Here is a 72,089-nt window from a genome sequence, read left to right on the forward strand (position 1 = left end):
CCATGGCTACTCCGGCCGTAACTGCTGCAGCAGCAGATGCCGCCACGGCTGTCACTATAGCTGCTGTGATTCCAAAATCTTTGCAGACTCTAAGTAGCTCTACAATAGGAAATTTATCTGGATCCACAGTGACTGGGATTGGGACAAAAGTTGGAAATTTCATAATCACTGCTACAGTCCAAGAACCATTTCAACACTCAGATAAGAAACAGGTAATATTAGAACAATCCAGCATCCCCGATGAGTTGTCATTAGCTAAAAGGAACAGGAACGGGGATTGGATACAGACCATTGTTGGAGGCAATGTGGCATAATGTAACAGAGAGTTGAACAAAACAGATGTAAGCCTATTACCTCGTTCACTCTCCTTAGTAGTGCCAGAAACATTAGCCAGCCAACTTTTAGCTCCTAGTAATTGAGCCAATGTAGAAATATCGGCTGAAGCCCCCTTCTCATTGGAAATGAGCCATTGAAACCAGGACCAACCTGTTCCTGTAGAGGAGTTGGCATTGTTGTTAAAGTTGTAAACATATCTCTTCAGAGGGGGGGAAAAGGAGAAACCTTTAGCAACTTGATGTTTCTCCCAAGAATGATCCTGACAAGGCGTAAATTTTGAGGGAAAACCAAAATTAGGGGTACAGTAAGGAGAGGCCTTGAAATGAGTGGCATTGTAAGTACTATTAGAAGAAGGAGGCATTGGGATTAGTACCTCGGAGATAATAGCTAAAGTAGTTATGTTTAAAACAGAGCTAGTTGCGGGGGTCCCTGAGCCTGATTGCTTCCCTGAAACTACTTGGCTCAATACAGCACTGAGAATGCTCCCTGAGACTCGACTGGACCGCAATGGGTCCTCCCAGTTAGTCAAATTTTTGGTCTTAAAGCTAATACAATTAGTGTTCCCAAGGCTGAAACAAAGAACTCCTGTGAGATTAACTTGAGACTGATTAAAAATATTTTCCATGTCCCCTCTAGGAGAGGTACAAGGAGCAGACATCTCACATGAGGTAGAAAAAAGAGTGGGGAGGACACTAGAATTACTATGAACTGGCATTGGCATTGGCCATGCCCGTGCCACTGCCCACCACTGCATTGGTGTCATCTGTACCGTTGGCACCAGCATCAGAGCCAGAGCACTCATCAGAATGAAGCTCCTCATCATGGGACTGTTGTGGCACCTCCTGCTGCTGGTTAGTAGATCTCGAGACTCTTTTTGTCAGGCGTTCAGGGATCCACAGCGGCTACGTGCAATCCTGGGGAAAAACACATACAGATCCTTGTGCCCATGTGAGCATGGGGTCAGGGCCGTTCCATTGGCCCGTAAGAACATCCTGTCACTTAACATAGCCAGTCACAGAGGCCTGAGGGGACACATGTCTATCAGCCGCAGAGCGGCCATGAATATCCAAATTCAAAAAATTAATGGTAAAAAGAGCTAAGGACAGGCGTTCTTTAGGAGTGTGGTCAACTCCTATTCCCCCTTTTTGTTTTTCTAAGGTTTCTTTTAAGGTGCGGTGGGCACGTTCGACAATGCCTTTCCCTTGAGGATTGTAAGGCAACCCATGAGCAAGTTTTACTCCCATATTAGAACAAAAAGATGTAAACTGTCTGCCAGTATAAGCAGGTCCATTATCAGTCTTAAGGGATGCAGGTGCACCCCATGCTGCCCATGCCTCTAAGCAATGAGTAATGACATTACATGCCCTTTCTCCCGATAAAGCAGAAGCATGAATAATTCCAGAGTATGTGTCAATAGAAACATGTACATATTTGAGGTTACCAAAGTTAGGCACGTGAGTTACGTCCATTTGCCAGACAACCAATGGCTTCAATCCCCATGGGTTTACACCATAAGTAGGAGGATGAAGAAATGTGACACAATGGGGACATTGTAATACTATCTGACGAGCATCCGATCTTGAGATGGAAAAACGTCTGTGCAGTGTCATAGCATTGACATGAAAGTTGTGATGAAACAATTTAGCTTCTTCTAAAAAGGAGGCCAAGCATATCAACTGGCTTCTAGTTGCCGAGTCAGCACAGGCATTACCCTGTGATAACGGGCCAGGAAGAGAGGTGTGAGCCCGAATGTGCATTGGATAGAAAGGGGCAGTATGGCTACAGATAAGCTGTTGAAGCTGATTAAAGTAAGTAGATACATTATGGGTGTCACTAATAGCTCCTACAGCCTCCAGAATTTTGAGCGCCTGCACCACATAGATGGAGTCCGAAATGAGATTGAAAGGAAAAGAACACTGTTTAAAAACTGCAATGACAATTTGTAGTTCTACCCATTGTGGATTTCCAGGAGCAAATTGATGCTGGACAGGGGGAGAGTCATTAATCACATAAGCTCCCATTCCAGACTTAGAGCCATCAGTAAAAATGTTAACAGCCCCCGGAATTGTAGTGGGCAAAGTTACTCTAGGGAAAATGATAGGATGTTCTTTAACAAAATGGAGTAATGGATGAGAAGGGTAATGATTATCAATATCCCCTTGAAACGAGCAACATAGAATGGCCCAGTTGTCCAGAGTAGCACACAAAACATTAATTTGAGCTTTCGAATAGGGTATGATAAGAGAAGAAGGTGTTTGTCTGAAAAATTGAATTCTCTGTTGAATCCCTCTAAGTGCTAATGCTGCAACAGCATCAGGATAGTATTCTAAAGATTTTCCTGGGGATACATGTGGGTGGATCCATAGTAAAGGCCCATCTTGCCACAGTACTCCAGTAGGCTGCCGCATAGTGTCAAGCACACATAACTGGAAAGGTTTATCACTCTGGAGCCTGCATAGAGTAGCATGTTGTATAGCTTCTTCTACTTTTATAAGGGCCGCTCTGGCCTCTTTAGTGAGGGTACGAGGGGAAGTAAGATCTGGATCACCCTTAAGAATAGCATACAAAGGCTGGAGCACGATATTAGGAATATGTAAATAACCTCTTATCCAATTAATATCACCCAACAGTTTTTTAAAATCATTTAGAGTTTGGAGATCTTGAGTTTTTATAGTAACCTTTTGTGGTTTTAACATGTCATATCCAATCATCGCTCCCAAATACTTAATAGAATCCCCTGTTTGAACCTTTTCAGGTGCAATATGTAATCCATATTGAGCTAACAACTTCACCAAGTCTTTATAGGCCTCATTAACTGACTGTTCTAATTTGGCTGCCAATAATACATCATCCATATAATGAATAATCTTGATGGAAGGATATTTTTGTCTGAGAGGTGCGAGTGCCTTCCCTACATACATCTGACAAATCGTAGGACTGTTAGACATTCCCTGTGGTAAAACAACCCACTCAAACCTTTGATCTGGTTCCTCATGATTACATGAGGGAAGGGTGAAGGCAAAACTCTGTGAGTCTTTAGGATGCAAAGGAATAGAAAAGAAACAGTCTTTAATGTCAATAGCAATGATATGCCAGCCCTGAGGAACAGAGGAAAGCAGTGGCATCCACCATCCTTGCTACAAAATCTGAAAAGGGTTCTGTAAGGCCTTGTGTTATTTTAGTCAGGTTACCAGACACCTCTCCTCTATTTGGAAGTGATTTCCATGCCCGAATGCGAATATTATTAATCTGGTCATATACTTTAAGAGGAAATCCTGTCTGTTGATTAGCAAATCTCCCTTGCCCCAAAAGCATGTCTTTGTCCCAATGGGGGTGTCCTGCTGCATGATTTTGGGCGGCCTGCTCTGCTGCGCCCTCTAGCACAAATGCTCTCCAGTCCAAATATTTGTCTGGGGAGACGCAAGCCCGAACGAGGCTAGCCCAATCAGAGGGAGTCATGCAGTATCTAGACAGATTCTCTACCTGAGTTAGTGTAAAAGCGGCATCGACCCCATAAGTGCGCACAGACTCCGCCAGGGTCTTTACAATTTTGAAATCCAAAAGCTCATGAAATCTTCCCCTATTATCATCCTGAAAAACTGGATAAGCAAGACCCATCTTAGCGTTAACAACCCTCCATGTTTGGGCGTGGAAACTTCGTCCCGAAACACCCCCGCCATACGGAGGCGGATCGGGAGGCTGTCCTTTTTTGAGCCCTTGCTTATCTCTGTTCCCTGTACCTAAACTCCCTAGCTGCCGAGACAGCGTCTCCAGCTCCTCCTCTTCATTATCTTCTACCTCTGACCCACTTTCGCATGGGGGCGTGCGCAGCACACTGAGATCTGGATAAAGTCTCCTCCCGTTCTCCATGCCCCGCACACTCCCCCCTTCCTGAGACACTTCACTCTCTGTTGTTTTTGATTTTTTCCTCATGCAATTGTTCTAAAACTTCTTGCCCTTTAACAAGCGCTTCTTGGCATCTGCCATCTGTAAGGCAACTACGGACCATCTTCCAGAGGGGTATCACCCTGCCCTCTAACATGCCCTGCTCACAAGCAAAATCAAGGTCTTTGCCTAATTTATCCCAGTTGGGTGTAGTGAGGCTGCCCGAAAATGCAAACCACGGTGCAGCTGTATCTACCCTCTGTAAAAATCTCTCTAAGGTACTGCATTTCACCTCCAGTCCCTTGGAACGTAAAAGGCCATCTAGGGCCAGAAGAAGTGGACTTGAAGTCACGGCACCCATGACGCAACACAAGAAAACAAAGAAATCGAAAGTGAAAGTACACAAAAACAAAACGAAAATACACAGAAAACAAAACGAAAATACAGAGTGCAATTGCTATGCGATGTAACGCCCTCTCTTTATTTACAGAGGAGTAGGTACCTTTTAACGCTCCCTCTTTATTTATAGAGGAGCCTCCGCTTTTTAACAGCAGGTCCCACCTTACTTGGGACTTACCGGTGCGCCTCCCTGACTGCTGAAAGTTCTGGTTCCTGGGTTTTTCTTTTTTTTTTTTTCTTTTTTCTTTTCTCCCGGGTTTCAGCACCACTTGTCACGACCCCCTTGCCCGCAAGGAAGACGCGACTCAGGAATCTTATTTCAGCAGTTTATTCAGGCCCTTGACATTCTTCTAATAATTCTTCTAATTCCCGGAATAATAATTGGATGCCCCTCCCAGCCTTAATAAAGCACCTCGAACCCCAATGCGAAGCTGCCACGTGGACCCTTCTCACAGGGTGCTAGAGAACGACACGCCAACTTTCTCTGATAAGGAGTTGACAATACGCCAACTCTCTCTGATATGGAGTTGTCCTTCACAGACCACAGCGGAGCCAGCGCCATCATGTAATGGCGACCACAGTCCGCAGGAACGGCTCACCACAGTGCTGGGGGCAGGAGGAGTCAGGAATCCCCACATGCATGAGAGATATTCCTTTTACATTTGTTTTGCAGAAGACAAAAAACCCAGAGGATAAAGGCAAAACCCAAGCAAACTGGTTGTCCCCGAAATTCTCAAAGCTCGAAAGGGTGAAGTTTACACTGTACATAGTAATAACTTATTCATTAGCTGTATATGTTTATTTCTGGTTCATTACACTAGGTGCAAACTCAGAGCTAATCAGATCATCCCCAGGAACAAACCTCACCACCAAGCCATCTACCCAAAAGAATATGGATTTAGAGGTGGGGAGGAGCTCAAGAAGTCTGTCCAAGATGAAGAGGAACTTCTTAAGTGTTCATAGCAATTTCAATTGCATCATTTCTTTGATCTTCCAAATATAAGGGAAACAGAAACCTGATTAGGCCTCCAACTCCAAGGTTCCAGAGGAGAAAAGGCTAGACAGCAATTAAGAGTGAAATGCAGACAGAAGTCCGATATAACCTGTGTGGACTTCTGTCTCAATTTCAGTCTTAAGTGCTGCTAGCCTCCTCTTCTCTGGAGTTGGGGGCCTAATCAGGTTGGCGCTCCTAATGGTGCTCCTTATAGATAGAGGAGCACCAGGCTGATAGATAGGAGGACTCAGGTCTCTATGGAAGAATTTGGGATCAGATCCATCACCACTTTTTTTCAACACTTCTGTCTTCTGAATTTTCCTTTTGACTCTGGGGGATGCTGTTTGGAGAAATGTGCCGGCAGAGCATCCCTTCTGTGCCAAGTGGTGCAAGGCCAGTTTATGTGCTGGAAAATGAGGTGAGACAAGAGCTACAGCCAGAAGAAAGGTCACTGTCTCCATTTCCTGAAATTGGAGGGTGAGGTGTCCTTTTTGGAGTTGGTAAAGAATCATGCACTGTCTTACATTGTCTTTTTATAATTAGAACTTCAAGAAGCTACCTTTGGTAAATGCAGTGACTCTGAGGTCCACTGTTCAGTGGGTAACTAAAAGCAGGATAAAGCTTGGTGTTCTGCCTGTATTTGGTATCATTTACTAACTTAATATTTTTGACTGCTCAGCTATGCACATAGACATGTTAATCATTTAAGTAGTGCTCATCTAAAAACTAAAAATACCACATTTATTAACCCAAATTTACCTAATATATTTGATACCCCCTTGAAAACTGAGGCAAAATTGAGGAAACATTAAATCATCAGCTTTTACAGTACCTTGTTTCAGAGACCTGGTGTGGTGCCTAGAAGTTTTCAGTCATTGCTCAATCCCTTCTAAAAATGACACAGCATTATAGACACATCACCATGAGGAGATTCTTTCCTCAACAGGAGCAATCATTTAATGGGACCTACACTGCCCCTTCTAGCATCCCAGGTCTGGTAAATGAACATACTATTCAATACGTTAAATTTACCCACTTCAAGTGATAAGGACTTCTCAGAGTGCTAGAACTGAGATAATGATCCATCAGACTACAGTTTGGCCAAGACTACTTAAAAATGCATACTTCTTCTTCTCCACTTCTCCAATTATTCTTCTATTTAAACCTTCAGGTCATGTCAGCATGCTGAATATATGCCTAAAGCATGTATCGCATTGTGGCTGGTATTAAAGTTCTTTTCTTGCTTTTCACAATTAGCATTTGGGTTTGTTTATTCAGGTGAGTGGCCAGATCTGGCTTTTGTACCTGGCCTGGAACTCCTGTAATACTTTTAGTTTATATATTGTGGGAAATCAATAAATCATTGTGTAATTGGTAATGTCATAGGTTATTTGATATCGTGAGAAACCAAAGCAAAGCCACTAGCTTAAATCTCCTTATGTGTCTCTGCAACACAGCTGCTGTTGTTAAAAACAGACTTTCATCAAAACATTCTGAAATCTTTGCCCACACAGTTTTGTCTGCCTAGTATGATTTTGTGCCTCATAAAACATTCCTGCTCAGCCTCCAAAACACATCTCCTACAACGCTTATTTGGTACAGTCTTTCCTTATTTATCTCAAACAGTAGGACAATTTATATTTTGCCTATAATACCCAAGACTCTGGAGGCTGAGGCAGGAGGATTGCAAGTTAAAAACCAGCCTCAGAAACTCAGGGAGGTCCTAAGAAACTTAGATCGACCTTTCCTCAAAATAAAACAAAAAGAGAAGAATAATAGAATGAATCACACATTATTACTCTATGCAAATGATTACTCAACCCTCGTATCTCTACATAGTGTACAACCAATAGATTCATTCTAATATCTTTCTTATCTCCTATCCCCTCTCCTCCCTTCACTTCCTTCTGTGTAATCCAAAGTAATTCTATTCTTCCCCAACCCCCAACCTTTATTGTGAATTAGCATCTGCATATCAGAGAAAACATTCGGCCTTTGGTTTTTCTGGGATTGGCTTAGCACAATATTTTCCAGCTCCCTTCATATACTAAAACATTTCATAATTTCATTCCTTTAGGCTGAGTAATATTCTGTTGTGTATATAGAACACATTTTCTTTATCCATTCACCTGTTGAAGGGCACCAACTTTGGTTCACTGTTCATCTATAAATTTCTGCTCTAAGTACTTGGTTACACAGAAACTCAGCCCCAGATATTTTGATGATTTGAGAGAGGCACACATAAACAGGCAATTTCAGGATGCCAAATAAAGTAATCATAGTGGAATGAGAAACAGCATCCTATCAATCCTGAATGGTGGAGTTTCTTTCTTGCCATGGGATGGTCCGTCCCCTTGTTCTTCGTCAGCACATGTGACATCTCTTTGAGAAGCCTGTTCTGACATTCAGGGGCAAGTAAATTGCTCAAGGTGGAATAGTCCCCACATTTCTCCAGTTCATGCAGGAACCAAGAGATCCTATGATCAGGATGCATAAAAGGTGGAATAAACTGGTTTATGCTTTACATTCAAAACACAAAAGTCATAATATTAAATATGCAAAAAGTAAAAAGAAAGAAATGAATAAAAGAACATAGAAATATTATCTGTGTACCTCAGTTATCAAATGCCCTTTTTTAAAAGTAGGGACTACCTTCATCTTGCAAGTTTTGAGGGGCAGGTATCTAAGCTTTGTAGCTGAGAGAGGGAATGGCCAAATTGTCTGGCCTTTTTGTTTGTGTTGGTGAGGAGAGGTTCAGATCTAGGGACATTCCCTCTTGGCACTGGAAGAAGTATATACCTCACCCCAGTATCACTGAAGGGTGACTGGTCTGGCATGCCTGCTGTATTTAGGATCTGAGCCATGCATTACACATAAGCCAGGCAGAACCTTGGCCTTCACGAAGTTTAAATTTTCCTGGGGGAAAGAAACACTAAACAGCAAAAACAAAAATTCCACTCATACAGATTTTGAATTACAGATTGGGATAAATTCTGTGAAGTAAAAGAATTCTTTACTGAAATCTTTGCAGCAGGATTTGACACATTCATCCTTTTTTTTCCTTCAAATCACTCGTTCTTTAAAAAATATAAAAACAACAGGATCAATGGGACTGGAGGCGTGGAAAGTGTGAGGCATTAAGTCTGCCTGGACCTCTTTCGTTATGTGGGAGAAGTTGACCAAAAAGGTCCAAAAGCCTTGTTATCTCAATCAGAAGACCCACTCAGCACTGCCTGCCTATCTCAGGTTTGGCATGAAACACACCCCTTCCACATTATTCTAATTATCTTGTATATTATAGTCCCCAAATTTCTCCAATTCATGCAGAATCCAAGAGATCCTATGATCAGGATGCATAAAAGATGGAATTAACTGGAACTAAAAGATGATACACCTGCCACAGATTTCCTGAGCTGTAAAATCTACAGAGGTCTGTCAATTGGGAGTGCAAAAAAAAAAAAAAAAAAAAAAAAAAGGAACCGCACACAGAAATCAATAACTCAGGAAAGAATAGCTAGAATTAATTTACTTATCCATATTTTTTATTTAGTCATTTTAGATTTACATGACAGTAGAGTGTGTTTTGACATTACACATACATGGAGTATAACTTATTTTAATAAGAATAACATTTTTGTGGTTGTACATGATGTGGAGTTTCATTGGTCTTGTATTCATATATGAACATAGGAAGGTGACATTCAATTAATTCCACTGTCTTTCCTAGTGTATGTTTTTTTTTTCTGTTTGTTTGTTTTAAGAACTTCTTCTTCATTATCTGGCACAATCTATCCAACAACTTTATGAGATTTGTGTGGTTATAGTCATTATTTTATGAATGAGTAAACTAAGTCCCACAAGTTTTACTCATCCACCCATGGTTACCTAGATATTACTACTAGAGCCACTGTTCTAATTTAAATCATCTAACTCTAGAGCCCAGGGTCTTAATCTTGCAACATGGGATTATCCTCACCTACTGCAACATATGTTGAGATAAGGGACTGAAATGTGGCCCAGATCTTCTGAAAGTGTTGTACCCAGAGCTCTGTCTTCTACAAAGGCACAAGTTGAAGATGCCATTTTAGCTCTGTGTGGAACATCCTATCTCCCCTCCTAACTCTGGAAGAGGAAACCTTCTGAAAATTTTGAGGTTAAGAGTAAGAAGATTTCATCATGGCTGCTCACATCCTGCTCCATCCCTGAGCCTTTCTTCTTTTGAAAATAACCAATAAGGGAACAGAGTACCTCATAGTTTAGAAAGCTCATTTACATCTCTCTTAATGATAGATCCTATTTCTACTCTGTGAGACAACTAGAGATGGTTGTTTTAATTCCCTTGTTATAGCCATGAAACCAACACTGATTAAGAAAATTGCTGAGGCAATTTAATCCTGAAGTGGGGCCCTGGAGCCAGAACTTCTCATTCCAAATTTTGCTGAAGGGACAAGAGATTCTCTCAAAAACCTGGCTGATGTTTCAGCCTCACATGGGTTAAAATTTCTTTTCACACCTCCCAGAATTCTTTCATAATTGTTATGAAATGGTGCAGAACTGCTTGTAAAGACAAATCCACAGACAACCTTTAGTTTATTACTAAATGTGAATTCACTGAATTTCTGGAGTCAGCAGACAGTCAGAGGTAGAAAGAGTTCAGTCATTTTATAATCTGAATCATTTTGATAGTCAGGAAAGCAGGAAGTAAATGAGGACAAAGCCAATAAATCAAAGAAAAATCAGAATTCATGAAAGAGAAAATGAGTAAGGAGAAGATGAGCATCATGGGGTCATGTTGAAAAGCACTGCAAAACCTGCACACTCTCCCCTCCACATGGGACAGTGAATTTATAACTTGCTTGATGGGACTGCAGGCTGGTATTATCCAGGAAATGCCCTGCTCAGCACTAGGCAGAGCCTTGTAAAATGGGCCTTTTAATATTTATTTATTGATTTTGGTACTCAGACTTTTTACTTTTTTCTTTGAATCTTGGGTCTTGCTAAGTAGGCTATGACCTCACTAAGTTGCTAAGCCTGCCGTTAGACTTGTGATCCTCCTGCCTCAGCCTCCCATGTCACTTGGTTTACAGGAGTGTACCACGATGCCCAGCTGACATTTCTTTTGTACTAAAATCCCTCCAAATGCTACTAACACCCAAAGGATAAAACCAAATTGCCTTCAGCAACACCTGATTCTTCTTTACTAAGACATGCTGGCCTCTTCAGTCTTGTCTCACTCTATACCTCCATAAGATGTTTTAAGGGATTGTTATCATTTATCACATCTCAAGCTCCCTAAATGTGACATGTTCTTGTTTTCTTTTCTCTATACAGGATAGTCTTCTCCTGGAGCGTCCCAACCTGTTTTTCATTAAGTGAATTTCTAACCAACTTTCAGAAGTCACACAGGGCATCATGTATCCCCACTAACCCCTTCCCCTGACTCACCAGAGAGGTGGTGAAGAGCTCCACTTCTGCTCTCTCATAATTCCTACAAAGAATCACCCAGTGGCTGTAAACACAGGATTCCCATTAAAATGGATGTGCATAATCATACAACATGGAATATAATTTGCTCCACTCCAGACCATAGTAATTTCTCTGTCCCTCCTATTCTCATTCCTTTTGTTACCCTTTCTCTATTCTACTAGTCTTATTTCTACTTTTGAAAATTAGTGCTTTATTTTTATAATGAGATTACAATAAATCACTGAGTCAAACTCAATATAGGAATTGGAACTTTTATTCACCACTGTCTGCACTACTTGGCCCACTCCAAGGGTTTGAACACATCATTTATAGTTAAAAACCACAAGTAAAGCATGTCCTACATTAAACATAAATGGCTGTTACTATGACACAAAACAATACACATAAATCATAAGCTCTAAAATCATAAGCAGAGGGGGAAATGAATCAAAACAAACCTAAATGAGTATAACTGAAAGAATAGTTACTAATATCTAGACAATCATTCTATGTAGTTAGGGTACATTGCCAAAAAAAATGGGAACCAAAAAGAGAATAACTTTACATTGTACAAGAAGAAGAGAAACATTTGCATTTATAAGCAGGGTGTGCTAAGCAGGATCAGGATGGCAGTGGCAGGGTTTTTTTCTGGCAAAAGAATTTCTTATATGAAATGGAGTCTCAGAGTAAAATGGTTTGTCTGGTTAAGGGACTTATATCCTGGCCCATAACTTTTCCCCCTTTTGAATGAGGTAGGGGGTTGTAATGGCATATATATATATATATATATATATATATATATATATATATATATATATATATATATATGAATATATATCAATGAATATATATTGTGAATCATATATATATAACAATGAATATATAGTATTTTATATGCAAATGAATATATATTGTGAGTCATATATATAATTGATTCACAAAATATGTTTTTTTATTAATTCTGGACTTAGAACACAGTCTGAGTAAGAGAAAAAATATAATTAACTTTTCTTTTTTTTTTAGTTTTATCTTTAGAGGGTGGTTGAGGTCTCTTAGTCTGTCCAATCTTTTGAAGGAGATATTTTTTTGTCTTGACTCAGGTGAGATAAATCCACCCTGTGAGTTCATTTACCTTCATGGCCATTGGGGTAGTCAGGATGAGTGAATAAGTTCCCATCCAACTAGATGTTAATACTTTGTAAAACAATTTGACATAGACAAAGTCATAGTCTTTGTTTTACTTAATAATGAAATTAACAAGACTAAAAATATGCTTAGTTTGTGTAATAGCTATCTTGAAGTTTGGCTATCTTATACATTATATTCCTCTTTGAGATCAAAGTAATCTATTCTTTCAGTTATACTCATTTAGGTTTGTTTTGATTCATTTCCCCCTCTGCTTATGATTTTAGAGCTTATGATTTATGTGTATTGTTTTGTGTCATAGTAACAGCCATTTATGTTTAATGTAGGACATGCTTTACTTGTGGTTTTTAACTATAAATGATTACTAACTTTATTTGAACTGAAATCCAGCTCATTTTGGAGCCATTTTAACACGTAGTAGGTGGAAGGCAGAGTTTTGTCTCAGGTAAGGTGGGACTTGACAAATTTTAGGTAATGAGTTTTACGTTTGAGATTGATTTTGCCTTTTTAAATGTCATTTTATAAAGTTGGCATATATTATTTCCTGAGTCTATATGAATATAAGTTAACACAATATAACATTACATTTAAAACCTGGATCAGAGAAAGGCTAAGGGGGCTGTTAACTTTCCTTTTGTGTGGGTAAGTGGCAAAATGTTTTCATGTTTTACAAGTTTACCTTAAACAGATAAGGCTCTCATTATTTTTAAAAGTGCATTGATATTTCAATTGTAATGTGAAGAGTAACACAAAATTTTATATATAACTTATTGACAACAGATTACTTTATCTGGTTGTAAAACATTTAATGACATTAATAAATATCAACCCAATTTGTTATTCCTATACATATCTGAGACTTTTGTTACAGATAATTTTAGTTTGTAGAACATCAACATGGCAAAGTGCTCTATTAAGCTTTACATTTTACTGTTTTTAACTTTTACAGTACAGTTTAGTATCCAGAGTACAGTACAAAAATCATACATCTGCATGGGTTTACAAAAATCAAAAGATATCCTTAAATTTATTATACATTTTGTAAACAGTTTAACAATCAGAAACTGCCTTGGTGAAATTAAAGAGATATAGGAGAGATCTCCTGGGACAACATGTGGAAGAAGTAGAACAGACCAACATGGCCCCACACATGAAGGAGGTGGATCAGAGAGATCTAAGCCCCAGAGCAGAGGAAGAGCAGACTGACCACAGACAGACACACAGAGGAGGAGGAACCTGACCTCATCCCAATGTGGGTAGGAGGAGGAGACTGACCTCAGCCAGACACATGGAGGAGGAAAAGGAGATTGACCACAGCTGCGTGTATGGAAGAGGAGATCAACTATGCACATGTGGAGGAAAAGTCCAAACCACATCTACCAATGCATGGCTCTTCTGGCTTAATTCCATCTAGAGACAACATCCAGGACATGCAAGACCATCACCAAGGTTCTATCCTGGTTACACCAGGGGTATCCTTGCTAGCCTACTTTGCTTCATACCCCTTTCACTCTCCCTAGGACCTAATATCTCTATATTCTCACCTTCTACCTCACAAATCCCATATCCTAAAGCCTCCGTTTTGTTCATCATTCAAAACTGTATACCCTTATGCAACCCTACTATTTTTAATGTGGACACTAATTGAATAAATTATTTCTGTTTATTGTGACAAGACTATAATTGTCTAAGTAGGAATTACGTAGTTTAAGGCTGCATATTGTTTGCTTTTGATGCTGTAAATATTAATATACCCCTTAACGTTGAGGTATTGGTAACCTGCAGGGACATTACAAGATTATAGAGTAGAAACTGTAATACCTCAGATCTATACTGCTATAGAGGAAGACCCATAAACAACATTAAAAAAAAAACAAGGGAAGAAAGTGACCCCAAACAAACCAAGATGGTACAATAATAGAATACATTGACAGCTAAGTAGAAGAAATGTCAGAGAAGGACATCAAAACATACACAATTAAAATGATTTTCAAGGCACAGAATAATGTAACACAGAAAATACAGGAGACAATATATCACTCCAATAATGAGATAAGAGATAAAATAAAGGTAGCAAAAGATTACTTCAAGAAACACATAGAGATTCTGGGGAAAAAAACCCACAATCCTCAAAAATGAAGGAATAAATAAACCAAATTATAAGTTCATTACAAAGCATCACCAACAGAGTATACCACTTAGAAAACAGAACCTCAGGTGATGAAGACAAAATATATAATCTTGAAGATAGAGTTGACTCTGCAGAGAAGATAGTCAGAAACCATAATAGAACATCCAAGATTTATGAGATAACATGAAAAGAAAAAATTTAAGAATTATAAGAATAGATGAAGAAGCAGAGATACAAACCAAAGGAATGCAGCAATAATTTAATGATATAATATCAGAAAATTTACCAAACCTAAAGAATGGAATGGAAGATTAAATATGAGAGGCTTACATTACCCCTGATGTACAAAATTACACCAAGATACATTAGAATGAGAATGAATTACAGAGAATAAAGGTAAAATTCTAAAGGCTGTGAGAAAAAAATCAAATCACATATGGGGGAAACCAATTTTCATCTCAACTGTTTTCTCAACCTAGACCCTCAAAGGTAGGAGTTCCTGGAATAAAATATTTCAAGATGTAAAAGAAAATAGATGCCAAGCAAGAATTTTACATCTAGCAGAATTAAGTTTTAGATTTAAAGATGAAATTAAAACCTTCTATGATCACAAACAATGAAAGGATTCACAACTAGAAAGCCTGAGCTACAGAGCTTTCTCAACAAAATATTTCATGAGAATGAAGTTAAAAAAGTGGAAACCAGCAAAGGGAGAAACTACACTAAAGTAATATTCAACCAAAGGAGAAACTAAATCAAATTAAAAACCAGAAGCAAAATGACAAGGAATACAAATCATATCTCAATAATAACCTTGAATGTTAATGGCCTAAACTTTTCAATCAAAAGACCTAGACTGGCAGATTGAATTAAAAAGCAAGACCCAACAATATGCTCACCTCCTCCAGGGGCATACTTTCCTCTTACCTCATGAGCTCTCTCCTCGAGTTCTCATAGAGTTAGGAATCTTAAGACACCAGTGGTCTGCTTCGACCAACAGACTTATGTATATCCCAGGCATAGTGTGGAGTAGAAAGTAAGTGAGCAAATATCAGAAAACTTGCCTCCTGAGTTCCCACTCAGCATGGAGAGATGGAGAACTGCCACCTCTACACAAGGAGAAGGCAAGGTCAACACTTGCTCTGAGTTTCCACTTCTGAAAGTTAAGAATAACTTTTTCCATTGTTAAAATGCAAAAGTAGGTCACAGGAATGTGGATTTTGGGACACATCTACTGAAAAGTTGATTTGGGATAAATGGAGAGGAAATTATTGCTTTTTCAGAGAGAAAATGCATGGAGTCTTTCACTGGAACAAACAAAATCCTCTGAATGTGCCAGAGATTTTGGCTGTGAACCTGAGGCAAACACTAGGCTCCAAAGAAATGAGGTTAGAGCCCCACGGAAATCCTGGCTATACTCTGTGGAGCCCACACACAGTTTCTGAAACCTCAGCACTTCTTCCCAAGGAGCAGAATCTAAATGGAACTAAGTGGATCTTTGCAACCAGGAGAAGCAAAATGGAAACTTAAGCAACCCTTACCTTGCAGCAAGCCAGAATAGTTCCCCCAAACAACAGATGTTTTGGTCCCAGAATCTCCAGCTCCTTTAAAAGTCCACATGAGGAGGTCCCATAGCTATACTGTAAAAGAGAAAGCCAGAACACAGGAATTGTGAAAGTATATGGGGCTTGCCTGTCACAGACTCAGAAACCAGAGCAGTCAAGCCAGGGAGGTGACATGTAGGTGATATAATGACAGCAAAATCCCCAAAGCAATAATTGCATTAACCCACCTTCTCCCCCTCCACCTCCAGTGAGGGACCTCCTAAAACTCATGATTAACTAAAAGAACATGAATTCTTTATGATCCCATCCTGAAATGAAGAGTTGATAAACATCCTCAAACTACAGTGTTCCTGAGAGCTTCAGACTGAAATTCTGCCAGGGCATTTGATTTGCCTATGTGGATTGGTGAAATTGATTATTCCATGAAATTATGATTCTCATTAATGGAATAATAAATGTGCTAGAAATAGAAAGACTTTTTTTCTTTTCCTTGAATGATAAGATTTTGCTTAAGTGCATCTTCTCAACATCACAAAGTCATGAAGCACCTGTGGTAATATCGTTCTTACAATTTGTTCTGAGGGTTTTATAATTTTTCTTTTCTCTGAAGCATGCACCTATTTTAGGATCTGGAAGTTCGATCTGTCTTCTCAGAAAGATCTGGGAGTGCTCACAGTGCTCTTATATATATATAGAATGACAACAGGGTCCAAGGCTTCCCATGATATCAGAGAAATCTGAACCCCTTCAGAGATACCAAAATTGCTGTTGTCAGACACTCCGTATGATTTGACATTTAGGGAAGGCTGATTTTCCACATTTCACCTGAGTGGCACTGGGAACAAAAATGGGTTACTAAGGAACCAATGTTGAGGCCATTCCTCTCCTCATGAAATCTACAACCAGTGATACTTGCATGGTTAGCACAGTGCCAGCCATGCTCACACTTATAAATAGGGTCAGTTACAAAGCCATTCATTTGCTGCCTCTGTCTCATCAACTACCTCTTTATGAAACCCATTAGGGCTGATGCTTCCTAGGGCAGACCTGCCTGCAACTCATCTTTGATATGTCATGTCCTTAAACCCACAGCTGTGGGTTCTGGATCCTGCAAACCTCTTTACTCCAATGTGGCTGAGATGGGGCAAACTTAAGAAAGAAGAGAGAAAAAGGAAAGAGGCTGCCAGCAACCACTGAATCCTGTATCTGTCATTCCCAGAAGTTTGGTCCCATAGTGACAAATGGGAAGGTATAAAAAGTTCTATGTGTATGAAAGGAATATTCCCCAAGAGACCTTTCAGTTACAATAGAGGTGCCCTTTGAAGTTCAAGTTTCTTCCTGTTCATAGCAAGAGATGTACTGTGCAATATCAAAAGAGAAACTTTGATGTGTTCCAGATGGTTGAATTAACATCTTCTTCTCCAGAGATGAGCCTTTAAAGCAGACAATGTGTCAAATATTCTGTAAAAATCTAGTAACTCTTGTAAAATATCATAAAATTTATTTCAGGAAAAGACTTGTGTTTAAAGGATCCACAGGCATTCCTCAGCAAGGCCAGCTGGGCTCTGGGATTCCTCCTCTGTATTTCCAACAGCTGTCTCTGCTCTAAAAGTTCAACACTTAGAGGTAAATGGTTCTGCACATTGCATGATGTAGAAATTGAGTTCTAGGAGGGGATGGAGGTTCCAGGGGAAGATCACAGAAAAGAGGGAAGGTGGAGTGTGACCCTCCAACTAGGTAGGGGGTGCACTGTGGAGCTTTTTGTAAATGATGCTGGAGAGTAGGAGGGAGGAGAACAGGAATTCCTGATATCCACAAGACAGTCACACATATCCTCCAGCAGACATAATGGAGAAGATAAAGATAATAAAACAAATCTCCAAATAACCCAGATGCCTCCAGAATTCCCAAAGTTAATAGAGAAAGGGGCGAGGTTCCTACTGCACATGGCGGTCAGTTTTTTAAATTTTTTTTTATTTTGTATTATTTTCCTCCATTGTATTCTGGATCATTGGTCTGGGTCTAAAATTCAGTTAATCAGATCATCACAGGAAATAATTTTCTCAATAACCCCTGTAGACACAGGAATAGGAAGTTGGGGGAAGGGGTAGTAACTCAAGAAGATATTAAGCATCTAGTTAAGATTAATAGAAACTTATGCATTTCTAGCATTATCTGTTTTGACCTTCCAAACACTTTAAAACAATAAGGCCCTAAAAAACACCTCAATTCCAGGGTTTCAGAGGAGAAGGGCCTGGACAGCTACTCACAGACAGAGAAACACCAGGCTGATTGTGAAGAAAATCCCAATCTCCATGGAGAAGTTGGGGATCAGGTCTATCACAGCTTTCCATGGACAATTCTCTACACTGAGTTTCCTGACAGCTGAATATGAAAACCTTTAGGGCTGAAAAATGACACTCGGCAGAGATGTGATTAAGGATATATGTGACAGAGATACTTACAGACAAGGAAAAGGACAGGAAGAAAAGCTGGGAGGCAATCTCCAGGCATGGTGAGATTGATTTTTAGCCCAGGAAATTCTTACATATTCCTGACTTCTCTCCTTGACTTTAATGGACTCTGTTTCATAGAGTGAACCCTGGTTCACAGAGGTTGAAACTGAGGCTCAGTGAATGTGAATGGCTTCACAACAGCTGTGGATCACAACAAAATAGGATAGATAGAGCTAACGTGAAGGGAGTTTGAAAAGTCTTCTGCTTCTCATTTCTCAGTACTTGCCATTTCCTGACAGGGTCAACATCAGACATAGCCAGATCTATGACTCTAACAGCTAATCAGTTGAGATTCCATTCCTATCCCATAGTTATTTTCTCAGCAGCTCCCCTGTGGCATTTTCAGAAGTAAGAACACCTCTCCCCCTTTCTCTCTCTCTCTCTCTCTCTCTCTCTCTCTCTCTCTCTCTCTCTCTCTCTCTCTCTCTCTTTCCCTCCATCCTTACCTTCCTCCCTCAGCAGGGATAAAGAGGAGGAACGAAAATCAGGGAGATACTGAAGGTATTAATGAGTAGGACCATCCTCTGTGACTCCATCAGAGGGGTCCACAGAATGCATTGAAACAAGGTCAGAGTGTCATCTATAACCACTGGCAACTTAATCCCAATGCCTTCCTTATTTTTTTTGGAAATAAATTTCCTGTGGAAATTCATATGTTTTCATTTTCCATTAAAGCATATAATTACAAATACTGTGCCATTACCAAGTCCAACGTGACAGTTCCTCTGCCCTTGTCATCTTAGGCCCTAACCAGAGTGCTTAGACTTCACATACAATGGAATATTACTCAGCACTAAAAAATAACAAAATCATGGCATTTGAAAGGAAATGGATGGCATTAGAGCAGATTATGCTAAGTGAAGTTAGCCAATCCCTAAAACAAATGCCAAATGTCTTCTCTGATATAAGAGGTGTGACTCAAAACAGAGCATGGAGGAAGAGCATGAGAAGAAGATCACCATCAAACAGGGATGAGAGGTGGGAGGGAATGGGAGAAAAGAGGGTAATTACATGGAAGATGGAAGGAGACCCACATTGTTATACAAAAATACATATAAGAGGATGTGAAGGAAAGGGGAAGAAGAGAAAAAATGAGTTATGGTAGAGGGGGTAGAGAGAGGTGAGGTGAGAAAAGGGGAGGAGAGGGGGGATAGAAAGTGGATAGGAAGGGCAGTAGAATACAACAGACACTATGGCAGTATGTATAAATGTGGCTGTATAACCAATGTGATCCTGCAATCTGTAAATGTGGGAATAATAAGAATTCATACCCCATTTGAATCAAATGTATGATATATGATATGTCAAGATCAATGTAATGTTTTGAGCAACAGATAAATTTCTGATGTTTTTTTAAAAAAGCAATAGCTATCATTACTTGGGAATGAAATATAGTCAGAACTATTTCCCAACTGATGCAAATGGTCTTACTCTACAGGGGATAATAATAAGAGACATGTTCTTTGTGCCATTTGATTCCCCAGAAGCAATGTTTTCTAACATAAAAAGTTTGCAAACTGACAATTTATTTGAACATATACAGGAAGCACCCAAACCACCCCTTGTCTCCCATCTACTCTTTGTTGTATTGAAGCATCTGCATGTACTTTTAGAGGTCTGCTCTAAGTGCTGAGATTAAAAAGATGACTAAGATTAGGGTGTTCTGGCCAAAAATAATGAAAAACAGATAACTACAGCAAATATTCAAGTATAATAAATGTCTTTGTCAACATTGAATATTTGAGTTTCTGTCTCAGTATTCTTCATATACTATCAATGTGGAGTCTCAAATAATATTCACAGGGCATTAGGCTCAGATCCTATCACTGGATACAGAGTATTGTAAGGATCTCCATGAATCTGATATTATACCTTACATTGTTAGCCCAAGTTTCTCCTCTTATGGGAAACCTGTACTGATTTCTCTTGTTTAAGTATTTGCTCTCATTGCAGAGAGGCAGTGTTGTGCTGAAATGATTTGAGTGTTAGATTCAATTTTCACAATTTCTAATCTTGACTGTGAAAAATAGAGAGTAATTTTTTAAATGCAAACAAGATTTTTTTTTAACTCTGTTCTCAAGAGCTTACACTTCTCAGTAGGGGCACACTTGATTAGGTCTATTTGGGAAACCAGGTGGTATCTAGCTTTGATTGCTGAAGAAGGGGAACAACCAACCCTTGTAGGCCTCATGGTTGGATGTTGTAGGGAAACTGGCAGGTCCCATGGTGTTCTCTCTTGGCATTGGAGAAGGTGTTTTCCTTACCTCAGTGACACTATGAATTGGCTCGGCTGCATGCCTGCTGTGTTTGGGACATGCAACAGCACTGCATATAAACGTCAGAATTATTACTCTCATGGAGTTTAACATGTAACAGGAAAAAGATCCTAATCCTACAAGCATACAACAAATATTGAATTAGAAATAGAACTACTATATGATTCAGCATCCCACTTATGGATATTTATTTAGATAAAATATGTGTCATAAAGGCATGTGTACTCCCATGTTTATTGCAATATTATTCATGATAACCAAGAATAAAAATCAACTTTAGTTTCCATAAATTAATGAATGGATAAAAGGAAAGGTGGAATGTATACAAGAGATAACACTATTCAGCCTTACAAATGATGAATTTCTATCATTTGGGACAGCATGGATGTGACTGAATGGCATCATTTCTTTACAAAATATCCTGCCTCAATTTCCTCATTTTAGTAATAAAATACAGATTTATAGAGAAATTGGTAGTGAGGCATATGGTCATTACTGTAACTAAACTGAAAAAGTGGAAGCATTTTTAGAATTGCAGAATGCCCATAGGTTGGGAGAGTTGGGAAACAGCCAGATAAAAACATACATAGAATTTTAGAAAAAAGAGGAGGAAATAGTAACAGTATTGAAGTGAAATCATTTTAGGAATCTAGAAACATAGACACAAATCTATCACTCACACACCCGACCATGGGAATAAATCTATATTCTTCTAAGTCTAAATCTTTCAATTACATATTCTTAGAGAAAGTAAGTGAGGTGACTGAGACTAGCAGCCAGCTGGAAAATGTCACAATTCCAACAATGTCAGCAAGGATGACATGTATCCAATAGCTTTTTACAACACTATCTCACTAGCAAAATTCTGGTTGAATATTAAACAACAACCTCAGGGGACCACAAAAACCTCAGAAAATGTAGACAATAACCAGTTCAGGTAAGGTAAGAATGGGAATTTGTGACACCCAGGAACATGCTGTTAGTCATTGCTTTAGAGCCTGTCACTAAAAGTCAAGATTTTATTAACAATTTGACACAGATGATATATATCAAAGTGAGTCCTGAAAGGCAGACCTCGACTGCCACCAATAATGACATGTATCTAATGTTTTTCTACCTTGTAGATATAATCCTGGTTGACTATTATCTAACAACTTAAAGTTACACATAAAACTTAGGAAGTTCATATTTTAATCACCCTAATCAGGCCCATTGAGATTGTGAAATCAGCAGACTGATTAACTGGTCACCTTACAACACACCAGTTTGGGCCCAGATTTCACTTGTCATAAAGAACAGTTGGAACTCAAATCTAATTTTCCACGGAGAATGCCCTGTAACCCTGCAGAATTATAAATGGTTCACACCCATTAAATTTTCTAGGGTGTTTAATCAATAAAACCCAATGGTGATTAATTATTTTAGCAACAACAAAGTCAGAAAGTTTCAGACACTTTACCAGAATGAGAGAAGTTCTGCATAGTCTCCTGTGACTACTATAATGAAACAGATACTATTTTTTTTTTGCTAAATATTAACATGAAACCATATGAAAATATCCAGAATTTTGGTAAAAGTAAGTATATAAACAACACTAAAAAATCTATAAAATAGTTATTTTTGTTGGTAGATCTTTGCTCCTTTCTGTTATAGGTTATCAAAGCTAAAGGTTAAAATGAAGATAAGTCATGTTAAGTGAAATAATCTAGTCCCAAAACATTAAACATCAAATGTTTTCTCTACTAAGAGGAAGCTAATCCAAAGTAAGGCAAATAAGGTGGAGATTAAAAAAATACAAGAAAAAGAGAGAGGGAACAATAGACGGGAGAAGTAATTTCATCAAAAAATGGGAGTTCATAATTTGCTTGAATCAAATGTATGAAATATGACATGTCAAGAGCTTTGTAATATTTTGAACAACTAATAAAAACTAGAGGAAAGTTCAGTAGAATAGATGGAGGGGGTTGAGGAGGAAGAAGAAGGGACATAAAAAGGGAAGAAGAGTGGAATGAATCTCACTAAACATGGAATGTGCATGCATGGGTGTGGCACAATGGGTCCCAGCATCACATGTTTTCATAGGACATTAATAAAAAAAATTGTAAATGGATTTGTTATGGGATGATTTGAAAATTAAGTCAGTCTGACCCAATTTTGTTCAGACAATTCACCCTGGGTAGAATTGGCCCCCATTTCTGCATGAGCCCATTTACATAGAAGCTGAAATCGCCACCCTTGTCAACTTGCTCCCTTACAACAATGTCCATAACCGTAGAACTAATGAAAGCTTGCTTCCTGACTATGCACAAAAAGGTGCCAATTCTGAGAAATTGGTTCTTTCCACTTTGTGAAATATGTCTTATGATTGTACTTTCCTCCCCTGCCTCCCTTCTTTGTGCTTTTTTGTGTTTTTAAGATGCCCCCCACCAGCATTCAATTCTTGGGCTGCAGAACTGGTGTCTTTGTGTTCCCTCCTTGGCCCTGGCCAGAATAAATTCTTTATCTTTACTTCAAAAAGACACAGAGTTTTATTTGGGATTTTGGAATAGTGCCTTAATATTTGGAAGCCCCAGAGAGATATTCTCTGGAGTCTAGGCTGTGCCTCTCAGCCACCTGAGACCCCAATGCCACAAACACAGAGAGAAGATCCTGGAACAAAATATATAAAGCTCTGAAAAAAAAATGGGTGCCATTTGCAGTGAAATGGATGGCACTAGAGCAGATTATGCTAAGCGAAGTTAGCCAATTCCTAAAAATTAAATGCTGAATGTCTTCCCTGATATAAGGGAGTTGACTTAAAACAGAGTAGAAAGGAAGAGCATGAGAAGAAGATTACCACAAAACAAGGAAAAGAGGTGGGAGGGAATGGGAGGAAGAAGGGGAATTGCATGGAAGATGGAAGGAGACCCTCATGATTTCACAAAATACATATACGATGGTGTGAGGTTGAAGGGAAGAAAAAAGAGAGAGATGAGTGTCAAAGTAGAATGAGAAGAGAGAGGTAATGGGAGGGGAGGGGAGGGGGGATAGGGAGGGCAGCAGAATACAACTGACACTAAGATTGCTGTATGTATACACATGGATGTATAACCAATGTGATCCTGCAATCTGTACATGTGAAAAAATGAGAATTCATACCCTATTTGAATCAAATGTATGATATGTCAAGATCAGTGTATTGGGTTGAGCAAATAATAAAAAATTACAAATAAAAATGGGTGCAAATCAAGAAGCTTCTATCCAGCAAAATTAAACTTTAGACTTGAAGATGAAATAAAAACCTTTTATGATAAACAAAAGTTAAAAGAATGTATGGCCACAAAATTGGCTTTACAAAACATCCTTGGCAAAATAGTCCATGAAGAGGAAATGAAAAACAACAATGAAAATCAATAGAGGGAGGTAGTACTCTAAAAGAAAAACTAATCAAAGAAGAAAATCAATCAAGTAAAATAACCAAAATAAACAAATATGGCTGGGAATACCATGTCTCAATAGTAACCCTGAATTTTAATGGCTTAAACTCACCAATCAAAAGACATAGGCTAGCACACTGGATTAATAAAAGAACAATATTCTGCCTCCAGGAGACTCATCTGATAGGAAAAGACATACAGAGACTGAAGGTGAAAGGTTGGGAAAAATCATACCACTCACATGGGCTGCAGAAGCAAAAAGGGGTGTCCACCCTCATATTAAATAAAGTAGACTTCAAGCCAAAATTAATCAAAAGGGATAAAGATGGACATTATCTAATGCTGAAGGAAGCATATACCATTAAGACATAACAATCATAAATATATATGCCCCAAACAATGGTGCAACTATGATCATCGAACAAACTCTTCTCAAGTTCAAATTGAACACAACATAATATTTTTGGGTGACTTTAACACACCTCTCTCACCACTAAATATATCTTCCAAACAAAAATTCATTAAGGAAACTAAAGAACTCAATAATACAATCAATAACTTACACTTAACTGACATATGTAGAATATTTCAACCTGCATCAAACAGGTACACTTTCTTCTCAGCAATACATGGATCCTTCTCCAAAATAGACCATATAATATTCCACAAAGCAACTCTTAGCAAATACAAAAAAGTAGAGAGATACAATCATGCATTTTATCAGATCATAATGGAATAAAATTAGAAATCAATAAGAAAGTGAAAAATAAAAATTTCTCCATCACCTTGAGACTGAACAATATGCTACTGAATGAACAATGGGTTGCAGAAGACATAAAGAAGGAGATCAAAAATTCTTAGAGGTAAATGAGAAAATAGACAAAACATATCAAAATCTGGAACACTATGAAAGCAGTACTAAGAGAAAGGTTCATTGCATGGAGTTCATTCCTTAAAAGAAGAAAAAGCTAATAAATAAATGACCTCATATTACATCTCAAATCCTATAAAAAGAGGAACAAATCAGCAGCAAAAGCAGTAGAAAGCAAGAAATAATTAAAATTAGAGCTCAAACCAATGAAATCAAAACAAAAAAACAATTGAAGAAAATTGACAAAACAAAAAGTTGGTTTTTTGAAAAAATAAATAAAATTGACAGGCCCTTAGCTATGCTAATGAAGAGAAGTAGAAATAAAACTCAAATCACCAACGTACACGATGAAAAAGGCAATATCACAACAGATACTACAGAAATACAGAGAATAATTAGAAATTATTTTGAAAACTTATACTCCAATAAAATAGAAGACATTGAAGGCATCGATACATTTCTTTAAAATTTTTTTTAGTTGTGAATGGATCTTTTTATTAATTTGTATGTGGTGCTGAGAATCGAACCCTTGCTTCAGGCATGCTAGGCAAGCACTCTGCCACTGAGCTACAACCCCAATCCCGATAAATGTCTTAAGTCATACGATTTTTCCATTTGAATCAGGAAGATATACACAATTTTAAACAGACCAATATCAAATGATGAAATAGAAGACGCCATCAGAAGATTACCAACCAAGAAAAGCCCAGGACCAGATGGTTACACAGCCAAGCTCTACAAGACCTTTAAAGAAGAACTAATACCAATACTCTTCAATTTATTTCAGGGAATAGGAAAAAAGTTAAATGTTTTAGACAAAAATTTCACCTATTTTATCAGTCATCCACTTCATGCTGTGAATATAGTCTTTGGCTGCTTCGCCACTGAGGCTTATTTTAATGTGGACAGGATTTTTTTTCCTCTTCTTCCTCTCTCTCTTCATAACCTGGGGGTTGGGAGCAAGATTATCTTTTCCCATCCTAAGCTGAGTTATTCATCTGTCTTTGAGCATACACTCACCACAGGAACAAATAAGTCAGACTTTAGGACTGGAGCCATAAGAATGGTTATCTCCCAAATTAACAGGTAAATTGAACCTCTCACAGGGAACACTTGGAATGGATTATATCTTTAAAAACCATCAGTTTTTGGGTTGAGTCAGAGCACTTGCCTAGCATATATGAGGCACTGCATTCAGTTCTTGGCACCACATAAAAGTTAATAAATAAAGACATTCTGTCCATCTACTAATCCAAAAAAAAAAAAAAAAAGATCAAACAAACAAACAAAAAAGGAACCCTCTGTTCTCCCTGATGGGCAGAATCACAGCCTCTGGGAAAGGAGTCTCCTGTGCTTCTCCTTCCTCAGTAGAACAATAAAACTTTCTTTTTTTCTCAAAACTCTCCTTTTTATTGAATTGACATCAGGGACAAGATTGAGCTTTCAGTAACACTATTGTTGCTTGAGGTACATTATGTGTGTGTGTGTGTGTTGGGTACAGTGATGCACATCTGTAATCCCAGGGGATCTGGAGGAGGATCATGTGTTTGAAGGTTTGAAGACAGATTCAGCAAGGCTGTGAGCAATGCAGTGAGATCCTGTCTCAAAATAAAAAAAAAAATAAAGTGAGCTTGGGATGTTTAAGCAACCTTATGTTCAATTACTGCTACTAAAAATCCCCAAAATTAAGGTGTGTGTGTGTGTGTGTGTGTGTGTGTGTGTGTGTGTGTGTGTGTGTGTGGGCAAATATGTGTTTGTGTGCATGTGTATGATGTCCTTTACTCTGTACTCCTAATTGAGAAGCCACTTTAGAATTTTAAAGCTAGGACCTCCTTGGCAGATGTCTTATTCAAGGTCCAGTCTATTCCATTGTCTTTGTGCTTCGTCCTGTCCTCAGGAGTTCTTTGTTTCTGGCTGAACTGGAGGGCCTGGGAGTCTCATGATATGCAAGATAAAGAGAATAATGTGGAAGTGGCATTGTTTTTAAATACAAGAGAATCATAGAGGTAGAGAGAGAGGCAGGTGATCCTTAAGATCCTGTGATTTGAAGGGTATTTACTGAGCCCCTTCTACAGTCAGATGAGGAATTAGAGCTAAGCATACCCAAGTTCTCACACAATCAACCCCACAAGTTCTTTGGATTCTGCTTTCATAACTTACTAAGTAGGAGAGAGTTAAGGTTTAAAGGAAAAATCATGATATGGTTTGACTCTGGAATGTTCCCAAAGGCTCAAGGGTTAACACCTTGGTTCCCAGTGCAGCAATGTGGGGAGGTGGAGATTTTGGGGAGGTGATTTGATTATGAGCTTCCCTAATCTCATCTGTGAATGAGCCATAGATGGATTCACATTTGTATGGCATTAACAGAAGGTGGTAGAGAGGATGGAGCCTAGGGCCTAGTTGGAGTTAGGTCATCAGGTGCAGATCCTAGAAGAACTTATCAAATCCCTAGCCCCTACCTTGCCCTCCTTATGCTTTTCAATCACCATGAGGGGAGGAACTTTGCTCCATGTTGCTCTTCTGTCATGGCAATCTGCCTTACCACAGCCCAGAATCAATGGATCAAAGTGATTATGGGCTGAAATTTCTTAAACTGTGAGTCCAAATATATCTTTTCTTGTTTATTTAATATGTTTCAGTTATTTTTTCTCTTATGGTTTTAAAATTTTTATTTATGCATTATGATTAGATAGATGAGTAATTTTCATTGTGATAGATTCATATATGCACATAGCATAAACTGTCTATTTCATTCTCAGATCCCTCTCTTTGCTCCTTATTTTCCCTCCACTGATTCCACTTCTCTACTGGTCCCTTTTCTGTTTACCTGTGTTCCCTTTCTTTCATTTATATCTCTCTAGCTTCCACATATGATAAAAAACAAAGAACCCTTGACTTTCTGAATCTGGCTTATATTACTTAGTATGATATTCTCTGTTATAATTTGGGTGTGTAGTGTTCCACAAAGGTTGAGGTGTGAGACAATGCACGAAGGTATAGAGGAGAAATGATTGGGTTATATAGCATAGTCTTAACCTAATCAGTGAATTAGTCCCTGATTGAATTAACTGAATGGGAACTGTAGGCAGGTGGAGTGGGACTGGAGGAAGTGATTCATTGGAGGCATGGCTTTGGGGTATATATTTGTATCTGGCAAGTGAAGAACTCTCTCTCTCTCTCTCTCTCTCTCTCTCTTCTGATCATCATATGAGCTGCTTCCCTCTGCCATAATTTTTACACCATGATGTTCTGCCTCACCTTGAGCCCCCATGGAATGGAGCTGGCCTTCTATGAAATAAGACATCTAAAATGATGAGCCTTTAGATAAACTTTTCCTCACCATACAATTGTGCTAGCTGTGTCCTTTAGTCACAGAAGAAAAAAAGCTGACCAAATCATTCTCTGTTTCTATTAATTTTCTTGCAAATGGCATAACTCTATTTATGTTTATGGTTGAGTAAATCTCCATTGAGTACATATACAATATTTTCTTTATCCAGTTGATGGACACCTAGATTGCTTTTATAACTTAGTTATTGTGAAGTATGCTATGCTACCAAACACATGGATATGCATAGTATGTTGATTAATTCTGTTGGATAAATATGGGGGATTATATAGCTGGGTCATATATTGATTTAATTTCTCATCTCTTGTCACATCAACCACCTATGTCAAACACTGCTGGGAAGTTCAACAAATTTTCTTTTCTTTTGTAATAAAATTTGTAATTTAATATTATTTGTGTATTTACTTGATTAGCATTGCTCTCCCTTAAGGTTAAATTTCACAAAGGCAAGGATTATGACTGGCTTATAGGTAGAATTTGGCACAAGTCCTGAACACACTACCTAGACAGTTCTGCCAATATACAGTGATACTGATGTTAGGCACACATTGGAAGAGTCCAATAATGAAAGTAACTGTCTCTTTGACCTGACATGCTCCTCAACCTTCCCATACATTAGCCCAGAAGAGTTGGTTATTTCCTCTTCTAGCCACCAAAGCTTAGATACCACCTGATTCTCCAAATTAGCAAGATCAAGTTTAACCAACTGAGAAGAATGGGCACTTAACTAAGTTAGATAAATAATCTTGCTTGCATTTTTTCATAATTGTAATTATAAATTGTGGAATTTGAACCTTATACACAAATCATTCCAGAGCACTTCTGTGTCTCTCTACACCAAGAGAAATTTAGTCAGACAATTCCAGTCAAGATAGACTTTCCATGGGAATAACAACTTGGGCTACCATTATGAAAGAATGGAAATATCATAATGATTGGGACCCTTACATCACTAAGTTTGTGGATCACCTGTTCATTTACACTTATATCAGCCTGATGTTTTCCTGAATGTAATCTGAGATTGGACTTTTATGTGTTGCATATGAAAACAAGAAAGAAGATAAACCATTCATATTAATAAGGATTGTATGTGTCTCATACTTGCATAATTAATTTTATGTGGCTGAACCATCCTTATTTATACTATGTCCTTATTTTTTGCTATCACTATCTGCAACCAGAATAATAACTGGGATTAAACATCTGAATACTTAAATATATAGAACATATCTTTAAAGTATGTGGTGAGCGCTTAACTAAATATGTAGAGGAGATGCCAGAGTCATGAGGGCAGTCTTCTGGCACATAATGCTTTCCTGGACATGCACAGCAAAAATTTAGTATGCAAATATCTTTGTGTTTGATGATATTACCTTCTATGAAATTAAGTTCATGAGGAACATGCCTCTCTCTCTCTCTCTCTCTCTCTCTCTCTCTCTCTCTCTCTCTCTCTCTCTCTCTCTCTCTCTCTCTCTGTGTGTGTGTGTGTGTGTGATGACTTCTCCCTGTGTTATCTGACCTTGAAATCCTGGGCTCAAGTGATTCTCTAGCCTCATCCTCTTGAACAACTAGGACTACAGATATTTGCCACTCTGCCTGGCTAAAGCTTTGCTTCTCTGATTGCCCTTTGCAGAAAAAGAACTTTTGCATAGATTGGGGTCCAGCACTGGATGCATTTTTCATCTCATGGAATGTCTAACCCATCTTTGTTGGTACAAATCCCAACCAGTCCAACCAGGTTCAGAGCTATGAAAGATGGGGAAAATAATAATAGCCCTGGCTATTTCATTATAGTAGTCAAATATATGATTTGAAGGAAGATGAAGTTATATTAGATCTATAGAGGTTTCTTTTTATGCAGAAAGTATAAAAAAGATTTTGGATTATGGTAAGATTGTTACTGACAACCTAACCCTGGTACCTACCTTGATTCTGGCTGGCTGGATTTGGCTGCCTATCCACATAATAAATAGACAAAATATGGTAAAATGAGTATTGAACTTTAAGCAGTTTGATCAGCCCAGGAGGAAGTAGTTAGATTACTTCTCCTTACCTATCTCACAGACAGAATTATAATTTACAGAAACAAAAGCCAGGTGATATACATGTGTATATTTGGTTGATCTGAAGAGGGAGCAATCTGGAAAAAAAAGGCAGGAAATACACAGGTGCAGATTTAGTCTGTGTTGTCCTAGATGGAATGAAATCCCCATTTACATCCTCTTTGGTGCCTGTCAGGGTGGGAGGTGGAAGCCTCCCAGCTTCTACTCTCAACATAAGAAAGTCATTCCCAATTTCAGATGGAGTGCCTCTGAATTCAGTCTGTTTCAAGATTGTTAATTGTCAATAGTTATCAAATGACACTATAATCTCTCCTTGTTTGAATGCATGCCAGAGATGTAGGAAAGGTTGGTGAAGAGTGAGTATCAGTTTACACAGAGTCAGAAGAAAGAGAGAAGGAAGCACACAAGCACAGCTTGAATATCTTCTCATTCTGTTATGTTTTGACAACTTGGAGGCTTTGTTACCTAAACCTCTCTTTCTCAGCCTAGTCAGACAAAGAATTTGACTTAGACTTGAGATGATAAACTGGTATAATTTCCAAACACTCAGACATGGCATCACTCGCATCAGGAATCTGTTGAGTGTCTCAAAAGTGACAATTGTTCTTACAAGACTCCTCCTAAACCAGCTCCCAGGATCTGCTCTCCATTCACATTTACCAAAAAGCAGGGAGCCACCTGCTCAGATACCTCTTGGCCTAATGAAAAATCTGAGATCATTTTTTGGGGTTCTGGTGCTGGATGTGCTCTCTGTGGTGATATCTGCCATGAGATGGGTGAGTAGTGATTTGTGGTTCACCTGGCCGTGCAGGATACTGTTCTCCTCTTTTGTCCTTTCACACCCATTGGTCATGGACATGCATTATTTTCAGAGACAGAGGTTATTCTTTGCTCTAAAATCTGTCTAAAACTTACTGGCTACTGCAGGGATCTCTTAATGGTGGCACAGGACGTAGCTTGGATTGACATTACTCAGTGCATCCATCAGTGTCATCTTGTTCACCCCGTTTTTTAGGGGACTTCTGGCCATCTGGGTACTGGCACACAACCTGAATGTGCTGGGAAGGTGGCGGTGGCCCAAACAAGACAAATCATCTTTCTGTATTAATAAACCAGGAAGATTAAGTGGTCAGCAAAGACACACAGGCAAAGAACCTGCAGAGGCCCAGCAATCTCACCTGACTCAATAACCAAACGTCCCAGATACCAGCTCTTTGTAGAGAACTCTGCTAGGGACTAGGGGTGTAATAGTGGATAGTACAGAGACCCTGCTCCAGAAAAGTTCACATTCTGGAAAGTTAAACAAAGGTGGAATCCAACAATGTTGTACATAAAGAGGACAACAAAAAGAGAAATGTGTTCCAGGGAAAATAGAGGTTGTCCAGGGGAGGAAGTGGCTCCGTGTGAAGAGGTGGTGTTTAAAGCCTTTACCAGATGAAGTTTTTTCTGAGCTGGGTTTTGCAGGATGATTAAGAGTCTTCTGGGCTGGGGCTGTGACTCAGTGGTAGAGTGCTTGCCTAGAATGTAAGGCCCTGGGTTTGATTCTCAGCACTGCATAGAAATAAATAAGGAAAGAAAGAAAGAAGGAAAAAAAGGTTCATCAACAACTAAAAAAAATATTTTTAAAAAAGTCTTCTCTGAGCAAGAGGGCATTGTAAGCAGAGGAAAGTGCATGAGTAGTTATTTAGATATAACTTTTTGGGGGTGGAATTTAAGGGTTTTGTAATGAGAAAACCCAAGGAGACAAAAAATGATTAGAGGACATTTAATTCCAATGTTTCACTTGAGTTTCTTATAAGAAGCAATAACATTTGGGCATAATGATAACTCATTGAATTTTTTATTAATACTTTTTACAAACCTGAGCTCAAAGATAAAAATGGGCATGTCTCATGACTCACTGCCAACTGCCAAGGTGGAGGGCGCACCTGGCTTCTGCAATAGGGGGTGGGGCACAGGTGATTTCTTCTACTGGCTGTACACCCAGCTCCACTTTCTTTCCAAGCATATAAATATGCCAGACTGACTTCATTGACTCACAGCTGCTCACAGAAGGCAAGCTTGGCACCTTCGCCAGTGAAAAGATAGCTCACATAGCTGGAAGTCAAACTCAGAGGAGAAAATTTTGGAAGGAAAGTAGTGATGGAACTGATCCCAAACTTTTCCATGGAAACCTGTGTTCTCCTGGGAATCAGCCTGGTGCTCCTCTACCTGTGAGTAACTGTCCCAGTTCCTCTCCTCTTGAAAATTCCCATTTCTGTGAGTAAGAGTTTTAGTGATATGATTTGATTTGGAGCATAAACTTCTGATTGAGTCTCAATTTGTACCCAGATTAATTAGCCGGAGTTCTGTAGAGGCAGATTACAAACAACTAGACACCTTCTGAAAAGTCATGCACCCTCTGCAAACTTTCAGAATTCTCGGGGTAAAGAGGAGTCTTCACAAGTTTCTGTGTCATTGTCTATCTTTTGTGTTCTATGTGCAGTACAAGAGATGTATAGAAGGCTTGTATCCTGTGGAACAGGTGGTTCCTGCTTCTCATCCCATGTCCCAGCACCATTTGTAAAATGTACCAAGTGCACCCCAGGTGCTACCACAGGCTCAAACTCAGTTCTTCCCTCTGTTCTCTTCCCTTTCAGAGAAACAGTCCTCCCTCTAAAAACTCAATACCTTCACCCTGAAATATGCAACTACTGCTGAATGATGAAACTATTGAGCAAAGACTTAAGAAAAATTTTGAGCTTTTATTCTTTAAGTTATCATAAGTGTCAAGATTTGTTTCTTTCTTGATTTGAAATCTAATGGCAGCTTTAAGAGACAGAAGTTAACAAGCCAATTTTGTATTTTAAACATTTTCCCATGATATTCCAGTACAGGAGCATGAATAAAATAATCTAGTAGAAGAATTCCTTTAAGTAGTGGAATTCCTGGGCTGTGGATGTGGCTCAGTGGGAGAGAGCTCATCTGGCATGTGTGAGGCACTGGGTTTGATCTTCAGCACCAAATAAAAATAAATAAATAAAATAAAGGTATTGTGTCCGCCAACAACTAAAACAAATATTTAAAAAATAGTGAGATTCCTGGTTTCATGGATCAGGTAAAAAGAGCAGTTATTTCTGACTGAGAGTAGAAGACATTGCCCCAAAGAGATCTTTGACTTCTACCTTAAATCCACTTTTATGAGAGTTGGCATTCATAATGATGTGAAAATAGAAAATATAAACCTGGTGGTAACAATTGAAGTAAAGGGTGGTATTCAGGTGGTATTCAGGTGTTGTATCTATTTTCCCTCCAGTGGCATTTTAAAATTAATAGAAATGTTTTAATTTTATTCTGTTCAATAGTGCAAGTTTTTTGAGGTATGTTCCTCACGTTCCTTCTGAAGGTCAAAATAGGACCCTAGGGTTCTGTATTTGTGAAAACCAATCTGTTTAAAAATGACCCATCTTTTTTGAACAATTGAAGGAATATTAATCTAATACATACATCCATGTTGTAGATTGCACATATCTTTAAATATACCTTCCCAGCTGGTTATTCTTATTCAACAGTTTCCCCATATGCCAAGGTTCTTAATCTCTTACAGCAGATGAGTAAAAGAGAACATGGACGAGGGATGCAATAAAAGGCATCCAGATAGGAATTATGAAAAAGTGAGAGAATATTTCTCTCTGCTGAGGGAAGAAGGTCCAGAGTGGGGACAACCCCCACTGGAGGCCACTAGAGAGGCCAACGTGATGGTATCAAGTCATCTTCCTGAACTGACACCAGTGAGTGAAATGACCTAGAAGAAATTTAGGCTGAATTGCTCAGGAATTTTTAAGTTCATGTTTGGGGACTTATATCAGATATTCACTGTAGCATTTGGGAGCCTAGTGATGGAATTAGCTGCTCTGAGCTAAGTATTGTGACTTTTGGAGTCTCTCAGGGAATGTGAGAGAGGAGATGATTAGCAGATATGATTAGGGCCATTGGAGCTTTGTTGTTATTCATGGCCTACATGTTACCTGCCTGGCTTCATGGCTCCCATTCTTGATAAGTGACTCTTGAGCCACTATATACACACAGTCACAATCCCTTGATCTGGATTTCTCTTCCACTTTATAGATATGGGACCTATTCACATGTATATTTTAAAAAGCTGGGAATTCCTGGGCCAACGCCTCTTCCTTTTTTTGGGAACTGTTCTTAATTATCGCCAGGTGAGTATCATTTGTGCTCCCTGTTTTGCCTCTTATGGTTGCAAACATCTGCTTAGTTACATAAGTAGAAATTCAGCTCCATGAGAGAAGTTTCAAGATTTCTAAGCTTCAGAAACTGTGTGAGATCCCCATCCAAAGCACAGTGAGGTTTACCCTGGGGCTCTGTTTACAACTCCTCCTGGCCTCAGGTTCCCTTCTGTTGATGAGATCAGGACTCTGGCACATCCACATTGTAAGCTGTGGACTTTATGTTCAGCAAACTGTGAGCATTCTCAGAGGATTTTTATTTTTCTCAGTGCAGGTTATAGGAAGACACACTCAAACCTCTGGGATGCTTTATTTGTACAGTTAAAATATTACAAATAAAACTTAGCATGAGGAAGATTAATTGCTTAGTTTCTATGATGAAAACTCAGAGCCAGTGTCTAACTATCTGTGTCCTATGGGCAGAGAGGTAGCAACTTCCCTTTTCCAAGTTGAGCTACAACATAGGGCAAGTTAGCTTTTTATTTGCTCACTATGTCACTTACTTACTCAACAACAGGATTGTGATAACATAAATCTTTTAGGCTAGAAGAGGTTGCTGGTGTCCTTAAGTCCCTAATTTTACTAGAATTCTAGTTAAAACCTGAGATAAATTAAAATGATCCTCAATGAGGAGATAAAAGTTTATGCGTGGCCCTGGGAAACACTCACTTTCCTCACCCTGTGTTTCCTCATGTGCCCATGGAGGTGATAATTCAGAAGGTCCAAGTATTTATGAGACAACATAAGTAGAAGAAGAAATATTGCAGAAGAGAAGCATGTTGTATTCATAGACAAGGGAAATTGGTTGATTATGTATAATAGAGAAAATCCAAGTGACTTTACATATTTTATTTCAAACATTGCATATTTTCTCTTTTCTCCTCAGAAGCCTCTGAATAAGAGCTTCTCTCTAACCACCTGTTAGAAACAAGAAGCCTGATTTCATGAGATTTGGGTCATTTAATGCAATGTCAGTACATTTGCAACAGTAATGTAATTTCATTTTGTTCTTCTTCCTAGGGTTTGTCTAATTTTGACACAGAATGTTATAAAAAGTATGTAAAAACATGGGGGTGAGTATTCTGGAAATTTATCTTTGGTAGACTTGTTATGATGTGGTGCCCCAAAGCATGAGGACAACCTCAGCCCCGAGCTTTTGGATGCAACCCTCTGTGCTGCAAAGTCCTTAGAGGCTTGTCCTGCCAAAGGTTCTGCATCTCACCATGAATCTGGGTCTACAGTCTGACTTAGGTTGAGAATGTTGCATGTTTTGGCTTTTCTCCTGCTTTTGATGACCCAGAGTTTCCAGCCTTAGTTTGTGTCCAATGCCTGGCTATTCCTATCTTCCAGATTTTTCTTTCTTTTTGTCCCCTTTAGATGAATAAAATGTATTATTTGAGAATTGTTTTTTAAAATCATTGGCTTATAAATTTATGGCATAATCTATTTCCTCCATTGATTTCCTTTTAATTTAAAGACAAATTCTCTTATTTAAATTTTAGATTTAATGTATGCTTTTGAACAAAAGGCTGGGAGGTACTGGGAAGCAGATGGGAAACCATTTCTGCTCAGATTTTTTCATTTCCTTAACTTTCTTTCTTCTTTTATATTTTCATGATTATTGTTGCTCATATGCCATTTTTAAGTTTTCAGTGTTGACTTTTCAATAAAGCATTTCTTTCTCTTCTTCATCCATTTGATGTTGAGACCAGACATAGGATATAGTTCCACTAGTGAGTTTCCTGGTGAATTGATAGGGTTTATATTGGAGGGTGCCTCAGCTAAGTAAAGCAACTATTCTCTTTTAGAGCTGGTGGGGGATTGGTGGGAGCCAAAGAAGACATGTAATAATTTTGCTCTCCACTAAAAATAGTGGTAGAAGACATTGACTCTTCTTCTTTATCTTCTCTCATCAATCCCCAGAAAGCCACAGGCCTGGCCAGAGTGTTCTGCTCAGTTGACATGGCCCAAGGACACAACATGTGATCCAAGGATACAACATGCTCCACTGGGTCTCCAAATCCCCCATTTTAGCTACCACTTGAAAAACTTAATAATTGTGAGAAGTTATTCAATTGTCTGCCTTCAATTTTTTTCACAAACCTATATTTGGCTATGTAAAAAGTTATGGAGACTATGGGCTGAGGCTGCAGCTCAGTGGCAGAGCACTTGCCTAGCACGTGTGAGGCACTGGGTTTGATCCTTAGCACCATATGAAAATAAACAAATAAAGGCATTCTGTCCACCAATAATTACAATAAATAATAAATAAATAAGTTATGGAAAATAGTGTAGGCAATACTATTGTATTCACTATCTAGATTTAACAAGTGTTCCAATGCTATTTCTAATTATGATCTCTTAGGTGGTGTATTTTGTCTCTTTCTACCTACTTTATCTACATTACCCTTTATGCTATGAAGACTGCAGTGTCTTCTGAGGTCAGAATCCTCAACTAGAACTTTATGTTGCTATGTATTGTAGGGCTAGGCAGGTAGAATAGGTAACATCAGGATCGAAGTCTGGATTTCTGCTGCAAAATCTGGCCTGTTAGATTTAATAAGCCCTATTTTTCTAACACAGCATATATGATGGTTGACAGCCTGTTTTGTTTATTATGGAGCCAAGCACTATCAAAACAGTGCTCATCAAAGAATTTTATTCTGTCTTCAGTAACCGGTGGGTAAGCATTCACTTTTCAACATTTTCACATTTAGTTAGTTATATTTAAGTTTTAATGTATTCTTTTCAGTTATACATGACACTAGAATGTCTTTTGACATATTATACATACAATGTACAACTTCCCAAGCCTGTGTTTGGACATAATGTGAAGTTTCTCTAGTTGTGTATTCATATACGAAGATAGGAAAGTTGTGTGTGATTCATTCTACAGTATTTTCTATTCTCATCCCCTCACCCTTCCATTTGTTCCCCTTTGACTAATTCAAAGTAACATTTATTTATTTATTAACTGAATTTTTATCCTGAGATATTTATAGGTTCAGAGGTCATTCCTTGCCAAAAAAATTATCAGGCAGTTGCATGTATAATTTATTCTGTTTTACCCAATGATAATTTTTTACATGACTATAAATTTATTAAGTTCCTATTTCTATAGTAACAGGAAATTGATACAATCTAAGTTTTTATTTTTATTTTTCCTGTTTTTTGTGCCTATATGTATGAGTGTGCAGCTCTGTGCAAATGTATCACATGCCTACATTTGTGCAGTTTTAGATTGTGTTTTTAATGTGTTTTCACCAATTCTTCATTAACCTTAGAAAAGTGCCTGGTTTCTTGTGTGTTGACCACAGTGGTCAACGTTTGCACCTACAAATAGGGAAAATCCTATCTGTATGCTTTTTATTTGTTTGTTTTTCTTTTCCTCTGACATTAGCTGGGAATTCCAGTGTGAGATTGTATAAGAGCTATGAGAGTGAACATTTCTTTAGAAGGATATAGACTTTAATCTTCCAAAGTTTACCCCAATTTTAGATGAGGCTGATGTGTGTGTGTGGATTCCCATACAATCTCTATCTTCACTTTTTAAAAACTTTGGGGACTGGGTTTAGCTCAGTTGGTAGAGTGATTGCCTCAAAGACACAAAGTCTGGAGTTAAATTCTCAGCATCACAAAAAATTTTTTAAAATCTTTGATTAGTGTATGATAATTGTGGATGATAATAAGATTTGCTGCTATGTTTAATAATACATATATTTCACACTGCCCAAATCTAGCCTCTATTTACTTCCCAACATGTTCAAATCACTAATCTACACTCAGATGAATATTTTTACTTGTCTTTCTGTATGTGACTGAGCATACATTGTAGAATTATTCCTGATGCTTGGGAGAAAGCATTCAGTTTGCCACCAGTAAGTGTATGGTTAGCTGAAATGGATTTTTTGTAGAATCTCTTTGTCAAGTTGAAAAAACTTTCCTCTGTTTCTAATCTCCTAAATTTTACAGTGAATGAGTGTTGAAAGCATATATTTATTTTTGGGTGGGGTGGGACTGAAGATTGAACTCAGGGGCACTCAACCACTGAGCCACATCTTTGGTCCTATATTGCACTTTATTTAGAGACAGGGTCTCACTGAATTGCTTAGCACCTCACCATTGCCGAGGCTGGCTTTGAACTTGTGATCATCCTGTCCCAAACTCCCGAGCTGCTAGGATTACAGGCATGACCACTGTGCCTGGCTGGAAGCATACATTTTAGTACAAAAATATATTATATATGCTGGAACTAAATTTCAGGGGTTTTGCTTTGGTGGGCTAGCACCCAGGTGAAAAATAGAATTATCTTTCTTTCCCCCTCTTCCCTTGTAGAAAATATTGGAAGAAATTCCATTAATAACGTGTTTTTTTTCTGTATGTCTTTTATTTATTTGTTTTTCTTTTCTCTGACATTAGCTGAGAGTTTTATGTAGACAAAATATTTTATGTTTCAAATATTATTATTTTTAAAATTATCATATCTAAGCACCCCTTTATCAAGATGCTTATGTTGTAAATGCATGTAAAGACAGAACTGATCTTAGGTAACATATAGTTGACCAAGAACATCTGTTATCTGTCACCAACCCATTTCTCCTCTGCAATAGCCCTGGGGGTTGTACTAGATCTTCTTAGGTCTTCTTCCTGTCTATTCCTCTGGAAAAAGCTTTCAACCAAAGGAAATTTTACATTTAAACAAGGGTTGGAATATAAAGTCCAAAAATGATGTGAGGTACCTGGGTGTCTCTTCCAAACTCTTAGGTGGTTAGGCATTTGGAATAAATACTATTGAATGTCTGACATAGTAGGCAGTGGATGTTATAGTTAAAGCTTCATCCCAGGGCTTCACAAACTGATTTCCAGACCACTCATATATAATCAAATCAAGCCTTTATTCAGGCACACTGGTGGCAGCTGACCAGAACATAAAACTGTTCCCCTGATCAGCCCCAAACAATTGCAAGGGCATTTTTATAAGCCTGTTTAGGGCGTCTAGTCAGTGCAAGCAAGTCAGGAAACAGAAGTGGGACAGTGCAGTCAAGCAGAGGTAAGCCTAACCAATCAGAGTTAGCCCAGTCACCCCTGTTACAGAAACAGAGCCCAGTTACTCTAGTTACAGAAACAATACCCCATTAGGTAGTTCTGTGTTCTTAAAGGTTTCTATAGCAAAAGGAAAAGAACATCTTGTCCCAGTCATGACTTTTCTACTTGGCATGGTTGTTTTACAGTATGAAGTCATAAAACAAAATGGAGTCACATTTGCTCCTACTATCACATTTCCCACTGGTTTTAGTAGGTTTGATGTCAATCTTGCACATCATTAGGCTTAAGTCCAGGTGTTCTTTTTCTACTATCACACACTAAACATTTTTTAAATAAAGCTTGTTTAACAAACTTTTGCAACTGTGGAGACCTCCACATTTATGTAGACAAAATATCTTTTCCTTTGACTCCAGAGTTTTGGTCTAGTGGGATTTATGAAAAAAGCCATCACCATGTCTGGGGACGAACAGTGGAAGAGAATAAGAACACTGCTGTCTCCAACCTTCACTAGTGGAAAATTCAAGGAGGTAATAAAATAGGAAGGTTTTTCATTGGAAACTTAAAGGATTAATCTGGGTATGGGTAGAAAGTGAGAGAGATAGTAGTCCCTTTCAAACGGATAGTCCTCTGAATTTGAACTTCCAAAAAATGTTTTTTTGTCTTTATGTTTTAGAAGAGGTATAATGGGAATCATTATAAATGTCTCATATTTCTTCATTCTGGGAAAGCCATAGTGTTGGGGACTGAGTCTCCTCACTTAACTATGCATGATCTTTTGTTTTGTGCATAGATATTCCCCATCATTAACAAGTCTGGAGATGTGTTGGTGAATAACATGAGACTGGAATCAGAGAAGGGCAAGTTTATAAACTTGAAAGAGTAAGTAGCAGGGCAGTTCTGGCATTCCAAGCTCCACCAGGAGCCCCATCCAACTGCCTTCTGAATTCCAAATGTTGAGCTAGTGCAATGAGCAGACAAAAGCAAGTTTGGAGTCACAACTCCAACTGTTCATCCAAGAAGGAGCTTCTCCCAGGTGGAGACAGGGAAGCTGGGGAGAAAGGATCTCTCCTGTATCCACCAAGGTTTGTTTGGCTGCTATTTGTGACTTTGGATATACTAGAAGACAAAATACTGTCAAGGTCAAGGTCACCTTATTTGAGCCCTCTAGGAAGACTCAGTTATTCCACCCTTGTCCTGCTGAAGCTCAGTTTGAACAAAACTATCATCATTCACATTCTTTTTGTGCTACTGTAGTATGTCTGATTATGGATCTTATCCCTGTTTGGGTAAGCTTCTTGAGTTCAGAAGTGAGTCTACCTCACCTCACTGTGCCCATCACTCCTGGAACAAGGGCAGTACTCATTTGCAACTCATAAAGGCCTCATAGTAAGTGTGAAGGATCATGGAGTCATCTGAGAGTCCAGCAGATAACGGTGAGTGTGTGGCTCACTGCTTGTCTTGCCTGGGTATGTGAACTTACTCCTACTTTTTGCTGCATGTGTAGTGGAAGGATTGGGAAGAGCCACTGGTTTTAACTTTCCATGTCTTTCTCTATTCAGCATCTTTGGAGCCTATAGTATGGATGTGATCACAGCGACATCATTTGGAGTGAACATTGATTCTCTCAACAACCCACAAGATCCCTTTGTGGAGAAAGTCAAGAAGCTGTTAAAATTTCATTTCTTTGACCCTTTGCTTCTCTCAATAAGTATGTGGACTACCATGTTATTAGTTCCCTCTCTCTATTTAAATAAGATCATTATTGATACATAATTAACAATCTTTTAATTACCCCACTTAATTATACAATTAAATTGTTCAGTATGAAGATATACTCAACCATCACTAGTGACCATTTTTCAACTCAGAACCAGACTACCATTTCATTATAAACTCTGTATTCCTCAAGCCTAAGCAACCATGGATTTATTTTCTAACTATAGATTTGCTGATACTGTGAATTTTCTATTAACAAATCCTACAATATTTGTCTTTGCATGTCTGACTTCTTTCATTTATCATCGTATTTTCAAATTCTTTCATCCTGAAGCATGCGTGAGTACTTCATTTCCTTTTTAAAAAAATTATTTATTTATTTGTTCTAATGAATTATACATGACAGTAGAATGCATTCCACTACATAAAACACAAATGGAGCACAACTTTTCACTTTTTTGTACTTGTACATGAAGTAGATTCACACCATTTGTGTCATCATACATGTTCCTAGGGTAATGATGTCCATCTCATTCCACCATCACTACTACACCCATCGCCCCTCCATTTCCCTTGCCCTATCCAAAGTATCTCCATTCCTCGGATAACCCCCCCCCCCATTATGGATCAGCATTCACTTATGAGAGAAAACATTCGACTTTTTGTGTTTTGGGATTGGCTTACTTCACTTAGCATGATATTCTCCAACTGTATTCATTTTTGTAAAAATTCCATGAATTTATTCTCTTTTAATGCTGAATAATATTCCATTGTGTATATGTACCACACTTTCCTTATCCATTCATCTGTTGATGGAAATCTAGGTTGGTTCTACAGTTTAGCTATTGTGAATTGAGCTGATATAAACATTAATGTGGCTGCATCACTGTATTATGCTGATTATTAGTTCTTTGGGTATAAACCAAGAAGTGGGATAGCTGGGTCAAATTGTGGTTCCACTCCAACTTCTCTGAGGAATCTCTATACTGCTTTCCAAAGTGGTTGCACCAAGTTGCAGTCCCACTAGCAATGTAAATGCCTTTCCACTCACATTCACACCAACATATATTTCTGCTTGTATTCTTCATAACTGCCATTCTGACTGGAGTGAGATGAAATCTTAGAGTAGTTTTGATTTGCATTTCTCTAATTACTAGAGATATTGAACTTTTTTTATACATTTGTTGATCACTTGTGTTTCTTCTTCTGAGAAATGTTTGTTCAATTTCTTAGCCCATTTTTTGATAGGGTTATTTGCTATTTTTTGTGTTAGATTTTTTGAGTTCTCTATATATCCTGGAGATTAGTGCTCTATATGATGTGCATGTTGTCAAAACTTGCTCCCATTCTTTAGGCTCTCTCTTCACCTTATTGATTGTTTCTTTTTTTTTTTGATAAGAAACTTTTCAGTTTGAATCCATCCCATTTATTGTTTATTGATTTTATTTCTTGCACTTTAAGAGTCTTGTTAAGGAAGTCAGAATCTAATCTGACATAATGAAAGTTTGGGGTACTTTTTATTCTATTAGGTGCAGGGTCTCTGGCCTAATTACTAGGTCCTTGATTCACTGTGAGTTAAGTTTTGTGCATGGTGAGAGGTAGGGACTTAATTTCACATTGCTACATATGGATTTTCAGTTTTCCCAGAACCATTTGTTGAAGAGGCTTTTTTCCCCAGTTAATGTTTTTGGCACCTTTGTCTAGTATGATATAACCACATTCATGTGGGTTTGTCTCTGTGTCTTCTATTCTGTACCATTGGTCAGCAAGTCTATTTTGGTGCAGATACCATGCTGGTTTTGTTTCTATAGTTCTGCTGTATAGTTTAAGATCTGGTATAGTGATGCTTCCTGCTTCACTTTCTTTTTAAGTATTGCTAGCTATTCTGGGTCTCATATTTTTCCAAATAAATTTTATGATTGCATTTTCATTTCTATGAAGAATGTCATTGGGATTTTAATAGGGATTACATTAAATCTGTATAACACTTTTGGTAGTATGGATTTGCCAGAATTTAATTGAGACTTTTTGCATCTATGTTCATTAAAGATATTGGTCTGAAATTTTCTCTTGTTGATGTGTCTTTGGCTTGTTTTGAAATCAGAGTGATTTAATGAGTTTGGAAAAGTTTCCTCTTTTGCTATTTCATGGAATAATTTAAGGAGTATTAGTTTTTGGTCTTCTTTGAAGGTCTTGTGAGAATCTGACTGGTAGAGCTTTTCTTTGTATGTAGGCTTTTGATGGTGTCTTCTATTTCCTTGCTTGAAATTGATCTAATTAACTTGTGTATATTACCTTGATTAAGTTTGGATAGATCATGACTCTAGAAATTTGTTGATGTCTTTGATATTTTCTATTTAACTGGAGTATAAATTTTTTTAAATAGTTTTTAATTATCTTCTATATTTCAGATGTGTCCATCATGATATTTCCTTTTTATCACAGATTTTAGTAATTTTCCTCTCTTTTTATTAGTGTGGCTAAGGGTTTATGAATTTTATTTATTTTTTTAAAGAACAAACTTTGTGTTTTGTCAATTTTTTCAATTGTTTCTTTTGTTTCAGTTTCATTGATTTCAGCTCTGATTTTAATTATTTCCTGTCTTCTACTACTTTTAGTGTTGATTGTTATTTTTGGAGGGGCTTTGAGATGTAATTTTAGGTCCTTTATTTATCGACTTTTTATTCTTTAAAGAAATGAACTCCATGCAATGAACTTTCCTCTTAGTACGACCTTCATAGTATCACAGAGATTTTAAGATGTTGTATCAGTGGTCTCGTTTACCTCTAAGAATTTTTTTATCTCCTCTCTGATGTTTTCTGCTATCCCTTGATTATTCAGTAGCATATTATTTAGTCTCCAGGTGTTGGAGTAGCTTCTGTTTTTCATTTTATCATTAATTTCTAATTTCATTCCATTATAATCTGATGGCATGCAGGGTAGTGTCTCTATTTGTATTTGCTAAGAATTGTTTTGTGGCATAATATATGGTCTATTTTAGAGAAGGATCCATGTGCTGCTGAGAAGAAAGTGTATTCACTCATTGATGTATGAAATATTCTCTATATGTCTGTTAAATCTAAGATATTGATTGTATTATTGAATTCTATAGTTTCTTTGTTTAGCTTTTGTTTGGAAGATCTACCCCGTGGTGAATGTGTTGTGTTAAAGTCACCCAGTATTATTGTATTGTGGTCTATTTTACTCTTGAATTTGAGAAGAGTTTGATGAATGTAGATGGCTATTACATTTGGCATTTTCTTGTTATCCCATAATTCATTGTTTGGGGAATAAGTATTTATAATTGTTATTTCTTATTGATGAATGGTTTTCTTAAGCAGTATAAAATATCCTTCTTTATTCCTTATAATTAACTTTGTCTTGATGTCTACTTTATTTGATATGAGGATAAAAACCTGTGCTTGTTTACACAGTACATGTGAGTAGTATATTTATTCCCAACCTTTCACCTTCAATTTGTGGATGTCTTTTCCTATGTGATAAGTCTCTTGAAGGTAGCATATTGTTGGTTTTTTAAAAAATCCAATCTGCCAGCCTATGTCTTTTGATTGATGAGTTTAGGCCATTAACATTCAGGGTTATTATTGAAGTGTGGTTTATATTTCCAGTCATTTTGCTTTATTTTTGGTTTTTAATTTGACTTGGTTTCTTTTTTGATTGGCTTTTCCTTTAGTGTACTTCCTCTCTTTGCTGATTTTCATTGTTGTTTTTTATTTTTTCTTCATGGAATATTTTGCTAAGGATGTTCTGTAGTCCAAGCTTTCTAGTTGTAAATTCTTTTAATTTTTGTTTATTATGGAAGTTTTTCACTTCATCATGAAATCTAAAGCTTAATTTTGCTGGATATAAGATTCTTGATTGGCATCCACCTTCTTTTAGAGTTTGGTATATATTATTCCAGGACCCTCTAGCTTTGAAGGTCTGGGTTTAGAAATCTGCAGAGATCTTAATTCATTTTCTCCTATATGTAATCTGATTCCTTTCTCTTGTGGCTTTTAAATTTCTTTCTTTATTCTGTATGATAGGCATTTTAATTGTTATGTGCCTTGGTGTAGAATCTGTTGTGATTTTGTACACTTGGTGTCTTGTAAGCCTTTTGTATTTGATTTTCTAATTCATTATTTAGGTATAGGAAATTTACTAATATTATTTCATTGAATAAATTGTTGATTTCTTTGTTTTGAAACTGTATGCCTTCCTCTATCAAAATAATTCTTACATTTGGACTTTTCATAATTCATGAATGTTCTACTCATGGTTTCTTACCATCTTCACTGTGTGGTCAACTTTACTTTCAAGATTATATATTTAGTCTTCATTGTCGGAGGTCCTATCTTTCAAGTGATCTAATCTGATGGTGATGATTTCTATGGAGTTTTTAATTTGCTTTATTGGTTTTTTTTATTTCAATGATTTCTTTTCCTTTTTTTGGTAGAATCTCTATCTCATTATTGAAGTAAACTTTTGCTTCCTGTATTTGGCTATGTAACTCTTTATTGAAATGACCTTTTGTTGCCTGTGTTTGCTTTCTTATATCATCCTTTAATTCACAGAACATTTTAATTACATACATCCTGAACTCTTTTTGGACATCTCTTCTGCTATGCTGGCCATTGGTTCTAGTAATGTATCTCGGTTTTTTGGGGGCACTTTCTTCCCTTGTTTTTTCATATTGTTTGCATGTCTTTCCCTTTATCAGTGCAGATCTAAGGTATTACAGTTTTTACCAATAGACTTATAGTATCCCTGCAGAATTCCATGACCTCTCCTTTAAAGAGGAGATCAATATTAACATATCCCCATGCAAACATTATGCAGGCTTAATTAAACCAAATAGCTTCTTTTGAGATGTTTACAGGTTTGTCACAATAGACAGAAATGGTGAGTTTGATTATTATTAACAATGTAAACAGTAGGTTGCAAAAAGATCTACAGTTTATAATGGTGGACAAAGAGAGAATGGGGGACTGATTTAGGATGAGATGTTAAGGAGGTAGGAAATGAGGATATAGAGTTATTAGATCTTAGGAAGCATAAAAGAGGAATCAAAAGATGTTGGCTAGTAGCAGGAGAAAAGAGACAAAGAGACTTTGAGGATATAGATAAGTGGGAAGGAGAGAAAGAGAGAGAGAGAGAAGAGAGAAGAGAGAGAATAGAGAACAACAAATAATTTTATTTGCTAATATTCTGTTGAGATTTTGCATCCATAATTATAAGATATATCAGTTTGTAGTTCTCCTGTATTATCTTTGTGTTAAGTCTTAAGATTAGGCTAACATGGGCATTTTAAGATCTTTTACAAGTGTTCACTGTATTCTATATTTATAAAATAATAGATATTTCTATGAATGTTTGTAAAGAGGTAAAGAATTGGTATTAGTTCTTTTAATGTTTGGTAGAATTGTCCTTGGAACATCTGGACCTGAGCTTCACTTTGTAGAAAAGTTCCTAATTTAATCTCATCACAGGATGTATGTCAATATATATTTTGCATTTCTTTTTGTGTCAGTTTCTGTTGTTTGTGTCTTTTTAGGAATTTGTCTATTTCATTTATGTAATTTGTATAATTGTTGTGTAATCTGATTGTTACAATATCTTTATAATTCTTTCTATGTTTATAATGTCAGTATTTCCCAAGTTTTCACTTTGAATGCTACTAACTGTAGCCTTTCTATTTCTAGGTCAGAGTAGCTATTATTTTGTGAATTTTGTTGGTTTTTTTTTCAAAGAATTGCATTTGTTTTAATTAATTTATTCTATTGATTTTATTTTTTATTTGATTAGTTTTCACTTTGGTCCTTAATATTTTCTCTCTTCTGTTTCCTTTAAGTTTAATTTGCTTTTTCTTTCATGATTTATTATGTAAAGTTTGATCATTCATTTGCAATCTTTGTTTTTATTTAATAGATGAGAATTTATCTCTGAGCAATGATGGCTTTTTCTCCATTCCATATTATACCTTCTTTATTTCCTTTCAATACTTTATCTATTTCACGTTATATTTCTTCTTTCATCCAGTGTTTATTTAGGTGCATATTGATCAATTTGTCCATACTTTGAGTTTTTCAATTTTCTTTCTAATAATGCCTTCTGGATTTCTTATGTGGTGATTGAAGAAAACTTGCTCTGTTGGTCCATCCTGACTGCTCTTTCTTGAAGAGCATGATTAACTGCAGCTTCAGACAAAAGCCTAGTTTTATCCAAAGCCACTCTATTCCAGTACAATAAGGGGAAAGGGGTCAGGGTTTTCATCTTGCTCCTTTGGTCACTCCAAAGAGGCATAAGGGGCCACTGATCTCACTGGTATAGTGGTGATCCTATATATGACATCTTCTTCCTCATCCAGTGGCCTGGAGCCCAATCAGTGGTCCAAATAGAAATAGTTCCTCTTTAGGAACTCCTGTGATTTCCACTTTTCCAATTGGTAGAGAAAATGTAATTGCTCCAGGTAAATTTTACATTTTTCACTGAAGTGTCCTTTGTTTTTTCTTTCCCCTGCAGTAATATTTTCATTCCTTACTCCAATTTATGAGAAAATGAATATCTCTCTGTTTCCAAAGCATGTCACAAATTTTTAAAAGAAAGCTATAAAGAGAATGAAAGAATGTCACCTTCAAAAGAAACAACAGGTAAAATCTGGTTGTGGTTACAGAGGTTCATTTTTGATAATTTATTTGCCTATGGGTGTATGACTTCCATACTTCTTTGTATATTTTTAAAAGGTAGATGAAGAACTCTTGGTTGGGAGTAGTAGAGGGTTTCATTTGGGGAGAATAAAGAATTTAGCATCTAGTAATTGAAAAACAAGAATGAATTAGAGAGGGAACTGAAATAGAGTAAGATATATTCCATGCTTTTATAATTATGTCAAAATGGACTCTACTCTCATATAACTGAAAAGAACTAATAAAAAAGACTTAAATAAATAAAATTATATTTTCCAAATACTGAAAAAATAATGAATCAGAGGGAAAGCATTTACAATTAAATAATGGGCGTGGAATTTAGTTTGTCAAGGCATAAATATTGCTGATAGAAAAAGTCCCAAATGCTCTAAAAAGGAGTCCTTGTATGTTGTTGACTAGAATGCACATTAGGACAGCCTTTATGGAAAACTATGAGGAGGGCCCTCAGAAATCAAATACAGACCCACGGTATGATCTAACAGTGTCACTACTAGGTTATAACCACAGGAAATGAAATCAGTATGTCAAAGAGAGATATGCATTCCCATGTTTATTGCAACACTATGTTAAAATTGTTCTTATTAATTTTTTTAATTGTTTTTTAATTTTTTTATTGGTTGTTCCCAACATTACAAAACTCTTGACATATCGTATTTCATACATTAGATTGAAGTGGGTTATGAACTCCCAATTTTACCCCAAATGCAAATTGCACAATCACGTTGAATACACATCCACAATTTTACATAATGCCCTATTAGTAATTGTTGTATTCTGCTACATTTTCTATCCCTTACTATCCCCCCTTCCCTTCCCTCACATGTTCTCTCTCTACCCCATCTACTTTAATAATTTCTCTTTTTGTTCATTTTCCCATTCCTTTCACAACCTCTTATATGTAATTTTGTATAGCAATGAGGGTCTCCCTTCATTTCCATGCAATTTCCCTTTTCTCTCCCTTTCCCTCCCATCTCATGTCTCTATTTAATGTTAATCTTTTCTTCCTGCTCTTCCTCCTTGCTCTGTTCATAGTTGTTCTCATTATATCAAAGAAGACATTTGGTATTTGTTTTTTATGGATTGGCTAGCTTCACTAAGCATAATCTGCTCTAGTGCCATCCATTTTTCTGCAAATTCCATGATTTTCTCATTTTTAGTGCTGCGTAATATTCCATGGTGTATAAATGCCACGTTTTTTTTTATCCATTCATCTATTGAAAGGCATCTGGGTTGGTTCCACAGTCTAGCTATTGTGAGTTGTGCTGCTATGAACATAGATGTGGCAGTATCCCTGTAGCATGCTCTTTGAAGGTCTTCAGGGAATAGTTCCAGAAGGGCAATAGCAGGGTCAAATGGTGGTTCCATTCCCAGCTTTCCCAGGAATCTCCATACTGCTTTCCAAATTGGCCGCACCAATTTGCAGTCCCACCAGCAATGTACAAGTGTACCCTTTTCTCCACATCCTCGCCAGCACTTGTAGTTGTTTGACTTCATAGTGGCTGCCAATCTTACTGAAGTGAGATGGTATCTTAGGGTGGTTTTGATTTCCATTTCACTGACTGCTAGAGATGGTGAGCATTTTTTCATGTACTTGTTGATTGATTGTATATCTTGCTCTGAGAAGTATCTGTTCAGGTCCTTGGCCCATTTGTTGATTGGATTATTTGTTATTTATTGTCTAATTTTTTGAGTTCTTTGCATACTCTAGATATTAGGGCTCTATCTGAAGTGTGAGGAGTAAAAATTTGTTCCCAGGATGTAGGCTCCCTATTTACCTCTCTTATTGTTTTTCTTGCTGAGAAAAAACTTTTCAGTTTAAGTAAGTCCCATTTGTTGATTCTTGTTTTTACTCTTGTGCTATGGGTGTCCTATTAAGGAATGTGGAGCCCAACCCCACAATATGTAGATCAGAGCAAACTTTTTCTTGTATCAGATGCAGAGTCTCTGATTTGATATCAAGCTCCTTGATCCATTTTGAGTTAACTTTTGTGCATGGCGAGAGAAAGGGATTTAGTTTCATTTTGTTGCATATGGATTTCCAGTTTTCCCAACACCATTTGTTGAAGATGCTCTTCTTCCTCCATTGCATGCCTTTAGCCCCTTTATTGAATATAAGATAGTTGTAACTTTGTGGATTAGTCTCTGTGTCCTCTCTTCTATACCATTGGTCCACTCGCTTTTTTTGGTACCAGTACCATTCTGTTTTTTTCACTATTGCTCTGTAATATAGTTTGAAATCTAGTATTGCTATTCCGCCTGATTCACACTTCCTGCTTAGAATTGCTTTTGCTATTCTAGGTCTTTTATTTTTCCATATGAATTTCATGATTGCTTTATCTCTTTCTACAAGAAATGCCATTGGGATTTTTATTGGCATTGCATTAAACCTACAGAAAAGTTTTGGTAATATCACCATTTTGATAATGTTAGTTCTGCCTATCCATGAACAGGGTATATTTTTCCATCTTCTAAGATCTTTTCTACTTCTCTCTTTAGGGTTCTGTAGTTTTCATTGTATAAATCTTTCACCTCTTTTGTTAGGTTGATTCCCAAGTATTTTTTTTTTTTTTGAGGATATTGTGAATGGAGTGTTTTTCCTCATTTCCGTTTCAGAAGTTTTGTCGCTGATATACAGAAATGCCTTTGATTTATGAGTGTTGATTTTATATCCTGCCACTTTGCTGAATTCACTTTTTAGTTCTAGTAGTTTCTTTGTAGACCCTTTTGGGTCTTCTAGGTATAGAATCATGTCATCCACAAATAGTGATAATTTAAGTTCTTCTTTTCCTATTTTTATGCCTTTAATTTCTTTCGTCTGTCTGATTGCTCTGGCCAGTGTTTTGAGAACTATGTTTAACAGAAGTGGTAAGAGAGGGCATCCCTGTCTTGTTCCAGATTTTAGAGGGAATGCCTTCAATTTTTCTCCATTCAGAATGATGCTAGCCTGAGGCTTAGCATAGATTGCTTTTACAATATTGAGGTATGTTCTTGTTATCCCTAGTTTTTCTAGAGTTTTAAAAATAAAGGGATGCTGTACTTTGTTGAATGCTTTTTCCACATCTATTGAGATGATCATATGGTTCTTATTTTTAAGTCTATTGATGTGATGAATAACATTTATTGATTTCCGTATATTGAACCAGCCTTGCATCCCAGGGATGAATCCTACTTGATCATGGTGCACAATTTTTTTGATATGTTTTTTAATCCGATTCACCAGAATTTTATTGAGGATTTTTGCATCTAGGTTCATTAGAGATATTGGTCTGTAGTTTTCTTTCTTTGAGGTATCTTTGTCTGGTTTCGAAATCAGGGTCATGTTGGCCTCATAGAATGAGTTTGGAAGAGCTCCCTCTTTTTCTATTTCCTGAAATAACTTGAAAAGCATTGGTATTAATTCTTCTTTAAATGTTTTGTGAAACTCCACTGTATATCCATCTGTTCCTGGGCTTTTCTTGGTTGGTAGTCTTTTGATTGCTTCTTTAATTTCATCCACTGATATTGGTCTGTTCAAATTGTGTGTATCCTCCTGACTCAGTCTGGGCAAATCATATGCCTTAAGAAATTTATCAATGTCTTCAGTATTTTCTATTTTATTGGAATATAGGTTTTCAAAATAATTTCTAATTGTCTTCTGTATTTCTGTAGCATCTGGTGTGATATTGCCTTTTTCATCCCTTATGTTAGTAATTTGAGTTCTCTCTCTTCTTCTCTTCGTTAGCATGGCTAAAGGTCTGTCAATCTTATTTATTTTTTCGAAGAACTGAATAGATTTTGAAATCATCCACCATTAGGAAATGATAAATGCAATTAAAATGTGTCTGAACTGACATAAACTTCAAACAGCATATACATATATCAAAGTAATCAGGTACCTGTTGATATGTATATTTTAATGTTTTAATATATCAGTTGAAATAATTTTTTTAAATAGAGGGAAAATGTTTCATCATATCCCGTCTATTTAATAGGTAAAATTTCAACATAAAAGTTATTTTCCTGGTGATTTAATTTCATCAGATTTTATATAGTCAAAAATCATTGCATTTCCAAACCTTTAAAAACTCACTTTACATACTCTCCACAGAAGGCATCCTCAGGGTAGCTGGAACTTTCTGGCCCCTCATGGAGCAGGCATGGGGTTCTTTAGGTGAAGATTTTGTTTCATGTATGAAGCCTGACACAATAATGTGTGCATGCCAGGGAGCCAGGATGAGCCCTCCAGGGGTCAGTACAAAATTCATAGCTTTAAGCATGGTGGGAGTTTTCAAGAAACTTGCCAAAAATCTGATGATGAGCTCTAACAATTGTAGGAGATTAATCTGTGGCATCTTTGGTGAAGAATTAAGGTAGTAAAACAAAATATTGAAGTCCAGGACTTCTCTCTAAGCAAACAAATGCAACAAGAGACAAAGCCAACCACTCTCTGGCCAGGAGGCTGTGTTCAGAATCCACAGGAGCTCACAAGTAGTGAGAGCAAAGGCCAGTAGCTATTGGACACCACAGCCAGTTTTCATTCAGGGAAATATCCTACTCTTCAAAGTTTGTAGATGGATGCTTTTCTTCACTGATGACTTAGGAAACTCCAGCTGGACTTCTGTACTTAAAGAATTCATAGTATCAGAAGGGAAGATAAGTTCTGCACTCTTAATGCCCTGCTATCTTTGAAATCTCTCTGTTTCTAGCATCGGGTGGATTTTCTTCAGCTTATGATAAATTCTCAGAATTCCAAAGATGTGGAGTCTCATAAAGGTAAACAAGGTTGCTATCTCATCTACTGATGGGGAAACTCAGAGGGAAAGATTGTTCTGGAAATGTACAGAAGATTTTCCAGGAAGAAGAGTATTTCTACCTAGTTGCAGAAAGTGCATGATTGGATGTCATATACAATAGCCTGAGGAACTTTCTAGAGAAGCACACCTAGAGCCATGTTCAAATGTTGAAGCTGATAAAAACAAGTATTTCTTTCACTAGCATGGTAGTTTTATTCAACTTATTTTCTTACTATTTTTATTTTGATGCTCAATTCTCCCATATTTGTCCACTGGAATCCCTTTCATGTAGGCTCCTGAGTCCTCTATTATTCTTGTCATCTTTTTTTATGATTGTTTTAAAAGTAGCTTCTGTTTATTCTGGCCATAGCAATATTGAACTGAAAACATAGAGGTTCTCCATGTAGTCTTGAATACACTGCTTCACTCCCCATATCTACCACCAGAGACTTATATTTACACAGTTCAGGAACCTGTATTGACACACTTCTAGCATTCACAGTCCACAGATTTTCTTAGGGTTTGCTCGTAGTCTTGTACATTTTATGACATGTAACCACATTATAGTAGGATATAGTGTATTCTGTGTCCTTTTCATTTATTTTGTAAGTATTTTCTTGCTTTCTGATTTAAGATATTCTAGGTTTCTGCGCTGTTTCTCATGACAGCTTTGTTTTTTGTTTTTGTTTTTGCAATTAATGAAATTTAGAAATCAAAATTTTTAATCATCTTGTGGATTTTTGCTTTTAGATACTCTCAGTAGGCAACATTATTAACATGAAATACTTCTACATGCAACAGAGGAAAGAAATATTTCTGTATCTACTCACATCCAGTGATATAAACTATTTTTCTCTCTCCTTCATTTTTTTTTTCTAATTTATTGCTTTTTTCTGTAATGCACAAATACTTCCATTGCAGTTCTAATTCATGGCACCCAGTACTATGACAATCAACTGAATAAAGTCTTGAATGTTGACCAATTAATTCTAGAGATGAGGACTGGGCTTACTACAACCTGCCAGTATACATATTTTTTAAAAGATATTTTTATTTTTTAGTTATAAATGCACACAATACTTTTATTTTATTTTTATGTGGTGCTGAGGACCAGTACCTCACGTGTGCTAGGTGAGTGTTCTACCACGAAGCCACAACCCCAGCCCCAGTGTACATATTTTTAGGTTCACATGTACATATTATCTATCTATCTATCTATCTATCTATCTATCTATCTATCTATCTATCTATCTATCTATCTATCTACTTATCTATCCATCCATCCATTCATCCATCTATCCTGTATGTATCTACCCAATTCTATTCAGCTTTTTGTGATGAAGTAAACAGTCTGTAGTTTAACTCTTCAATAAAATAACCACCAAACACATGTGCCTTCTTAGCACTTGACATGTGGCTAGTGCCACTGAGGAATTGTTTAAAATTTAAACATTCACGTGTGGCTAGTAGCTACGAATGCAAAAAGCCAAGCTCCAAACCTTGACTTTTTTTGGTGCAGGGGAGAGGGTTACCAGGAATTAAACTCAGGGACACTCAACCACTAAGCCTTATCCCCAGCCCTACTTTGTAGTTTATTTAGAGACAGGGGTCTAACTGAGTTGCTTAGCACCTCCCTGTTGCTGAGGTTGGCTTTGAACTCATGATCCTTTTGCCTCAGCCTCCCACTGAGATTACCGGTGTGTGCCACTGCACCTGGCCTGAACCTTGACTTTATAGTCCTATTTCATGGGGTTCATACTCACTGGGATAAAAGATTTGGTAATTAAATGTTCTCATGACAACATAGAAAACCATCATCAATAAATCTGAACTCTGTAGACCTTTCAAACACTTGTTGTGTGTATTCTTTTTTTTAATCTTGAATTGCATGATTTGCACAGAGACCATGTTTATTTCAGGGCCTAGGTATCTAAAAGTCCATGTTGATCATACTGTGTATCTTAGATAGAAATGGTATCTCTTGCAATTACCTATCTTTGGTGGTGCTGAGAATGGCATAGTTAGTAGCCAAGTCCAAGAGTGTTATAGACCTCAGGAAAACAGGAATAAAAAAAAGTTTTTCTTTGTCTCCCCTATCAGAGAGACATGAAAGTGAAAACCACTCTGCGAGTGACTCTGAATTGCTTTTCCATGGTCCTACATAGTGATCTGTGGGGTTTAATGGGATTTCTCTTTATCTAAACTCTGATGTTGGGATTTGCTGAATTTACCTAAATTGTGTTTTCTCTTCTATTAGCCCTGTCTGATCTGGAGTTTGTGGCCCAGTCAATTATCTTAATTTTTGCTGGCTATGAGACCACTAGCAATGCTCTTTCCTTCATTTTGTATGAACTGGCCACCCATCTCGATGTCCAGACCAAACTGCAGCAGAAGATTGATTCGACTTTGCCCAATAAGGTGAGAAGATGTTATCTGGAGAGGGAGGAGGGGAGGCTGAGCCTCAACAAGACTGCCTCCTTTTCACTTCCTAGGAGGCTTTGTCAAAAATATAGTCACTGATTCTTTCCACCACCTCTATTTTTAAAGGATTTGAAGAGACAAATGAAGGAGAAAACAGTATTTTGGGGAAAATGCTATTCCCAAAACTACAAGGAATTTTTAAAAGAGTGTAGTTTCAGTTGTATCCATTACCAGTTACCATCATTACACCCAGGAAGTGTAAGCATGTGTCACTCAAGTGTCCAGATCATTGGCTCTGCTGAGCTGTGGCATGAGCTCCTGCCTGGTTGTCTGCTGAGTGAGCCTGGGCTTGATGGGCAGGACGAAAATGCTCTGCTCCACACATCTAGTAATGTATTTGAGAGAAGCAGTTAGGGGATGAGTCAGGTTTTCTGACTCCTGAGCCAAATTCTTTACTTCTACTTTGTATCCTCTCCAATGACACACCAGGCATTAGTCACAAGTAGTACCAGCTGTCCTTACTCCTCTGCCTAAGTAGGGAGTCTATTGGATATGAAGACACCTGGTCTCTGGGGCTGGCATGGCTGGTTTGGAGTGAAGTGGGCACAAAGCCTCTTCTTCAGAGCTCACAATGAATCCCTGAAGAACAACCAGGAGACTGGTCCAGCAACAGAGGGTGGGGCTGAGAGTGGCTTCCTGCCCTCCTTAGAATGTACTCTGGAACTGAAATTGTGTGACATGGTGCCATCCAAACTTGGACTTCTTTTGGTGGTACTGGAATGGAACTTACCAGATTCTCCAAATATTTTTTCCATGATGTAGTGTTATCCTAAAGTTTCATACACACACACACACACATACACACACACACACACACACACACACACACACACACACACACACACATATATATATATACTCAAAGCAGGATTATTCAAAAAAATTTATATATAATTGGTTATTTCCTCTTTTCTATTTTCGTGAAATAGGCATGTGACTTTTCTAGAGAAAGGTAACAGTGATTTTTACATATTTTCCCTCAGTGTAATTGTCATATTCTATTAGTTACTTTTCCTTGCATGAGGAAAAGTAGTACATGATGATGCTGAGGATATTATACACTGAATTTGGGATTGTCCCAAAGGTCTCTTATGTACAAAACTACTCTGCACTTCTCAATGAGCCATGGACATGGTTGTCAAATGGACATGATTGTTATTACAGTGCTTAGTCAATTGTAAGCATTACTCTCCTTCTATATTGTGTTATTCCTGGGACTTCCTAACACTTTAATAAAACTACGTAGATTGTGTTTAAAGTTAGTTCTAAACATAAATTTCCAAAAATCTCTTTTTTTCTCTTCAGGCACCTGCTACCTATGAAACTGTGATACAGATGAAGTATCTGGACATGGTGGTGAATGAAACTCTCAGGTTGTACCCAATTGCTGGCAGACTTGAGAGGATCTGTAAGAAAGATGTTGAAATCAATGGAGTGCCCATTAGGAAGGGGACAGTGGTGATGATATCAAGCTATGTTCTTCATCGAGACCCACAGCACTGGCCAGAGCCTGAGGAGTTCCGCCTTGAAAGGTACAGGACCTCTGGGAAAGGGAACCACCCTGGGCTAGGGTTGTCCAAGCATGTCCTTGTATTTCTTATCATAGATGACATATAGGTAGCTATGTAATTATTTTCATATATGTCTTTGTACTTTAAGCAGTTTTCCTGTTATAAATATAACACTTTCTTGCGAAATGATATGAATTTGTGACAAGGAACAAAACAAATACTATGTCTATTCACTATCCTAAATTCTTTTTTTAAAATTTTAAATTGATTTTTTAAAAAATAAATGACAACAAAATGCATTACAATTCTTAGTACACACACATAAAAACAATTTCTCATATCTCTGTTTGTATATAAAGTATGTTGACATCAATTAATGTCTTCATACCTGTACTTTGGATAATAATGTTCATCACATTCCATCATCCTTGCTAATCCCCTGCCCCTCCATTTCCTTTCCACCCCTCTGCTCTATCTAGAGTTTATCTATTCTTCCCATGCTTCCCCTCCCTACCCCACTACAAGTCAGCCTCCTTATATCAGAGAAAACATTCATCATTTGTTTTGTTTTTTGGGAACTGGCTAACTTAACTTAGCATTATCTTCTCCAACACCATCCATTTACCTGCAAATGCCATGATTTTATTCTCTTTTAATGTTGAGTAAAACTTCATTGTGTATATATGCCACATTTTTAATCCATTCATCTACTGAAGGGCATCTAGGTTGGCTCCACAGTTTAGCTATTGTGAATTGTGCTGCTATAAACACTGATGTGGCTATATCTCTGTAGCGTGCTGTTTTTAAGTCTTTTAGGTATAAACCAAGAAGAGGGATAGCTTGGTCAAATGGTGGTTCCATTCCCAGATTTCCAAGGAATTTCCATACTGCTTTCCATATTGGCTGCACCAATTTACAGTCCCACCAGCAATGTATGAGTGTACTTTTCCTCCCACATCCTTGCCAACACTTATTGTTGTTATCATAATAGCTGCCATTCTGACTGGAGTGAGATGATATCTTAGAATAGTTTTGATCTGCATTTCTCTAATTGCTAGAGATCATGAGCATTTTTTCATATATTTGTTGATTGATTGTATGTCATCTTTTTAGAAGTGTCTGTTAAGGTTATTGGCCCATTTATTGATTGAGTTATTTGTTTTTTTGGTGCTTTGCTTTTTAGTTCTTTATATACTCTAGAGATTGATGTTCTATCTAATGTGGTAGGGGTAAAAATTTGCTCCCAAGGTGTAGTCTCTTTATTCACCTCACAAAATGTTTCTTTTTCTGAGAAGAAAATTTTTAGTTTGTTAAATTCTTCAAATAACCATGAATTAATAATATGATCATGTTCTCATAAACATATTTCTATGTATAGATAGATATTTTTGCTAAACTAGATTGTATCATATTTTATTTTTGCTTGCACCTGATAATATATACATTCAACCTCTGCATGTATGATTTTTTTTGCGTGGTACCAGGAATTGAATTCATGAGTGGTCGAGCACTAAGCCACATCAGTAGCCCTATTTTGTATTTTATTATAGACAGGGTTTCACTGAGTTGTTTGGGGCCTCACTAAATTGCTGAACCTGGCTTTTAACTTGGGATCCTGCTGTCTCCCAAGTTGCTGTGATTACAGGCATGTGCTGTGCTCAGCCTTATGTATGGTTTTTCCATCTATAATTTCAACTAACTTATAAACTTTTTTCTTGTCAGTTTCTCCTAAACAGTCTAAAACAATAAGTATTTATATAGTATTTAAATATTATTACTTATTATAAGCAATCCAGAGATGATTTAAAATATATTTCAGGATGTGCATAGGCTATACATGTATTTCCCCATTATTTTTATAAGAGCCTTCAACACCCAGGATTTTGTTTATTCTGATGCTAAAATGAATTCTCCTCAGATATGGCACATTATTCTGTGTGTATGAGTGTGTGTGTGTGTATGTGTGTGTGTGTTTGTGTTTTCAAATTTTAAAGCATGTGCCATAACTGACATAACCACTATCTCATTTTATTTTATGTATTCACTCTTATACTCCTTAAATTTTATGTGTGTTTTGTTTTCTTTACTGTCTCAATTTACCATGATTTCCTTTGAAACAGCATTAATCTCATCTCAAAAAGACGGAAAGATCCTATAGGCTAAGGGGGAGAAAGGTGGAAAAACTTCTATAGGCTAAGTAATAGAAAGGTAGAAAAATTCCATAGCTTAACAATTCTCATAGCAAAGCCACAGCTGGATTTCAATGACCAGCCCAGAAATCATCTTTTACACCATTGCTTGAGATTGTCTAAGGAACAAACTGAAATAAGTAACTGTTTAGGTTTTAATATTTTGCTTACTTCTCATCTATTGTGGGACAAGGTTCAGTAAGAATAACAAGGACAGCATCAATCCTTACGTGTACATGCCCTTTGGAAATGGACCCCGAAACTGCATCACCATGAGGTTTGCTCTCATGAACATAAAACTTGCTCTTGTCAAAGTAATGCAGAACTTCTCCTTCAAAACTTGTAAGGAAACACAGGTCAGTAGCTTTTCATATATACAATGTTTTATTTGAAGATGTTTTTCCAAACAGAGGGGGCCAAGTGACAGAAAACTATATGCTCATTCATCATTTAATTTTTAGATCTATAGTTCAGTGAGTCTCTTTTGCACGATCTTTGAGATTTAGAGTTCTACACCATGGGGGCTCTAAATCTATGGCTTTATGAAGACCAAAGTGTAAAAAACATATGGACTCAATGCAGACTAGTGTTCCATGTGTATGTGTGGACTGTGAACTTGAGCACAGTGTAAATTCAGCTCCAAGTCTCCTGGAGAGACCCTGTACACAGTCATGAGGTGTGGTTACCACAGGGTTCTGATGTTTGAGTGAAGCTCTCCTCACCAGAACTTACAGAACTTCCTTGTCTCAGGCCTTGTACAAGATAAATGTTTATGAAATAATTTTTCAGATAAATGAATAATTTTACTATCCAATTATGACACACCTTAGAGAATGAGTAGGACGAATTCAAAGAACATGATACTAAAAGTAGTTTTTTTTGTTTGTGGAGCATTACTGGGCTTAATGTATCTTCTTGACTTTGTTGCTTTGGTTCCTGGTGTTTCATTCATTTCTTCTCTATGTGCTTGTCTATACATTACAGATTTCCCTGAAATTAGCCGATCAAGGAATACTTCAATCTGAAAAGCCAATTATTCTGAATTCTGTGTGCAGAGATTGGATAATAAGTGGAGCCTGAACTTCCCTAATGATTTGTGCATTGTTGTCCTCAGATCCTGGGACCCAGAACATCAGAGAACAAAAATGTATTTTGTGAAGAAAACTCAAAATGAAGATAGACTCTATATTCCTCAATTGATGAATGATAAGAGATGCTGGACCTTGCTGACCTTGCTCAGGGTCTGTGCAAAGTATTATGTATTTTCTAATGAAAAGGAGGTGCCCACTTCAGTGCCACACATGAAGACTCACCCTTTCTGGGTCTAATGGGCTCTCTCCTCTCACTGCCAGTTATTACTGGCAGCTCCTCCTGAGCTCTAATTAGAGAATCAACAATTATCACCAAATTTTTCAATAATTTTTAATGAAAATGAAGGTGGTTGTGGTGGCTTTTGTAGTGACATTGATATAAGATGTGTTCTTTTAAATATGTTATGATAAGTTTTATAATGAGAAAGTCAATAAACATATCCTTATAGAAGTTTATCTGAAGCCTCTATGCCCATTTAAGGGGATATATAGTACTCAATCAGTGAAAGTCAAAATTCAATCTTTTGATCATCACAATAAGTGAATACATGAAGCTTTTTATGAAATTCAAATTAAATAGTAAGATAGAGTTAATCCACTGTGAGTTTCCCCATTGCTGGAAAAGAATATTCATAGTGGCCTTCTGTCATTTTTGAAGCACAAAATTTATAACACTTTACTGAGGTAGTTATTACTATCTCTCTAGCTTAGATTTCTTACTTCCATCCTATCTCCCTTGTTGATTCTGGAAAGCAAGAAACATATTTGTAGTCCATCTTCAACTCCTAATTTGATCACAAGCACAATTAGCATTGAATTAGAAAGTGGTTGATAGTCAATTGTTTTTATAGCAGTGCTCCTGAGATTCAACTGGTATCAGGAGCTACACAGGATTTTTTCATCTTCTGTCCTGTACCTTCTCTTCCTTCTCTCTACATCCCCTTCCCTTCTTGAATAATTCACTCCTAATGCCATTAGGTGTGGTCCAGCATTGTGAGGGCACACTTTGCGGTGGAGAAGGAAATAATGGTGGCTTCAAGTCAAATATGAGATACAATTGGGAAGGTGCTCTCAGAAGGGACAGCCTGCCTGAGTATGAGAGCCCAAGCAACCTGAGATGGGCTCCAAGCAGAGGGATGCCCTATCATAAACACTTATTTGCGCCGGAACTCAATGTAGCGGGAACCCAAGGTAGCAGGAAGCCAAGGTAGCGGGAACTGCTTTATTGTTGAACAGTAGAGGTATATATACCTAACTGATTACACACAGCTTGACTCAATTAGCATCATCTAGATACAGCAATCCGCCAATAAGTCATCCCCACCATCTTAATGGCTTGGTGGCGTTGCCTCACAAACCACTCCTTCTGGCAAACTGCCAGGCGCCATCTTGACTTGATTGCAGCCCCCAACACTCATTGACTAAATAGGGTAAAGAACACCCAGGTAAGCTAAGGAGGGCTTGTGGGGTTAGAATAGGATAAATGGAATTTAGTTGTATAAAGAGAGATTGTTTAATAAGTAAATACATGAAGAACAATGAAATCCAATTTTCATAGGAAATGTTGGTGAAATGACTCTCTGGTTCAGGAAAGAAAATTGGCATGAGACCTGTAAAGTAGGATTGAAATGAAGTGTATCCCTGTGAATTCATGCTTTTCCAGATAGAAAAATAGAGAAACGTGTGTGTGTGTGTGTGTGTGTGTGTGTGTGTGTGTGTGTGTGTATGAGAGAGAGAGAGAGAGAGAGAGAGAGAGAGAGAGAGAGAGAGAGAGAGAGAGTTTGAATGTAGAAAACTAAATTCATACTTGTCTGCAAAAATGGGACTGGGTAACAGTGACATTTTAATAGCAAAGACCAGTGGATCAGTCTTGGTGATCAGATCCTAGAACAAAAAAAAACATATTTCACTATAGGAAGCAGGGCTGGTTAGACAAAAGGCTGATTCAAGGTTAAAAATCAGGAAAAGCCCAAGGTGAGCCTTTACCACCCTTCTGTGCAAAATGCAAGAAAACATTCAAAAAAGGGTAGAAGAAATCCCAGGTCCACCCAGCTGACTGGCAGACCTACAACAGAACTCAGGCCTACCCCACCTCCATCTTGAGCCCCTATAAACATCAACATAACCCACCCAATGCAGTAGTCTCCACCTTGGGAGAACAATTAGGGCTTGGAGGGAGCTGCATCTCAGAATAGGCAGCCCAAAGCCACTGTTAAGACCACGTTTTAGCCCCATCTCTGAAAGTAGTTGCATCCATCTTGACACAACCCCACAGCTATCTTGAGTTATCTCCAATATTGCCACCACCACATTTAGTTGCAGTAGCATTATCATGACTCATTCGCTGGGGGCCAGAAGTCCAAAACCAAGGTGAGGTACAAGTAATCTTCAGGGAAACTATAAGATTATAGGGTAGAAACTGTAATAACTCAGATTTGCACTGCAAGAAAGGAAGACATATAGTCAACATGAAAAAACAAGGGAGAAAATTGCCCCAAACACACCAAAATACTACAATAATAGAATCCATGGACAGTGTAGTTAATGAAATGTCAGAGAAGGAATTAAGAATACACATAATTAAAATGACCTACAAAGTAAAGGATGATCTAATTGAGAAAATACAGGCAACCATTGATCACACCAACAAAGAGATAAGGGGGCTAATACAGGTAGCAAAAGAGTACTTCAAGAAAGAGGGATTCTGAAAATAAAATCAGAAATCAAGAAAACAGTCAACAAACAAACAGAAACCTAAGAGAAAGCATAAACATCAGATTAGATCACTTGGAAGACAGAATGTCAGATAATGAAGAGAAAATATACAATCTTGAAAGTAAAGTTGAGCACACAGTGAAGTGGTAGAAATCCATAAACAGAACACCCAATAATTATTGGATAACATCAAAAGATAAAATCTAAGATTTATTGGGATAGAGGAAGGCACAAAGATTCAAATCAAAGGAATGCACAATCTTTTCAATAATATCAGAAAAATTCCCAAGTATAAAGAATAAATCGGAAAATCAAATACAAGAGGTCTAGAGGAAACCAAATGTACAAAATTACAACAAATCTACACCAAGATGCATTATAATGAAAAGCTCAAGCATACAGAATAAGGAAAAAAACTTAAAAGCCACAACGAAAGGAATGATATCACATATAAGAAAAACAAATTACGATCTTTGCAGATTTTTCAATCTATACCCTGAAAGCTAGAAGATCCTGGAAAAATATATGCCAAGGTATGAAAGAAATGGATGCCAACCAAGAATCATATTCAGCAAAATTAAGCTTTAGATTTGATGATGAAATAAAAATCTTCCATGAGAAACATAAGTTAAAAGAATTTAAAACTAGAAAGAGTGCACTACAGAACATCCTTGGCAAAATAGTCCATGAGAAGGAAATGAAAAACAGCAATGAAAATCAGCAAAAGGAGTTATTACACTAAAGGAAAAATAAGCCAAAAGAGAAACCAAGTCAATTTAAATACCAAAAATATACAAAAATGACTGGGAATACAAATCATGTCTGAATAGTAACCTTCAATATTAATGTCCTGAACTCATCAATCAAAAGACATAAAGTGGCAGGTTGAATTAAAGACCCAACAATATGCTGCATTCAAGAGGCTCATCTCATAGGAAAAAGCATCCACAGACCAAAGGTGAAAGGTTGGGAAAAAACACACTCACATGGACTGTGGAAACTAGTAGGTGTTTCTACCCTCATATCAAATAGACTTCAAGCCAAAGTTAATCAAAAGGGATAAAAAAGAAAATTTTATACTACTTAAGGAAACCATACATCAACAAGACATAAAAATAATAAATATGTATGCCCCAAGCAGTAGAGCATCTATGCTCATCAATCAAACTCTTCTCAAATTCAAGAGTCAAATAGACCACCATACAGTAATTTGTATGACTTTAACATGCCTCATTGCCACTGGATTGACCTTCCAAACAAAAGCTAAACAAAGAAATTATAGAACTCAAAAATACAATCAATAACTTAGACTTAACAGACATATGGAGAATATTTCATCCACCAATGAGTGAATACACTTTTTTCTCAGCAGAACACAGATCCTTCTCTGAAATATTATGCCACAAAGCAACTCTTAGCAAATATAAAGTAGTAGAGCTACTACCCTGCATTCTATCTGATTATAATGAAATAAAATTAGAAATCAATGATAAGATAAAAAATATAAGATATTTCAAAACCTAGAGCGTGAATATTATGCTATTGAGTGAACAATGGGTTGTGAAAGACATCAAAGAGGAGATTAAAAATTATTAGAGGTTGTGGCTCAGTGGCAGAGTGCTTGCCTAGCATGTGTGAGTCTATGGGCTTGATCCTTCGAAAAGCTTATGAAAATAAGTAAAATAAAGACATGATGTCCATGTCACCAAAGACTCCCCAGAGAGGATCATGCAGAGCCACAGAAATCTCACCCAATTCAACTCAGCAAACTTTTCTTGATGCCAGGAATAAAACGTTCTGCTGGATATCACAATAGTGGATAATACCCAGACTGGGCCCTTGAGACACTCAATGTCTGGTTCAGGGAAACACTGGTGGAAACAAGCAATGTGATATAAGAGTAGAGAAGACAACAATGGAAGTGTGTGCAGAGCACAGAAGTTGCTTAAGAGGAATAAGTGCTTTTGCTGGTGGTAATGTTGGTGGTTTGTTCATTTCTTAGATTGAGAGAATTTTTTTTAACTGGGAATTGAACCCAGAGGTGATTCTCCACTGAGGTGCAGCCATTATTCATTTATTTTTATTTATTTGTTTATTTATTTTGGTACTGGGGATTGAATCCAGGGGTGCTTAATCAATGAGCCATATCCCCAACACTTCACTATTTTTTCTAATTAGTTATACATGTCAGTAGAATGCATTTTGAGACATTATACAAAAATGGAGTATAACTTCTTATTCTTCTGGTTGTACATGATGCAGACATACACTAGTCATGTAACCATATATGCACATAGGGTAATGACCAGTTCTTTCTACTATCATTCATATATATATATATATATATATGAATGATAGTAGAAAAAAAAAAATATATATATATATGATGCTTAGGGGTTCACTGCATTTCTGAAGCTGGTTTTGAACTCATGATCTTCCTGCCTCAGCCTATAGAGTCCTGAGGAGAACAGACAAGGAATAAGTTGTCCTTCTCTTTGAGATTAGTAAGGAAAGACTCTACCAAAATAGGTGCTATAAGAGCTGGCTTTTGGAGGCTCAGCAGGAGTCTTTTATGAGGCACAAAAATATTCTAGGAAGAGGAACCTGTGTGGGCAAAGATATATGGATGGAGCTTGTGTTTACAAAGGTCTCATGATTTGTACATACAGCAGCTATGGGACTGGGGCTGTGCTCAGAGGTAGAATGCTCATCTACCATGTGTGAGACACTGGGTTTGATCCTTAGCATCACAGGAACATAAAATAATGATATTGTGTCCACTTATAACAACAACAACAACAATAGCAAAAAGAAAAGCAGCTAGGTTCCAGGAACATATAAGGAGATTAATCCCAGTGGCTTCACTTGGATTTCTCATAATATCACATAACCATTGGCATTATTGATTACACAGTCAATTATTAATTTTATACAAAATAAGAATTGAAAAAATTATGGAGTCCCATTCCAGGTACAAAATACAGGTCTGGCCACTCACCCACCCCTCTAAATCCAAAAATTAATTGTAAAAATCAAGAAAAGAACTTTAGTCAGTGCAGCCACACCAGAAAGACAAGGAGATTCATGTTTTTAGTCATGTCTTCTTGGTGCTGGCATGACCTGAAGGTTTAAATAGAAGCAGAATTTGGACAGTGGGGAAGAGGTAAGCATTGTTAAGCAGTCTTGTCAAAACTGAGGTCTGAAGGATCACTATCTCACTTCTAGCACTGTTAGGTGGCTCCTGAGAAGTCCTTATCACTTGAAAGGAATAAATTTTATATATTATTCAGGATGTTTATCTACCAGACCTGGAATTTTAAAAGGGTCAGTGTAGGTCCCATGAGATGATTGCTCCTGATGAGGTAATAAACTCCTGTGTTTATTTGTCTATAAGGCTCTGCCTTTCCTGGAAGGTAATAAAAAATGACTGAACTTCTGGGAACCACCCTGGGGTTCGGAAACAAGATACTGTAAAAGCTGACACTTGAGGGGTTGAAGTTGTGGCTCAGTGGTAGATCACTTGACTGTCATGTGTGAGGCACTGGATTTGACCCTCAGCACTGCAGAGAAATAAATAAATTAAACAAAGGTGTTTTGTTCATCTACAACTAAAAATAATATTTTTTAAAAAGCTGATAGTTGAATGTCCCTTCAATCTGGACTCAATCTTCAAGGGGTATAAGATAGATTAGATAAATTTGTAATCTATTGCTAGTTTTTATATGAGCACTCCTTAAATTATTAACATGTCTATGTGCAGAGCTGAGCAGTCACAAATATTAAGTTAATTAAGGATACTGAATGAAAGAAGAATGCCAAGTTTTATCCTGCTCTTAGTTATTCATTGTACAGCTGCAGGCCCCAGAATCAATGTCTTTACCCAAGGCAGTATCTTTAAGTCCCTGTTTTCAAACAAAGGTCAAAGTAGAAGAGTGCATGATTCTTTGCCAACTGCAAAGAGGACACTTGACCCCTCCAATTCCAGGAGATGCAAAAGTGGCCTTTCCACTGGATTCATCCCTGGCCCCACCTCCTTTACCCAGCACAAAAACTGGCCTCAGTGAATCGTAGCTTGTCACAGAAGGGACCCTCTGCAGGCATAGTTCTTCAAAGGCAGCCCATATAATTGTAAGAAAAATACAGATTTCAAAACTGATGAAGAAAAGTGGTGAAGAACCTGACCATGAATTCTTTCATAGAGACCTGGGTCCTCCTGGCTATCAGCCTTATACTTTCTATCTGTGAGTCACTGTCCAGCATTTTGTCCTCCAGAAGCCTGGAGTTGGAGGCCTAATCAGGTTACTGTTTACCTGAACTATTGGGAAGATCAAAATAGATGATGGAATTGAAATTGCCATGAACACTTAAGAAATTTCTATTGATCTTAGGCAGACTGATTGAGCTTCTCCCTGTCCTGAAATCTATTTTACTATGGGTTTGGGGATTCATGGAGAGGTGTATTCCCAGGGATTATCTTATTGGCTCTGAGTTTACACGCAGAGTGATGAATCAGAATTCAAAAGATACAGATAATGCATAAGTTCTTTTCACATGCAGTGGAAACCTCACCCTTTCAAGCTTTGGGAATTCTGGGGAAAACCAGGTTCTTTGGTTTTTGTCTCTTCATCTTCTGGGTTTTCTGCTAAAAATATTCTGGAGGACTGTACCTGTTCATATGGTGATTCCTGTGCCCTCCTGGCTGTAGAACCATTTGTACAATGCACCATAGCCCCTCAGATTCCCAGGGAGGCTGACTGAACAATTCTCTCTTTTCTGTGAACCTCTCCTAGCACATTCTTCCCTCCAAAATCTCAATTCTCCCACCCTCAAATTCACATTTAGAAATGTCTAAATGATGAGCATCTAGAGCAAAAATACCTGACAGAAATTTTAAGAAGTTTTATTCTTTTCTTTTTTATTATCTTTCCTCTCTCTGGGAGATTAGCATCAGTAAAGAGACTTATTTACCCTCAATATAAAATCTTCTAGCAACCTGACAAACAACCCAAACTCAATTGGGCTTTTTAAAGAATTTTCCTCTACACTCCAGGTTGAAAGAGTAAATCTATACCATCTAGAAGTGATGTAATTTAGTTTTATTTTACTGTTATATTTAAAGCTTTGTTCAATGGTTTTATAAACTAACTTTCATACCAGTCACATATAATTGAACCCAGCCTTTATTGAAGTGCACTAGTGGCCACTGACCAGAACTTAAAGCTATTCCCCCCATCAGCCCTGAACAATTTAAAGAGTGCTCCTTATAAGCCTGAAAACAACAAAAGGGATGTTTGGGGGTCTAGGCAATGCACGCAAGCCAGGTTACAGAAGCAGGAGAGTGCAGTCAAGTGACAGGAAGCCTAACCAATAACAGTGAGTTCAGTCACCCCATTTACATAAACAGAGCCCAGTTACCCTAGTTACAGAAACAATGCCCCACCAGGTAGTTCCATGTTCTTAAAGGTTTTGATAGCAAAAGGAAAAGACATATTGACCCAGTAATGACCCTTCTACTTAGCATGGTTGTTTTACAGAATTGAGTCACAAACCAAAATGGAGTCACATTTGCTTTTACTATCACATTCCCACTGGCTTTAGTAGGTTTGATGTAAAACTTGCACATCATTAGGCCTCAGTTTCTTTTTCATCCTTCTGTGTCTAAGGGACCATGCTAGGCTTGCAGAACCACAAATCGGACCTCACCTACACTCTTGTGTAATAGGCAGAGCCCTATAGTAGTCCCAATCAGGAGAAGGACTATGGGTCCAACTATGGCTGAGATGATGGTAGTCAGCCAAAGATACCATGAGAAATGGTTTTGGAACTAATTGCCTGAAGCTTCTTATGTTTTGTGTTTCTTTCTCACTAGCACCAAACTTTTTCTTTCTATTTTCCCAGAATGGTTTGCATAAAACAACACATTTTTCCTAGGGCCATATAAAATCCTACTTGTTTTAGAAAGAGATGATCTAGACCTCATCTGTTTGTAATACTATTTCTGTCAGAGAGTCTAGTAAAAATTTTAGTTTGGAGACTGACATTTTTAGTTCTCCTAAATCTATATCTATTCTATGGTTGAGGGACTTAAAATTTTTAGAGCCTGTGATAAGAGCTGCAGTTCCCAAAGCAGCATACTGAACCAGCTATTCCCATACCAGCCAGGAGGAGAACTAAAATGGGGGCAGCCTGTCTATGTTGATAAATCAGTGGGCCCTGGCCTTTTAATAAGCCCAGGTTCTTTTCGTTTTTCTCCATCAAAATAGTAGGTTACATAAATCAGAGTTATTGACAGTTTTGAGTTTTAGGCAAGGAGTTTGTAGTGGGACTGGGAAGCATAATTTTTCGCGAACGGGGAGTTGTCCCCCTTATAATTTGGGTTGTGGAAGCAAGTGTCTCTTTCTGGGAGATCACACAGGGTGATCATGGGGGTAGTTCCCCAGGTACAGCTTCCTGAGCTAGACATATTGGCGAATATCTATACTGACCATAATTTTTTTTCTAATACTAGGGACCTACTACTGCTGTAAAGTAAAAGGGCGATGACTGTTCTTACTGCTTTGAGCTGAGAGAGAGCAATGTTCAATGGGAAAGCAGTTTGGAGTCCCTTTGTAGAAACTGAGAGGGTCAAGGAATACATGGTAAAAATCTGGTTCAGGAAGAACAGATTTTAAATTCACCTGGGGGTGTGCACTTCTATGAGAGAAACAAAAGACATGAGTACTGTAAATAAGATTAATGCAAAATAGCAGTTGTAGCATCTGAAATCTTTTCATGAATATTATGAAAATGATAGAAATTAATAATTGTTTACCAGAAGGCAGAAGACCTGAGAAATTGTTCCCATAACAAGGCCTAACAAAGCCTAATAAGGTTCTTTTTTTTCTGGACATAAATCTTTAACATTGTCAGAATTATCAGAAATTTAGACACAACATTTATTTAAGTTAGATGATGTCATCTTATTTTTGTAAAATATCTTTATTGGCACGACCTCTACATTCAGTAGAGATTTCTTTGTTACTTAGGGGAAGATAATTATACTAGCAAACACTGATTAAGTCTACTTGTGTATGAGGTTAGGAAAATATGTAGGCCTTAAACTGACTTTAACTTCTGACTCTGGCAATTTTTATTATCAGGCATTCTTGCCTAAGAATTTTTATTTTGTTGCCTCCAGTCTTACTTATTTTGAGGGGTGTTAACACAAGTGTACATTTTATGTTACATTAAAATAACGTTGTTTATTTTAAATGCCCAGGAATGGCTGTTCTTTGGTTTTTAACTGTTTTTTCTAGGTGTTTAAGACCAAGCTGGTCAAACTGAGCTTTTTCCTATCTATTGGTAAGAGTCAGGTGAGTTTCCTTGGAGGACACTCTTGGGGAACTTGTGAGCAGCATTTCAGCTCTGCTAGTGCCATCTGCATTAGGATGGGTCAAGGTCTTGCTGACCATGTGGCTTCCCTTGGAAGCATCAGGCATGTCTCCCTTTTTAATGATCCTCCTTTTTTGCAGCATGTACACTCATTGGCTCTCTTTTCTTCAGTGGTCTCATTAATCTCCCTTATCAGGAGGTTATGAGGCCCAGAGTTGCAAAGCTCTTCCCTCTGTCCTGGGTTCAGGCTGACTCAGAGGGCAAGAGCCAAATATTGGTTTTCTTGTCCCCTTTATTTTAACCTTAATTTTTAAGTTTGACCTTTAAAATCCAGCAAGTCAGTTTTATCAGTCTTATACTGAGAATACTGTTTTACCTTTAATGTTTATAACTTTAGAGTTACTTTTTACATAACACAATATCTTTATTTTATTTATTTACTTATTTAATGTTGAGGATTGAACCTAGTGACTCACTCATGCAAGGCAAACACTCTACTGCTGAACCATAACTTTAGTCCCTTTTCAGTTAGTTTAATCCCTTTAAATTATTATCTGTCTACAGATGATGGATTAACATCTCAAATTAGCTTAGGTTGTGTGTTCATGAAGTTTTACTTCTATAACACATTAACAGGCATCAGTTATTGTTAGTTGCGGAGCAGGCTGAACAAATTTTAGCTTTGCTTGTTTGCCTCAAGTCTGAACACTCAACCCCACTTAAGGTTGAACACTCGACTTTCACCCATCTGGGATAATGGAAACTCACATCTGACCCCTGCCTGGTCTGCCTGAAGGCAGAAGATGACACCCCTAGAAAATACAGTGATACAATCACTGTATGCCAACAAGGCAGCTTGTAGATCCAGAGAGCCGATTAGATTTTGGCTATAAAATCTCTCTCTTGCCAGGTACCCCTATGTTGTTCTCTCTTTCTTATCTCACTTTTACTCTCTTTCATTCTCCCTCTCATTCTCTTTCTCTTTCTTTCCCTCTCTCTTACCCTTTGTTCTCTCTCTCTCTCTCTCTCTCTCTCTCTCTCTCTCTCTCTTATCTCTCTCTCAAACTTTCCTTTCTCTCTCTCTCTTTCTCTTTTTTTCCCTATTAATCAGACACTGCCACAATAAAGGTCTCTTGGTTGTTCTGAGTGTCATGGTCACTTTTTTTAGTTATAATGAAAATAGAAAGTGAAATTGACAATAGTAAAAACATATCTAGCTTGTATATAATTTTGAACCTTGGCTGAGTTATATATTTTTATTTGAGATCATAGTAATATTTTTAATAAAATCAATCTTTGAATATAACTCTAAATTAACTGAAATCTGGTCTACTTTGAAGTTATTTTGACATGCTGTAAGGTGGGAGGCAGAGCCTTATCTTAAGTAAGGCAGGGCTCTTCACAAATCTTAGGTAAAGTGTTTTAGTTCTAAAGCTGATTTTTGTCTCTTTTTTTAGATATTATTTTATAAAGTTTACATATATTGCTTTCTGACTCTGTATGAATGTTAGCTAGCACAATATGACATACATCTGAAACATTAATTTAGAAAAGGCTGAGCACTCTTTCTTTTATGTGGAAATGTGGCAAAAATCTTTTATAATATTAACATTTAAACAGATTAGACTATCATTATCTCTTAAAATGCCTTTAAATTTTTATATCCCAGTGTAAAAGGTAACAGAAGGTTTGGTTACAAAACATCAAATAATATAAATAAAACCCCAATAAAATCTATTATCCTTATAAGTTTAAATTACCATTACAGACAATTTTAGTTTGGAGAATACCAACTTGACAAAATGTTCCTTTAACCTTTTACCTTAAAGACTTGCATACCTGAAGGAT

General features: G+C 37.4%; 1 protein-coding gene and 1 long non-coding RNA gene across 2 annotated transcripts; both read left to right on the forward strand.

Moving 5' to 3' along the window:
* The first annotated feature begins 34,520 nt into the window (after window positions 1-34,520).
* Window positions 34,521-37,325, forward strand: LOC144374517 (uncharacterized). Its single transcript, XR_013433895.1, has 3 exons — window positions 34,521-34,615; window positions 35,663-35,715; window positions 37,226-37,325. It is a non-coding gene; the product is annotated as an uncharacterized LOC144374517 (long non-coding RNA).
* A 2,815-nt stretch (window positions 37,326-40,140) lies between these two features.
* On the forward strand, window positions 40,141-60,611 carry LOC144374526 (cytochrome P450 3A9-like). The gene is made up of 7 exons (XM_078037306.1): window positions 40,141-40,215; window positions 40,479-40,567; window positions 41,248-41,396; window positions 55,126-55,301; window positions 56,670-56,896; window positions 59,258-59,420; window positions 60,049-60,611. Exons 1-7 carry the CDS (start codon window positions 40,141-40,143, stop codon window positions 60,142-60,144), a joined length of 975 nt encoding a protein of 324 aa, XP_077893432.1. The 3' UTR covers window positions 60,145-60,611.
* Window positions 60,612-72,089: the final 11,478 nt, after the last annotated feature.

This window comes from Ictidomys tridecemlineatus, unplaced genomic scaffold (genome assembly GCF_052094955.1).
Source record: "Ictidomys tridecemlineatus isolate mIctTri1 unplaced genomic scaffold, mIctTri1.hap1 Scaffold_73, whole genome shotgun sequence".
Classification (NCBI taxonomy): Eukaryota; Metazoa; Chordata; class Mammalia; order Rodentia; family Sciuridae; genus Ictidomys; species Ictidomys tridecemlineatus.

Excerpts from the sequence above, each read along its gene's own strand:
- LOC144374526 (XM_078037306.1), top strand. The coding sequence starts at position 40,141 with ATGTCTGGGGACGAACAGTGGAAGAGAATAAGAACACTGCTGTCTCCA. Across the intron at positions 56,897-59,257 it reads GAGGAGTTCCGCCTTGAAAG|GTTCAGTAAGAATAACAAGG; the intron begins GTACAGGACCTC and ends TTGTGGGACAAG. Across the intron at positions 59,421-60,048 it reads AAACTTGTAAGGAAACACAG|ATTTCCCTGAAATTAGCCGA; the intron begins GTCAGTAGCTTT and ends TATACATTACAG.